The sequence below is a fragment of the Pinus tabuliformis genome, chromosome 2_2, assembly GCF_031772625.1.
Source record: "Pinus tabuliformis cultivar Carrire ecotype Pingquan chromosome 2_2, CPIR1, whole genome shotgun sequence".
Taxonomy (NCBI): Eukaryota; Viridiplantae; Streptophyta; class Pinopsida; order Pinales; family Pinaceae; genus Pinus; species Pinus tabuliformis.
The window spans coordinates 702783522-702855610 of NC_142300.1; positions in this window are offsets into that span (position 1 = coordinate 702783522).

The following is a 72089-nucleotide window of genomic DNA, read 5'->3' on the forward strand; positions in this document are numbered from 1 at the left end:
ATGTAGACTACCTCCACTCACATATCTGATCATATTGATGAGTGGTGATTTCTTCATCGAATGGTGAAGATGTATGTTCCTAATCAGCTTTTAGCTGAGTGGTTTATAAAGTCCTTATTGCCATCTATCACTGAGGATGTGGCGAAAGGAGGAGTTGTCACATAAGAGCAAGTTATTGCTCATGCCCAGTATTTGGATCTGATTTATACACAATCAGGCACGCTCTATGACAAGATTCTTGGCGCACCTAGACCAGATTTTACCATTCCACCCCCTCCAAAATCAAGAAGGGACTCTCATGCTGGTGACGGCATGATCGGTTCCTCGAGCACACAAACGGCGAGAGGACCATCTGGTCAAGCTCTTGCTATTTCTAGTCAAAATGCAAATTCATCTGAAAACACTCTTGCCTCTGAGATTAATGTTGTGTCATCTGACAAGGGCAAAAATCCAAAGAAACCAGGAGGCAAGAAGAAAGGGAAGAATAATAAGAAGAAACAGGAGAATTCCACTCCTGAAAAATCATCTGAAACCCCTACTGCAGTAAGGAAACCTTGTTATCTGTGTTTGATATGCAATGACGAGCATTTTACAAGAGATTGTCCACATCAATTTGAGGTTTCTAAACTTGTAAAGGCTTCGAATACCTCAACGGTGCTGACAGATCCGTTTCCGAACCCAGAAACACATATGGTTGCCATTGATAATGCTTCCACATCCCAAGTGCTTATGCTATCCATCACAAATAAGCAAAATGATGTTTTGGTATCAACAAGGAATAAATATTACGGGAATCCACCGTTGTTGAACAACCAGGCTACTGATCAACCTAGTACTTTGACCACAAATTCACCAGATGTTGTTCCACTGATTATTCCTGAATTAACAATTAAGCCACCGAAGGGAGTTGTACATAAATCGACATTTAATCCTCATGCTCAAGCAACCCAAAATTATAATATAGTGGAGGATCTGGCTCAATCACCTTCCGCTATGTCGACACTTGAGGTATTGCAAAATTGTCCCTCCCAAAAGCAGGCTTTGTTATCAGCGATAGGTGGGATCGATCCTACGGATTCCAATCTTGTGGCCTTTCATCATACATGATATACACCACAGTTACCAGCACAACTCGCCTTCCTTATACAGGTAAAAGCCCTCAACAAAAATGTTCATCGAACCATTATTGATGAGGGGGCATCTACCTGTATCATGTCAATGAGTTGTTGGAAAACTCTTGGTTCACCACCCTTGTCACGATCACCAACAACACTAAAAGCTTTCGATGGAAGAACGTACACTCCATATGGGATTTTAAGTAGCTTGCAAGTAGAACTAGGGGGCAAAACAATAGATATTGAAGTCGAGGTCATTGATGGACTCCTTGATTACAATATTTTACTAGGAAGGCCTTGGGTTTATGCTATGGCTGCGGTTGTGTCCACATACTTTCGAACGATTTCATTTCCATTCAAAGGTGGAATCACAGTCATCGACCAACTAGCCTTTTTTGCTAATAGTTCACAAGCTACTGGAAGCATTCTATTGATACATGGAAATTCACAATCACTTCAAAATGTTGGAGTAGGTCTCCTAAAAGATCCTTCCTTGATGGGTACTTTTACCCTACCATCACCATCTGGTCTCGCAGAAGTGGCAATGGTGGAAACCTGCAACATTTTCTCTTCTACATCATCTAGGTTTAAGAAGAGTTCCAACTATTTTGAGAGTGATGATCATCGTGAGGCGTTGCCGCGAAGCCCCATCGAATCTTTGTAGCAATCAATTTATTGGGCTTGTGCGGTAAACCTGAATCCACACTCAACGAGTGTTTGGGTAGATAGGTCTTTGGAATATGGCACCTCTTCTGATCCTTGGTCTCGTATACATTCTACAGACGAAGGAATCATCCAATCAATGATGATAGAAGAGACGCCGTGGGAAGATTATCATCATCGTTCCCACCTTCGAGATGACAGTGAAGATTATTTAAAAGAACTCAATCATCCTTCAATCGTTGATTTTTTATTGAATTCTATAAATACAATAGATTTTGAGCGAAATTTGTCTAACACTGAAGAAACTATCTCCATAAATATTTCAACCAAACCCAATGTTGTAGAAAATATTCACGTCGACAAATCTTGTTCTCCATCAAAACTAGATAATTACTGTGCTCTTTTATGTGAATTCAGAGATGTCTTTGCATGGTCTTATGAGGAAATGCCAGGAATCAACTCAAGAATCGTTGAACATGAGATCAAGATGTATCCTGATTTCAAACTAGTACGTCAATGGCTTCGACCTGTTCATCCAAAAAAATCCGCTGCCATTAAAGCAGAGGTTGAAAAACTTTTGCGTGATGGCTTCATTTACCCTGTACCTCTCACTGATTGGGTATCAAATATTGTTCCAGTGATGAAAAAACAACGAATGATTAGAGTGTGCATCGATTATAGGGATGTAAGTCAAGAATGTCCAAAGGATAACTATCCTACACCCTTTATCGACCAGATTATTGATGAATGTGCTGGATGCGAAATCTTTTCATTCATGGATGGTTTTTCCGGATATAATCAAATCAATATCTGCCCACAGGACCAATAAAACATTTCATTTATATGTCCGTGGGGCACATTCACATATCGTAAATTACCTTTCGGTTTGAAGAACGCAGGGGCAACCTTTCAGAGGGCAATGAATTATGCCTTCCATGACATCAAGCACATAGTTCAACCATATCTTGATGATCTGCCTGCTCATTTGCAAAAATGGACTGATCATCCGCAACATTTGAGAGCCATATTTTTGTGTTGTCGACACTAAAGATAAGACTCAATCCACACAAATGTGTGTTTTGTGTCGGATCTGTTAGAGTCGGTCTGGTCAGTCCTCCATCAGAGATCGAAACTCTTTATGCATTTCATTTTTAGGTGTCCCGCTCCATTCATTCAGTTGCATTCCGCTAGGGGCATGCCATGATCTGACGGAGAAAGTCATGCTAGTCATTTCCCCTCATGTCTGGTTCCTGCTGGCTTATGTCTTTGTGTCAAATAATCAAAAAGTCCATAACAGTCAAGGTCTGGTCCTTTAACAGACGAAAGTCATTTTTGGTCATTAGGTCTAGGGATTGATCAATTTGGTCTTTACATATGTCCAGTAAAGCCATGCAGGCCAGAGTGATGCTCTTGCAAAGTAATGATCCACAGAGTTTCATCATCATATTGATAAACTTCGACTGTTCTTCAAAACTCTGTTTTGAAGAAAAGTCAAATAGTGCTATTGGTGACAAAATTTTCAAAAGGGGTCTACAGTTGATTTCTTCAGGTGCAGTCATGGTTTCCATGGCCAAATGCTCTGTCATGCAATCCCCGCAAAAAGTGTCGAAAATTTCATCGTTTGAGCCCAAAATTCAGAGAAAAAGTGAAAATCAGGGTTATATTAAAGTCAGTGAAAAAGGTGCCAAACAGGACATTAGAAAGTGGGTTTTTTAAAAAGCAAATTTAAAACATGACCTCCAAGCCTATATACACAAATTCCATCATGAATCCAAGTCATTGTGCAACCAAGTGCTTGGGAGAACATTTCAAACTGTTTGAGTGAGAAATCGCGCGATTTGGAGCAGTTTGAGGAGGTTTCAGGGTGCGCGGCGCACACAGAGCTCGCCTGCAGTGTTAAATTACAACTAGCGCGACGCACACCCGGAGCGCGGCGCACTGAGACAAAGCACCCAGAACATGCCAAAACTCCCTCAAATCTTTGGTGAAGCCCCTCTAATTGCAAGGTAGGCTCTCAAACTCACTTGTTCATCAAATTGGATAAAGATATGGTGGTTTTTATGCCCATGGTTGAAATGAAACAAAACTCTTAAAGCTACCATAAAAAGACACCAAGAAACCATCTTGCTAGGGTTGTGTAACAGTGTTATTGCTGCCAAGGCTTATTTTTCCTACCCTAACCCTGTTCCTTATTCCCCTATGCCATTTTTCCTACTATCACTACCCTAACACTACGAAACTCATATTCCCTTACCCCTCCTCCTATTATTCAATACAAACCCTAAAACCCTACCTTACCAAAAATACCCAAAACCCCCTACATATCCCCAAACAAAATTCTCCTATAACCCCTATTCCCATTTCATTACTCCCCTCCTAATACTCCCTTGGTTCATTGTCCCCCTTGGTGGTAGATATCAAAACAACACCCAGCTTCACCATCATCAAAGGGGCAGCCTAAATACAGTTTATAAACTACAGTCATGGCATCTGAGGTTTCATTAGAATATGAGGTAGAGACCCACAGTGATACAGCTTCAGAGAACAGGCCCCCAAGAGACATCACTAGATTGGCAAACATGTTAGAGATGAGCCAAACACCCTCACTGAGTTGCAGGCATGCCCTCTTGCTATGTCATGTTTCCAGCACCTAGCATGTTTTGAATTTTTCAAAGGGTGGCAAATGTCAGAGTTCATCATGAGTTGGCCCGTATTTTTGCGCTTCACCTACATGGAGGTCAGTCTATCTTGGTTGGGGTCACTTTCACATTGACACCCGAAGCCATATCAGTGGCAACAGGCATCCCAACTGTTTGAGAATAGTGGCATAAGAAGAAGAAGGTGGAGAGGCATCATTATAAGCCTTACATTAAGGCCAGTTGTTTGAGTCAGCTCATGAGAGTTTTCCCATTCAGATTTTTGAGAGATGAGTATGCTTCGCTCATGAAATTGATCACGAAGTACTTCAGTTGTGAGGGGAGATTTTCTCGCCTTTATGCCTATCACATTAGGTTGCTCATGCACTTTACCAGGGTGCGGATGATGAACCTCCCATTTTTCATTTGCGGGAACATAGAGAGGATGAAAAATTTCATGCAACATAAGACCCCTCAGTAGCAGCTCAACCGTGTTTATCACTTTGCTCTTATCCGGATTTTGGTGGATCATCAGTTGGGATTGCAGGGCATTTCTTGGGAGGACTTCATCTCTCGTGACTTCTTCAGCGCTCCACAGGTGGTATCAGAGGCAGAGCATGAGATAGGTGGTCCTTCACATCAGTATGAGTGCCATGAGACTGCTACTATGCCAGTATTCATCACCTATCAGAGAGGCAGTAGACATTTGTTTGCAGCGGCAAAGCGAGTGTTATCTCCACCCAGGGTGGAAGGGGCCTCGCTTCCTACATCGACGACACAGGAACAGGACAAAGGTAAGGAGCCCATGCATGATGAGGGGCCTTCAGGTGAGCCATCAGGTGAATGAGAGACAAAATTCGTTCTCCTTCATGATGATGAGACAGATACAGAACCTACAAATGCAGAGCTTGGAGAGATCATCCAGGAGCAGCAATCAGTGATTGAGGCCTTATCCCTTGACTTGGAGAGGTCTAAGTGGAACATGAAGTACCTGGAGCAAAGAAACAAACAATGAGAGGATCAGTGGGCGATTATGGAGCTACAGAACATTCGTGAGCATCGCCAAGCTGCTCAAAGGAGAAGAGTTGAGCTCACATCATTGGAGCAAGAGATCAATGAGGATCGGGAGGCCCATCTTGAGAGCGTGAACATGCACTTGGAGAGACTACTGGACAAGGCCGATCAGGACCTTGCCTTGCTGAGAAACATGGCTTATCATTACAGGACATGAAATATGAGTGCAAAGGCCCGGATAAGGAGCTTGAAGGCGAAATTGAGGAAAGCAACAAGAAAAGCAAAAGAGGAAAAAGAGCAAGATCATCTTCGAATCTTGGCTGAGGCTTCCTTGGCCCATCATAACACCCCATAAAGAACCTCCAGCCCAAATTTCAAGAAATTTGGGGAATTTTTGGTCACATGACAAATTTTTGGGCAAAACGCAGGGTTTTTCTCCCAGTGGCGCGGCGCTAAAAATCTAGAGCTCCAAATGAGGAATGGTTTGAATTTTTGGATTCATCATGGAAAATCACGACTACGAGTGCCCGGAAAAGCAATTTGGGCAAGAGATCTCAAAAACACCCAAAAAATGACCTCTCTGCCCCTTTTTTGACACATAGGAAGCAGTCTTGGGAGAATGGAGATTTGGAGGGGAAAATGAGCACCAAATTCAAAAATTCCAGTGGGGTTAGAAAGTAGATAGGACAGGATTTCCAAAAAGCCCACTTGGGCACATTTTGGACACCTGAAAGTGCCCCAAAACAGGCCCCAAAGTAGCGCGGCACACAGAGAAAATGGCGCGGCGCACAGAGGAAAAATTGCCCAATTTGCTTCCATTTCGCGAATTTTCGATTCGCGACTTCTCCAAGTGGGCCCGCTCATCTACACTTCGGTTTTTTGGCACCAAAGGTGGCATTTAAAGAATTTTCTTTCCATATGGACTTCTATCCAAGTGGCAAAGGAAGGCAAACGGTCACCCAAGCCAAATGTCATGTTTGTAGCGCTGCACCTGTAGCTGATGGTTGGCTCTTCATTTCCATTTTGTAATGATTCGAGTAACTCCCCAACCCTTGGGCGTTCTATCTCTTCATAGCACATTCTATATATTGTATGTAAGCTATTTGCAAAGGGTTGGTTGGTTTGTAACTTCTGGGAAACTGTGGGAAAGAAACTCTATTTCTTCACTGTGTATTTTTGACAGAGAATTAATGAAAGGCAACGACTCTGTTTCATGAGATTCTTGTGGTTGTGAGTCTAGCAAATGTGTCTCTTATGTTTTGATATGTATTTTGTTATGTTTCATAATTCAATTCATGTTCATTTCCAATGAAATTTTCTGAGTGAGATTAGGTAGAATTCAATTTTATTGCTCTGCTTGTGGGAAAATTTCATGTTCAATGTTCTTCTTCTGTTGAAAAGGATTCATATTCCTATGCCCTTTTCACACTCCTCAGCCATCTCTCCGTTCCGCGTTATTCCAAACTAAATTGCTACACTTTCCACCTGCCTCGCCTCACAAAGTAATCTGTGCCTTTGTATTAAATTCTCTGTTCTTTGCTGACCGTTGGTCCCATACCATCCCAAAAGCTCGGTCATTCATAAAAATTGTTTCTTGTATCCATATTCACTTACTAGCCTAAGATCAATATTTCATTGTAAGTCATCTCAGACCGTTTTTCGCTTATCTATTCACTGAGCATGACTCGGAGAGAGCCCTCTCCTGTTTTGGTAGGGCTAGCTACCAGACTGAGCATGGTTTGTGGTTACCCTAAATTTTGCCTTCCTTCAGCCTAGGGCAGATTTAGGTGCTAACAAAGTGGCGACTCTACTGGGGAACAAAACTGAAATCAAATCCCCTTGTTTCATAATAATTCTAAGCTTCCGGATGATGAGCTTAGGATTGGATAGGCTGAGTAAGTTGGTTGTGTCTTGTGATTTTCCTCAATATCACGCTGGCTTTGAGACGATATACCAGAGCCAATCCAGACCCAGATCCTCCTCATATCTACGAAAATCCCAATTTGATTCCAAGACTCCTTCGTCAAGAAAGCACCATAACTCCCGTGTTCAAGTCTCATTCATGTCCTGATATTTTTGAGTATCTTGAAGAGCTTGAGTTTGACGAACGGTTTGAAATATCATTGTTTGAGTCTAAGTCCGAAAGGGCTGTTGATTATACTGTCCCCAATCCTCAATTTCTTGTAGATCTAGAAATAGAAAGAGCTAACCGATTAATTGATAATTATATTGCGGCACAGCCTCAAACTCCAATTGCTAGCCCCTTACAAATGGTGCAAACTCCTCCAACACCTCCAAGGCCAAATCCACCGAGAGTGATGGCTGCCCGTTTCGCACCCCTTGTTCTGCCCCAAGTTCTAGATGATATGCCCACAGATTATCAAAGTAAAATCTCGTTTTTTGATGGCACTCCTAACAACATTACTACTTAGCAACATGTAGACAAGATGGCAGACTTCTATGAACTTCATGAGATCGATGCGGAGAATGTGGCAATGAGACTTTTTGTACAGGCATTTGCAGGTGATGTGAGGAAATGGTTTAGAGGTTTGTCGGCAGCAAGTATCACTACCTTTGCTGAACTACAAAGACAATTTTTAAATCGATGGGAAGTGAAAAGGAATCCCCTTCAAATTCTGGCTGAATATGAGCAAATCAAACGAAACGCTGGTGAGTCAGTCCAAGATTATTGTGTTAGATTCAATGCAGTTTATAACAAGATTCCAGATCATCTAAAGCCACCTGTGGGACTGGCTATGATGAAATTTCCGGATGGTTTTAACGCTGATATGGCCTACCAATTAAGAGAGAGAAAACCAGCCACAATGGAAGACATGCAGAAAATTGCGGTCAGCGTTGAAGCGAATCTGCTGTCCAAAAGAGCTAGAGAGAAAGCAGAAAAGAAAGTCACTGTTAAGGAAGAGTCTTCTTCAATGGATCAATTACTCAAAAAGGTAGAGCATATGCTTGAAAGGGTGAAACTTGACAAGCCTGAGCCACAAGTTAGAAATCCTAACTTCTGTGGCCAGCAGAAACCACAATATAGAATAAGACAGAGAGATCAGCGAGCCCAAGAGCAGACAGCACAACAGCCAGTACAGACACCTTTGCAACAAAATTTTGTGCATGGACCAGAGTCAGATGAGGACGGGAATGTAATAGGTGAAGAAAACCACCTCTTTACTCCAGATGAGCTGCCTACTTACATTACCGAAGAAGAGGAGTGTGCGGTGAGCTCAGCTACACACAAAGATGCAGATTTAATTCTAGCCAGTGACACGGTTTTAGAAGAAGAATCAGAGGAGTATCAAAGGGGATATATGAATGCTCCGTCTGCATAGTAGCAGCGATATTCACTTAGAAACAGAGATGTTCCAGCCAATCCAATTCAGAAAAAGAAGGAGGTTGAAGCAGCAAAGAATGATTCATCAGCTACACAAAGAAAAGGAAAGGAGGCGGTTGGTCCAGAGAGCAGCAAATCAAAATCAGCAGAACAATCACAGCAGCAAGCTGCATCAAAGGAAAAAGAAAAGAAAGAAATCCCAGTCAAAGAGGTAGAAAAGACTCCCGCCTTTAGCTTAGAGAATGAGATTTCTAAGTTAAAGGTATCCATCCCCTTGACTGAAATAATGAAGAACAGCAGTTATAGAGGACAAGTATCTAAGATGTTGAATTTGGACCCAATGTCCGACATGGTAAATGTAGAAGATGATCAACCTAAAATGATTTTTGGGCCAACATCGAATGGTGAGTCTCCTGATAGCGATGTGCCACCCTTTTATATCAGTTTAAGATTGCATGATTTTGTGTTACATAATGCCATGTTCGATTCCGGAGCTTCTCACAATCTCATGCCCAAGGCTATCATGGATAAGCTCGGTCTGGACATCACCCGACAGTACCACGATCTCTATTCATTTGATTCCAGCAGAGTGAGATGTATAAGACTCATCAAAGACTTGGTTGTGAGTCTGGATCAGCTCCCAATGAAAAATGTTTTGATGGATGTGGTGGTAGCAGATATGCCTTCAAGGTTTGGCATGCTTCTTTCCAGGTCTTGGGTAGCGAAATTGAAAGGGACACTACAGCTAGATTTCTCCTATGCAACAATTCCGGTGTTTGGACAAATGAGGAAATTATATCGGGAACAAAAAATGAAATATATGATCACAAGCAAGGAGAAACCCATAAATCATCCAATTAAATATGTACATACAGATTTAGAGTCTTTTGTTTTGTTTTCAGATAGTTTAAATGATATAGATAGTCAGGTAGTAGAAGCAGATGATATTCCGGAAATAACAGAAAATTTCAGAGAAATTTTTAAAGAAAGAAGAACAAGAATAGCAGAACAATGTTGGGCAATCAGCTGAAAGTAATGGACAACAAGTAGACAAGGCACATCAAACAGATTTCCAGCACTTGCTAGAGGAGAAAGAAGGCTTGTGGACCATGGATTTTGATGGAGCAGTGGGAAATGATGGCACTGGAATTGGAATTTGGGTACGCAGTCCTTTCTTCGCCCCAAACAAAGTGCCTAGTAACGTGAGAGTTTGCTCTTACAAGTTGGCTTTTGAGTGTTCAAACAATGAAGTTGAATATGAAGCTCTGATTGCTGGCCTAAAGATTTTATGAAAGCTGAATGCTAAAAGGATTTCGGCATATGGCGACTCTGAATTGGTAATAAAGCAGGTCAGAGGCGAGTATCAAGCAAAGCATCCTAGGATGCGGGCCTACCGTAATGCAGTTCTAGACATCCTAAAATTATTTTCGGAATACACCTTGACATGTGTGCCTCGTATACAAAATAGTATTGCTGATGCTCTTGCCAAGGCAACAAGTAGTTTGAAAATCCCAATGAACTCCAGCAATAAATTTGAAATCCATGTCAAGCATCGTCCAACCATTCCAGAAAATCAGAGATATTGGCAAGTGTTTCAAGATGATGAGGAAATTAATGATTTTCTGCAAAACAAAGGCAAGTTCAAAGAAACCTCAATTGATGTAGAAAATGACGATGGTAAAGGGAATGGTACAGATGAAGTGCAGATCAATGAAATGGACGTGTTGCAGCTGAAGAATAACATTATTCCTAAAGGCCTGATACCTCTAGAAGAACTTTTTGATCAAGATGATGTAGCCCGCAAGCCCACATTGTAGCCAATAGAGAAGGGTGTAGAAGAGGTCAACATCGGAGCAGCTGCCAATCCTAAGTTGGTAAAATTGTCTAAAGCATTGCCGCCAAAGATCAAGGACAAATATATCATTTTGATGGCTTCATTTGCAGATGTGTTTGCTTGGGATTATTCTGACTTAAAGACCTATGATACCAATATAATTCAGCACACTATACCCATCAAGCCCAATAAAAAACCATTTAGACAGAAGCTGAGAAGGATAAATCCAAAGTTGCTACCATCTATTGAAAAGGAGGTAAACAGGTTGTACAAGTTAGGTATCATTGTGCCCATCAGATTTTCAGATTGGATCTCTAACTTGGTGTCTGTACGAAAGAAGATAGGTGAGATCCGCTTATGCATTGATTTCAGAAATCTCAATAAAGTTTCATTGAAGGACAACTATTCACTGCCCAAGATGGACCATATACTTCAGCGAGTAGTGGGGGAATCTCGTATGTCACTACTTGATGGTTATTCCGGATATAACCAAATTTATGTCCATGAGGATGACCGATACAAGACAGCGTTCACCACTCCATGGGGAACCTTTTATTACGCCAAAAAGCCTTTCGGTTTAAAAAATGCAGGTGCCACATTTCAGCGTGCAATGGACTTGGCTTTTGCGAATGAGAAGGATGTGTTTTTGGTGGTGTACCTGGATGATTTGACAATGTTTTCCAGATCTGATGAAGAACACATGCACCATCTAAAAACTGTCTTTCAAAAGTGCAGAAAATATGGTTTATCGCTGAATCCTAAGAAGAGATTGTTCGCCATGGAGGAAGGCAAATTGCTCAGGCACATTATTTCAAAGGATGGCATTCGTATTGACCCAGCATGTGTGCAAGCAATTCAAAAAATCGATCTGCCCCAGAATAAAAAAGAGATACAATCGTTCAATGGTAAGATGAATTTTCTGCATCGCTTTGTGCCTAATCTTGCTGAACACTTAAGAGAGATGACCAAAATGCTCAAGAAGGACAGCCAAGTGAAAAGGACAGAGGAGGCTGTAAAATCTTTCAATTTGGTTAAATTGGCCCTTTCTTCAGCTCCAGTTCTAGTCAGCCCGGACTACACTCAAGATTTCATATTGTTTTCATTTGCTTCGGAGCACACTATGGCAGTAGTATTATTGCAGAAAAGAGATGATCATGAAAGACCCATTGCATTCTTCAGCAGAGCCATAAGAGATGCAACTTTAAAGTACAACATCATTGAGAAGCAAGCCCTGGCACTGGTGAAGGCATTGAAGGATTTCCAAGTATATATTCTACATTCTCATATTTTGGCCTATGTTCCTAACGCTGCTGTAAAAGATGTTTTAGTGCAGACCGATTTGGAAGGAAGAAGAGGAAAATGGATTGCAGCCTTGATGGAATATGATGTGGAAATAAAGCCCATAAAGCTGGTCAAAGGACAGGGGTTGGCGAAGTTAATGGCCGTCAAACTTGCATGCATTGGACATAAATCTGATCGCTGCTATGTCCGATGAGAATGAGGAATATCATCCATTCAAGTATCTAAAATGTTTGTTCTGTCCCCATGGTATTCAGATATAATATATGTGCTAAAAAATCTATCACCACTACCCGGCAGGACTAGAAATAAAGTGAGAACACTCAAGTTGAAGACCGCCAAGTTTTGCATTCTAAATTCTGCGTTGTATTGGAAAGATCCCGGTGGCATTTTGTTAAATTGTTTGGTGGAAGAGGAGGCAGAGAAAGTCATGGAGGATTTCCATGGAGGAGAGTGTGGTGGTCACCTTTTTTGGAAGTCAACAGCAAATAAAATTTTGAGAGCAAGGTACTATTGGACTACATTGTTTGCTGATGTGTACAAGATGGTCAAGCATTGTCATAAATGTTAAATTTTCGAAGGAAAACAGAAATTACAACCTTTTCCACTTAAGTCTATTGAGGTGAGCGCTCCTTTCCAGTAGTGGGGGTTGGATTTCATTGGTGAAATTCATCCCGCTTCTTCCGGTCAGCATAGATGGATCCTCAAAGCGATAGATTATTTCACAAAATGGATTGAAGCAACTCCCACCAGACAAGCTACAAATATGGTAATCATTTCATTTCTTGAAATAACACCTTGTCTCGCTTTGGTTGTCCGAATAAGTTAATCACTGATAATGCAACAGCTTTCAAATCAAAGAGGATGGTAAAATTTTGTCATAAATATCACATCATTTTGGGTCACTCAACTGCCTATCATCCGCAAGGCAATGGATTGGTGGAATATTTGAATAAATCATTGGTCAACATCATCAAGAAGCTGCTGGAAATAAATAAGAAGAGCTAGAATAAGAGGTTGGTCCATGCGCTTTGGGCAGATCGGATCAGTCAGAAAAAATCCATTGGTATGTCACCGTTTGAGCTTGTTTATGGAGTTGACACAGTATTTCCCACCTCTCTCACTACCTCGGTAGTCAGACTTCTTCAGGAGGCTGGCAGTGAAGAAGACCCCATGCAGAGAAGGTTGAATCAAATGGTCCACTTGCAGCAAACAAGAGAAGAAATTTTCAAGAACAAATCCAAATTGCAGGAGAAAATAAAGAAAATTTATGACAGAAAAGAAAAGGCAGATAAATTTCAATTGGATTATGTGGTGCTGAAGTGGGATGCAAGGAATGAAGAGAAAGGTAAGCACGGAAAGTTGAGAATCTTTGGAAAGGCCCTTTCAAGATTGCAGCATGTAGGGGTCAGAATGCCTTTCTTTTGAAGGATATGAACGGGGAAGATTGTCCAGGAGGGCCGATCAATGGTCGGCTGCTCAAGCGGTACCACTGCTAAGTTATTAACGTTCCTTCCACTATCATTGTAAATACCATTTTTATTTCAGTTTGGTTTCAGTCTGTCAAGTTAGTTTTTGAGTCATTTCAATGTCAAGTTTGAGTCAATTTCTTGGTCATTTCAATTTCATAAATAAGTCAGAGTCCTATGGTGTAGTCAAAATGATGACTCCATAGCCCAATGGAAAAAAGGCACTATCTAGCTCCTCCAGAGATCTGCTGTTCTTGGCACCTCCAAGGAGCTACCATCCCCCATTGGAGCCAATGTTAGAGTCGGTTTGGTCAGTCCTCCGTCAGAGATCAAAACTCTTTATGCATTTCATTTTTAGGTGTCCCGCTCCATTCATTCAGCTGCATTCCGCTAGGGGCATGCCATGATCTGACGGAGAAAGTCATGCTAGTCATTTCCCCTCATGTCTGGCTCCTGCTGGCTTATGTCTTTGTGTCAAATAATCAAAAAGTCCATAACAGTCAAGGTCTGGTCCTTTAACAGAAGAAAGTCATTTTTGGTCATTAGGTCTAGGGATTGATCAATTTTGTCTTTACATATGTCCAGTAAAGCCATGTAGGCCAGAGTGATGCTCTTGCAAAGTAATGATCCGCAGAGTTTCATCATCATATTGATAAACTTCGACTGTCCTTCAAAACTCTGTTTTGAAGAAAAGTCAAACAGTGCTATTGGTGACAAAATTTTCAAAAGGGGTCTACAGTTGATTTCTTCAGGTGCAGTCATGGTTTCCGTGGCCAAGTGCTCTGTCATGCAATCCTCGCAAAAAGTGTCGAAAATTTCATTGTTTGAGCCCAAAATTCAGAGAAAAAGTGAAAATCAGGGTTATATTAAAGTCAGTCAAAAAGGTGCCAAATAGGACATTAGAAAGTGGGTTTTTAAAAAAAGAAAATTTAAGACATGACCTCCAAGCCTATATACACAAATTCCATCATGAATCCAAGTCATTGTGCAACCAAGTGCTTGGGAGAACATTTCAAACTATTTGAGTGAGAAATCGCGCGATTTGGAGCAGTTTGAGGAGGTTTCAGGGTGCGCGGCGCACACACAGGGCGCGGCGCACACAGAGCCCACCTGCAATGTTAAATTACAACTAGCGTGGCGCACACCCGGAGTGAGGCGCACTGGGCTTTGCGCGCGCCGCATAGAGACAAAGAGCCTAGAACGTGCCAAAACTCCCTCAAATCTTTGGTGAAGCCCCTCTAATTGCAAGGTAGGCTCTCAAACTCACTTGTTCATCAAATTGGATAAAGATATGGTGGTTTTTATGCCCATGGTTGAAATGAAACAAAACTGTTAAAGCTACCATAAAAAGACACCATGAAACCATCTTGCTAGGGTTGTGTAATAGTGTTATCGCTGCCAAGGCTTATTTTTCCTACCCTACCCCTGTTCCTTATTCCCCTATGCCATTTTTCCTATTATCACTACCCTAACACTACCAAACTCATATTCCCTTACCCCTCCTCCTATTTTTCAATACAAACCCTAAAACCCTACCTTACCAAAAATACCCAAAACCCCCTACATATCCCCAAACAAAATTCTCCTATAACCCCTATTCCCATTTCATTACTCCCCTCCTAATACTCCCTTGTTTCATTGTCCCCATTGGTGACAGATATCAAAACAACACCCAGCTTCACCATCATTAAAGGGAAAGCCTAAATACAGTTTATAAACAGCAGTCATGGCATCCGAGGTTTCATCAGAATATGAGGTGGAGACCCACAGTGATATAGCTTCAGGAGAACAGGCCCCCAGGAGACATCACCGGAGTGGAAAACATGTTAGAGATGAGCCAAACACCCTCACTGAGTTGCAGGCATGCCCTCTTGCTATGTCATGTTTCCAGCACCTAGCATGTTTTGAATTTTGTCAAAGGGTGGCAAATGTCAGAGTTCATCATGAGTTGGCCCGTCTTTTTGCACTTCACCTACATGGAGGTCAGTCTATCTTGGCTGGGGTCACTTTCACATTGACACCCGAAGCCATATCAGTGGCAACAGGCATACCAAATGTTGGAGAACAGTGGCATAAGAAGAAGAAGGTGGAGAGGCATCATTATGAGCCTTACATTAAGGCCAGTTGTTTGAGTCAGCTCACGAGAGTTTTCCCATTCAGATTTTTGAGAGATGAGTATGCTCCACTCATGAAATTGATCATGAAGTACTTCAGTTGTGAGGGGAGGTTTTCTCGCCTTTATGCCTATCACATTAGGTTGCTCATGCACTTTACCAGGGTGCGGATGATGAACCTCCCATTTTTCATTTGCGGGAACATAGAGAGGATGAAAAATTTCATGCAGCATAAGACCCCTCAGCAGTAGCTCAACAATGTTTATCACTTTTCTCTTATCCAGATTTTGGTGGATCATCAGTTGGGATTGCAGGGCATTTCTTGGGAGGACTTCATCTCCCGTGACTTCTTCAGCACTCCACAGGTGGTATCAGAGGCAGAGCATGAGATAGGTGGTCCTTCACATCAGTATGAGCGCCATGAGATTGCTACTATGCCAGTATTCATCACCTATCAGAGAAGCAGTAGACATTTGTTTGCAGCGGCAAAGCGAGTGTTATCTCCACCCGGGGTGGAAGGGGCCTCGCTTCCTACATCGACGACACAGGAACAGGACAAAGGTAAGGAGCCCATGCATGATGAGGGGCCTTCAGGTGAGCCATTAGGTGAATGAGAGACATAATTCGTTCTCCTTCATGATGATGAGACAGATACAGAACCTACAAATGCAGAGCTTGGAGAGATCATCCAGGAGCAGCAATCAGTGATTGAGGCCTTATCCCTTGACTTGGAGAGGGCTAAGTGGAACATGAAGTACCTGGAGCAGAGAAACAAACAACTAGAGGATTAGCGGGCGATTATGGAGCTGCAAAACATTCGTGAGCATCGCCAAGCTGCTCAAAGGAGAAGAGTTGAGCTCACATCATTGGAGCAAGAGATCAATGAGGATCGGGAGGCCCATCTCGAGAGCATGAACATGCACTTGGAGAGACTGCTGGACAAGGCCGATCAGGATCTTCCTTGCTGAGACACATGGCTTATCATTACAGGGCACGAAATATGAGTGCAAAGGCCCGGATAAGGAGCTTGAAGGCGAAATTGAGGAAAGCAACAAGAAAAGAAAAAGAGGCAAAAGTGCAAGATCGGCTTCAAATCTTGGCTGAGGCTTCCTTGGCCCATCATAACACCCCATAAAGAACCTCCAGCCCAAATTTCAAGAAATTTGGGGAATTTTTGGTCACATGACAAATTTTTGGGCAAAAACAGGGTTTTTCTCCCAATGGCACGGCGCTAAAAATATAGAGCTCCAAATGAGGAATGGTTTGCATTTTTGGATTCAACATGGAAAATCACGACTACTCATGCCCGAAAAAGAAATTTTAGCAAGATTTGAGTCTCCAGGAGGTCAAAAACACCCAAAATATGGCCTCTCTGCCCCTTTTTTGACACACAGGAAGCAGTCTTGGGAGAATGGAGATTTGGAGGGGCAAATGAGCACCAAATTCAAACATTCCAGTGGGGTTAGAAAGTAGATAGGACAGGATTTCCAACAAGCCCACTTGGGAACATTTTGGACACCTGAAAGTGCCCAAAAATAGTCCCCAAAGTAGTGTGGCGCATAGAGAAAATGGCGTGACGCACAGAGGAAAAATTGCCCAATTTGCTTCTGTTTCGCGAATTTTCGATTTGCGACTTCTCCAAGTGGGCCTGCTCATTTACACTTCGGTTTTTTGGCACCAAAGGTGGAATTTAAAGCATTTTATTTCTAAATGGACTTCTATCCAAGTGGCAAAGGAAGGCAAATGGTCACCCAAGCCAAATGTCATGTTTGTAGCGCTGCACCTGTAGCTGATGGTTGGCTCTTCATTTCCATTTTGTAATGATTTGAGTAACTCCCCAACCCTTGGGCGTTCTATCTCTTCATGGCACATTCTATATATTTTATGTAAGCTATTTTAAAAGGGTTGGTTAGTTTGTAACTTCTGGGAGACTGTGGGAAAGAAACTCTGTTTCTTCACTATGTATTTTTGACAGAGAATTAATGAAAGGCAATGGCTCTGTTTCATGAGATTCTTATGGTTGTGAGTGTAGAAAATGTGTCTCTTATGTTTTCATATGTATTTCGTTATGTTTCATAATTCAATTCATGTTCATTTCCAGTGAAATTTTCTGAGTGAGATTAGGTAGAATTCAATTTTATTGCTCTGCCTGTGGGAAAATTTCATGTTTAGTGTTCTTCTTCTGTTGAAAAGGATTCATGTTCCTATGCCCTTTTCACACTCCTGAACAATCTCTCTATTCCATGATATTCCAAACTAAATTGCTACACTTTCTGCCTGCCTCGCCTCACGAAGTAATCTGTGCCTTTGTATTAAATTCTCTATTCTTTGCTGACTATTGGTCCCATACCATCCCAGAAGCTCGGTCATTCATAAAAATTGTTTCTTGTATCCATATTCACTTACTAGCCTAAGATCAATATTTCATTGTAAGTCATCTCAGACCATTTTTCGCTTATCTATTCACTGAGCGTGACTCGGAGAGAGCCCTCTCCTGTTCTAGTAGGGCTAGCTACTATACTGAGCGTGGTTTGTGGTTACCCTGAATTTTGCCTTCCTTCAGCCTAGGGTAGATTTAGGTGCTAACAAGATCTTGTTGATTGCTTGGCTTTGTGGTTTCTAAGGACAAAATTCGACTCGATCCAATAAAGGTTTAGGCAATTCTTGGCATGCCTCCACCCTCAAATTTATTACAGATCTAGAGACTTCAAGGGAAGGAAAACTATCTGAGGAGGTTCATTCCAAATTATGCTGAGCTAGCTAGAGGTTATACACGTCTTTTGAAGAAAGGGGTACCCTTCCATTGGGATCAAGTTGCACAAGCTTCCTTTGATGCTCTCAAAGATTCCCTGATAAAAGCATCATTAATGTATGCCCCCAACTATCAAAAATACTTTTACCTGTATCTCGCCGCTGCAGATACAACCATCGGTATGGTTTTAGTGCAAGAAGATGACAAAATTGAACATCCTATATATTATTTAAGTCGTAATCTTAATGATACAGAAAGAAAGTACTCTTACGTTGAAAAGTTGGCTTTAGCAGCTGTCCAAGCTGTACAGAGATTTCGACATTATATTCTCCTTCGCAAAACTACCATTGTATCAGATTGCAACCCTATGACATACATCTTGTCACATCAATTGCTAGGGGGAAAATATTCCAAATGGATAGTCATCTTGCAGGAGTTTGATCTGGAATTCATCAAATCCAAATCAAAGAAATCTTTCATCTTTGCAGATCTACTTTGCGACCTTCCCTTGTCCTCCAACAATTTAACATCATAAGCATTAATCGTGGGTGAATCTCTATTTTTGATATCATCAAGTGATCCGTGGTATGGGGATATATTGGTCTATCTCCAGACCCAAGCTTTTAGGCCTAACACCTCTTGCTCTGAACAACAGCATATTTGATACCAAGCCAAAGATTATCTGATTGTTGGTGATACACTTTATTGTCATGGTGTCAATACGATTTTACGAAGGTGCCTTATGCATGATGAGGTTGCAAAAGCTTTGAATGAATGTCATTCAGGTGCTTGTGGAGGGCATTTATCTGGTTATGCAACTACACAAAAAATCGTACGAGTTGGTTACTTCTAGCCAACCATATTCAAAGATTGCATATTTGCAGTCCGAAAGTGCCATGCTTGTCAGATTTTCAATCGTAAAACCAGATTACCACTTGCACCATTGCATCCAGTCATTGTTGTTGGCCCATTCGCGAAATGGGGCATTGATTTCATGACATGTAACCCCACCTCGGCCGGGGGGCATGGGTATATTATAGTCATTGTCGACTACATTACCAAATGGGCCGAGGCGATGCCTACATTAAACAACAATGGCGAAACGATTGCTCTCCTTTTTTTAATCATGTAGTTTCTAGATTCGGTGTGCCACAGGCTATAGTCACAGATGATGGGTCCCATTTTCGCAATCACATGATGATCGAGTTAACTACCAAATTAGGACTGTCCCATGATAGTTATACTCCATATTATCCGCAGGCTAACGGACAAGTTGAGGCAATCAACAAAGTCCTTAAGTGCATGCTGCAGAGAATGATTGGAGTCCATAAGCGGAATTGGCATTTAATCCTGTACTCAGCTTTGTGGGCATACTGGACCTCGGTGAGAAATACGACCAGATTTACGCCTTTTCAGTTGGTGTATGGTTTGGAAGCAGTCTTACGAATTCAATGTGAAATCTCATCCCTCAAGCTCGCAATCGACCTGCTACCTAAAACTTCTTAAGAAGAAGCTTGTTTCTTGGAATTAATCCATCTGGATGAAACCCGTTGTGATGCCACATTAGCTAACGAAGCACATAAAAAACGCATCAAGGCACAATATGACAAAAATGTTAAGCCTCGTGTCTTCTCAGAAGGTGACCTGGTCTTGCTTTACAATCAGGATTCTGACAAATTAGGAGCAGGGAAATTTGAACAATTATGGATGTGCCCTTATATCATTAAACATGCGTTGACAAAAGGAACCTACGAGTTAGTCGATTATGATGGGATTCCATTGTCGCAGCCCCGAAACGGGTTATATCTCAAACGTTACTATGCTTGGTTAAGTGTAGTAAAACTCACTGTACATATGCTTTCATTGCATTTTTGTGTTTTTTCTTTTAGAGTTGTCATTTTGGTTAGGTAATCCACTTCACATTTGCTGCAGATGTCAAAATTTTTGGAACTATTTGTTGGGTATGCCAACGGGACTAGTCATAGCACACAGAACTTATCTTCTGCAGCCTGAGCCATCTTCACTCCAAGCGGCGAGTTAGTGAGTTTCAGAGGGATATGTATTGGTCAATCGACAAACAACATCACTGAGTATAGGGCATTGATTTAACTCCTCTCTGATTCCATTTCACATGGCATACGTCGAATCATTTTCAGGCTAGATTCACAACTTGTCATTCTACAACTTACTGGCATTTACTCCATCCGAAACACAGCTATTCATCGCATGTTCCTAAGAGTTAGGATTTTGGAAAGGCATTTTGATTTCATTCAATATCAACACATTTCCAAAAACTTAAACACATTGACTGATTCATTAGCAAACTATGTTTTAAATAGACATTTGTAGCATATGTAAAGAAAGCATTTCACATTAAAATTTTCATAGTATTTCATCACTTAGCCAAAATAAAACTCCAAAAGTCAAAATAGATAGTTGTTTATAATTTTTCACAAAATGTTTTGTGTCCAAGACAAAATTGGTCATCTGACCCGGAAACTCAAAATGAATGCAGAAAAACATTCTAGACTAGTGATGCTGGTGATAATAGGTCACCACCTATTCTATCATGCGCAGGAGCCTAGTCCAACGACTCGATACACTAGTAGTATGGTGCTGTAGCCTCATAGGTAACTAGTCAGTTCGGACATCTGGAATGCTAAGAGTTAATTCCTCTATTTGATCCTACAACTGTGCAAGGGTCTCCGCTATGTCCAGATCCCTAAGGACTGCCCTCCCTACAGCTTCCCCCGCTGGAGCATCTGCCTCTCGTGGGCGTGCCACTGGTCGAACTGGTCCGATATCTGCACACACACATGAGTTTATTTAGTCTTGGTAACAATCAAAAAATACAAAAAGAATAGAAAACTACAAAGAAAAGATGTGGTAAAATCATTTTACCTATAGCACTCCACTGCTCACTGACTGGTAATGCCAAATCTGGATCGCCTCGGAAATCCATCCCTACATATGGATACTCCGCAAACACCATCTCCTGGTGATCAAACCACTAGAAAAAGGCAGATGAGAATGAGACTTATGACTGTCCAGCATGCCTGGCCACAAGGTCCACCCATCTCTGCATCCGTGGTTCTCTCAGTCCAGGCACTCCCAGTGAAATGTTTTGAGGTTGCATAAGTGGGATTCTTTCCAAAGCAAAGGCAGTCAAAATGGATCCATAACAAAAATTCTTGGTTCTTCTAGTCTTTACTTTGGACAGTTGATCTTTCATAGTATTTACTTTGGACAGTTGATCTTTCATGATAGGAAGTACTGCCTTGCACTAGTTGAACACCTTTGGTTCCAGGCATTCCAAGGCATACTGCATGTAGGATCTGTTTGCTAAGTGTAAGGCCGCACTACCAACCAATCTAGAAATGGTAAAAAGAATGGTCCTCAAAGGTCGATCAGTAACATCCCAGATATTAATCTTACCATCTCTGCTGGGTTGGGATCCTTCCTTGCAGAATTGACGAATGTAATCTTTCACTGATTCGCCCCCCTGAGCAAATCCTGATAGTGAAAGAGGGGCACCATGTCTCGACAAACCCGTTAGAAAATAAATATCCTTGATCGTGAAAGGAATGGATTTACCCTTGATCTGGAATACCTGGTCAATAGGATCCCAAGAATGAAGAAGATATTGCAGCAAACTTATCTGTTGTCTCATGCTAGATAAGAGAAAAAACTTTAGTAAACCACAGTTCCTTAATGCATCCACTGTGCCCTGATCATGCAAAGAAATCATATCCTCCTCTTCATGTTCTCGTTCTCACCATGAAACGACCATCTTGATGCAACAAATATCTGAAATACAAACATTAGATGAGTTAGGATCCTTTTTGGGCAAAAAATAGTTCAAAATTTGATGAAAAAACACTGTACAAACTTGCCCTTTTGTGCCCATCGCACTTAGCCCTTGAGCAAGGTGAGATGCATATTAGGTTTCCTATTGGCAGCCCAGTATGCATCACACTTTTCGATAGGGGTAAAGTTTGATGATTGGAGAATGAATTTTTAAAACCCCTAAGGCCCAGAAAGATGAGGAAACTTGCCCAGAAGTGAGAAAAGATGGAATAGAATTGAAGAGCATAAGGATAGCTCCTACCTAGTCTTGACAGTGTGAGAAATGATCCACAGAATCTCTTGCAATCGACTGATGAAATTTGGGGGAAAAAACTGCTTCAGAGCTCCAAAATCCAATATTTGAAATGAAATGGTGAAAATGAAATGTTAAAACTACTTTTTATGTTTACTTTTCCATGTACTTCAAGTAAATGTTAGTTTTAGTTCATTTTTCATCCATAAATATGTATTTTTAATCAATTTGATGGAGTTTTGAGTAGGTTGAACAACTGTCGACAGAATCTGATGTGCTAAATGGTGAATTGAGAATCTTTGACCACCAAGCAAACTTTTTGTCTTCTTTTCAAGCTTTGATTCAAAAATGAAAATAAAACCATAGAGTCCTCTTTAAACCCTTTCCAGACTCTCTAAACATGAAAAGATTGTCAAGCGCTTGTCTTTTCTGGCTCATTAAAGTATTGGAAACGTCATCCCTCTTGTATTATTTTATCCTTTTTCGGACCCAAGGGATTACTTTATGAAAAATAACTTATGGAGTTTTCTTTTCGTCCCTTTTCAAACTCTCTAAACATGAAAAGGACCGAGTTATCTTTGTTGTTAAACTCGTTAAAATAATAGCGACAAACTTGTCCATCTAGACAAGATCAAGTTTCACTGTCATTAGACTCATTAAAACATCAAATAGCAACGGGTTTGCCCGAAGGGTGAATTATAGAACAAGCATATGTTATCCTCCTCAAGCTTGACAAAAATAAAGAGGTATTGGTCAACAATGACTCGGGAAAAAGGGGAAAAATCTTGAAGAATTTATGGTAGCAAGTCGCTCTTGAACATGACACTTTCACTTCATCTCCATGATTGAGTTGGGTTGGGTTATTCGTTCACCAGTCATCATACAATTGGTCTTTCATACCATCCATCTTTTGGGGTTAATGCTACCAATTCATCTCAGTGTCGTCGATATGTTCAAGAGAAGTCATCTAGTTTAAAAGCCATCCAGTTAAATTCTCATCCGTTGAAACACCTTAAACCTTCATTTTTCATGACCGCCATTCCTGGACCTTGTGTCGTCAGTTCATTTTCACCTCTAGAAATCATTTGCTTCGTTTCGTGTCATAGATGTGGGATACATCAATGCCCTCCTACGATCAGTCGCTTCTTGTCAACATCAGCTCATTATCCAAGAAGTTGACTTAGAAACACCCTTCCAGTGCTTTGAAGCTTGTTTACATCAATGGCAAGTTTCTCTCTTCCGGCGACAGGTTGACATCAATGGCCTTCGACCGAAAGATTTTGCGTGTTGTTCGACATAGGATCATGTATTCACACCACGTGAAATGTACTGTAGTACCTTGAGGATCATTATCATTATAGGTGATCCCTCTCGCGTCTGTTAACAGTTCACATCATTGGCTGGTAATCAGGCAATGTCTTTCCATGTTCAACCTCAAAAAATCTCTTCACATGGTTTGACTTGTACATCGAGCCAAGATTGAATGGTTTTGAAGACCTCGAATCTAGTTGCATCCATCCGGGCTGTGATATATTCAGGGATACAAAAACATCAAATGTACAAAATCTCTACACAGATGGTCATCCTAATCATGGATTACGACTCTATATCTGTAGAGTCACAAGTCTATATCTACAGATGACTACTTGATCTATGTACATGAAATGAAAATTTATAAAGCTGAGCATGGGAATGCCTCCCTCAACTAGTTCATGAAAAATCATATTATCATGATGAATTGTATTGTAATTTATGCAGGTCACCTTCCAGTTCGAAACTTCTGATCCTCATGATAAATCATTTCAACCGACATGAACATTTATGACCTCATGCTTTAGGGGGCAACTGTTATAGACATATTTAGGCACATCAACCCCAAACTCATATGTCGATGATATTAGGGCTCATCAACCCCTAAAAGAGTTGTTTTATACCCTAAAGAAACTTAGTCATCTGAATGCCTCATTCCTCAAAAGTTCCATCTCAGAAATCATCCAGAAACTGCCTAAACTGAACCATATCTAAAAGCCCTGTGTTAGGGTGAGATGCGTCTCACCTGCTACAATGTCTAAGTTAGATGCATCATAGTTTGGCCCTTTAGTAAGTGTGATGGGCAAGGTTGGACAAAATTCCGGGACAGTTTGTTAGTTGGTTGCTCATGGAATCTTCTAGAAACTTCTCTTGTGCCACTTGCCTCTTTGAATTCACCCAAGGATGACCAAGGGAACTAGGAAACCATCTCCAATTCCCCTCTCTTGGCATTCATCATCCCCATTGATGACTCACCCTCTTTAAATCATCTATAAAGGATCTCCCATCCAAGAGATCACGGGGCTGAATTATTCTGAGTTGTAAGGAAGTGCTGCTAGTTTCAGTATTGAGGTGAGAGCATTGTGATATTGTTGGTGTGTTCTTGTTGATTCATGAGGTGAAGAACGCTTGAAGCTGGGAGGATGGCACTGGATTAGACTTCTTATGGGTTTTAATTCTCCTTGATATCAATAAATTTCTTCAAGATTTTTCCCAATTGATTGTGTTAACTGAAAATGCATTCATTTGTTTATCATATTTCTGATTCTATGATGTTTATGTTGTGATGGATCATTATGCTTTGATAGGTCTTTATTTCTGTAGCTTTGCAGGTACTCTCCAAGCGTGTTAAGTATGGGGAGGAGTTATGGGATCGGCTAAAGGAGAGCGAGATCAAGCGAGGATTCAAGCGAAAGTTATCGATTGGTCTTTCATAATCTCTTTCTTATCTGTCACTCATAAGAAAGATATTGAATTTCTTTAACTGTTGTTTCTAGGTTAGCTACCAAACCTAGAGGGTTAGTCATTTGAAAAGACACTAATTTTCCTAGAAACAAGGACTTCAAGAAGTTTAAGTTCAGCACAAAGAGTTTCAATCCGTACGATCCACATGGCTTATGCATGGACCACTGCGCGAGAGTATACTATTCTTGGATCCACGGAACCTGTCATTGGTGAGAGGAAGACCCATGGAGATATTTTTATAACTCCTCTAGGCTCAATGAACCGGTCAACATGGCAGTAGAGTGTTAGTAGCATTGAAGGCAACAACACCATAGGGAGCAACAACAATAACAGTAGCAAGCAAAAAACCTGTGTAAGACAAAAACAAGAGGAAGATTGCCGAAGGCATAGAGATGGAGAAAATTTACAAGTTTAAGGAAGAACCACTTGTGGAAAGAGTAGCTTTGGATATATATGCAAAAAGGTGACAACGCGATAAGAGAATAGTGCAAAGAAAGAGGGAGAAGAAAAAACTAGAAGAAGCAGAGAGGAAGTTCCAGGAAGTATATAAGAAGCTAAAAGAAGATCAAGAGTTGCACAGAAGAGAGAAGAAAGCACAACATGAATAGGAACAGGAACAGAAGGAAGTTCAAGGCACACAAACAACGTAGACTACACCGATACAAGTTGAAGACTTTGAACTAGCAGCATATGAGGAACAAGGTGAGCAGCTGTAGGAATAGGAACTTGCTCCAGGGGATGAACCGATAGTAGAACAAATGGACATGGAGATGGAGTAGTCGGAATAGGATCAAGACACCGACCTCATGCCAAAAGCAACCGAGGTCACCCCACAAGCTTCACCAGCTCCAACAGCAGAGCAAGTCCCGAGTGAACAAGGGGATACCATTCTCCTTGAGGATAATATGGGAATAGATGTGTACAACATAACCTTTGATGAGTCGCATCACAAAGTTGTACAAGAACATAGAGCGCACACCCCAGATGAGCATGCATCACCTATGCACTTTGAAGAATGGGTGATTGTGTCAGATGTACGAAGAAATCTAACTTCCTTGGTTGGTGCTAAAAAGGCTTATGTTGAAGCCACAAGCTCGAGAGTTAAGTTCTTGATAGCAGAAAATGAGTGCATGGCTAAAGAGTTGCAAGAATCTAGGCAGAGAGAGGAAAAATAAATAGGATACGCCAGGGAAGAGATGAAGAAAGCAATACTTGCTAAAGTATTGGCTCTTGAGACAATCACGCAGAGACTGTATGACAGGTTTGTCACCATGCACAAGGAAATTTTCCATCTACATTGTTATTAGCAATGTTGCACCAAGATAGTGTGAACACTCATAAATATACATGTTGTCGTTAATCATATACAAACATGGACAATGAGGTACAAGGAGCCCCACTTCACTTGTACAAGATGAAGAAGCTCTAGGTAGAGTTGGACAAATCGAGCATCCAGAGTCTAATTAGGGACTATGAGGAACTCCCATCGCTCATCACTGGCGTTGAGGCTTCGTATGCACGGTTGTTCAGAAGTTTGGATGTTGTGGTGAGAAATTATGGCACCCTATCGATTGGTACGCTCGCCGAGGCCAAATAGAAGAACCAAGTTAGACTGGAACTCGATGCTTACTTTGATCAGTTGATTCTCACGGCCATGAGCACAAATTTGCAAGTCAACATAGAAAACATGTAGATGTACTTTGTTGGTTTGACCTTGCTTAGGACCATGTGGTTCGGCCTTGCTTAGGACTAAGCTGCGCATGTTACAGGACAAGTTGGACAGAGGTTCTAAGTTAGTATACTTGGAAGCAATGAAGGAAAGAGTTCATTTTCATAAATACATCATCATGGAGTATGTGGACACCATTGTGCACTATCAAGCATGACATTAGTTCGTCACTGAGGATCATGAAGAGGAGGTTGATGAGTTGGCCTTTCCACAACCATCCGAGTCTTAGTGTTGTCTTGTCTAGCTGACTCAAGCCATTTTTCTCCCACATGGGTATATGTGGAAAATGTATCATTTTGTAAACATGATGTAAAGTGAAATTCCAAGTGTCATTAGTGTAAAGAAAACAATCATATGTAATGTAAAGAGTTATGTAATGAAGTTGAAGAGGCATGAGGGAAGTCCAAGAGTCACAAAGTGGAATGTCAAGGGCCATCCCACCCTTTGTTATAAATAGAACCTCATAACTCATAGAAAAATGCTTTTGGGATCTAAGTTTTTGATAGGAATTCCTTAGAGAGGGCTTGGAGAGTGTTGTGACGAGCCTTGGCTTCTCCACAGTGCAGAGCGAGTATGTCTCTTTAGAGGAGCAGGCGGTGTTGACTGTAACGTTCCACTATTAGGGTTAGTGGTTGTCATGGTTGTATGTATGGATGGAACTTTAACTTTTATATAATATAACAAAGCAAACACCTTTCATTCATGTGTTGTTATTGTAATTTGACTCTTCTAGTTACTTTAACAATGTATGTAGTTTTAACTTATGCATTTATGTATGGATTATTCCATATGTGATTGTATGAATCTTATTGAGGTGTGTTGTTGGTTTAAATCATCACTTTGGATTGTTGACTATTCTGCTTTCCAGTTTGTGATGTCATTCAACTCGTGTGTTCCTTTCAGGATGCATAGTATTACAGACTTCTAAGGGATACACTTATTTTCCCCCTCTGTGTCTCAGAACCTTCCCATGCATCTCTCTTGACTCGCTGCAATGTCACACACTTGCTTTTGACAAGGATATCTTGCTTACTTATGTGTGCTATTGTAGCCAAGGCATAGCTTTACTACCCACTGCTGGGACTCCTATTCCAAATGGTCTGAGGTCTAGTTGGGACTTCTTACTAGGGAGATCCCCGAATATGTTGGCAGGTCTAACACCGTCAACATTTCTAGTGCTAGAAGGAGGGCCAGATGACAAGCTAAGTCCTCAAAGTCTATTTTGAATCTTTGCACATCTATCATGACTTATGTTAGAATTCGTCCTCTGAGATGTATGTCTTATGGAAATGATTTTGATGTCTCAAAGGAGTTCTATAATCTCTTGTCACAAAACACATATGAATGTGAAGGCAGAACAAACTGGCATAGACACAGTGTTGTATTTGCGCATCTCTGTGATACCTACAAAATCCATGAGGATTATGTGATTTGCACACTATCACATTCATGCTTTGAGGGCACCCATTTTAATGGCTTGTCACACTGCCTGATAAATCCATTCACTCTTTTAGTCACTTTCTTACATAGTTATCTGATCCTTTCCATCATTTGGATCGTAAAGAACTTAACAAAAAAATTCTAGAATTACGGAAAACTCCTGATGAATCCTTGTTGCAATTTTGGGATCTCTTTCATAATCTCATATTTCAATCAATAGAGGATGAAATTGATTGGAAAATTCTTCGGGAAATATTTCAGTATCTTCTAAACATATCTGAAAATCCACAAGTGTTAGAATCATTCAACCCATCCCCGCATACCTCAATGTTAGAGCGGCTAAATCCAAGGTGGACAAAGTTTCTATCACAAGTGACTATCCATCCTCATCTCATCAAACAACTCTATCCTCGAAGTGCAAGGTGGGAGAAGGTGCACACCCATCTATTAAACTGTCACATCATCCCACCCTGCTTGCTCTTGATTTCAGTGCAAATTTGGCTTGCAAGACTATTGGTTTTCACTTGGACTTGTTTACTCAACCTCCATCCCCGTGTTCTGTTGATCCTTCATATTGTGCTATGCTGTGTTCTCCCATTTCAGACTCCACACTTGTTGTTCACAAGGATCAAGTTATCGACGAAGTTGGTGTTGATCAACCCACCTACGCTATTATTTATGATGAGTGTGTGTGGGAATTTGAAAAAGAACCTGTGGTCAAGGATGACCTCCCTCTTTATGCACCTCATTTGTTTTTTCCTGACATATTTGGTATCCTGCCATTGTTAATTTTCCATGTGAGACTTCATTTTCGGATGTATCTACTTTCGATCATTCATAGAATACACTGGATGTTAATATTTCATTGCATAGTAGAGAGGAAAAATCTGTGTTTACAAATCCACTCAATATTTCATCTGTCATTTCCAAAAACGCAGAGGGTGAATATTCTTTCTTCTCATCAACCCCTCTGTATGATTCATCAGATCAAGAGGATGACGATGAATTTTTTGAATTTTCTAATTGTGGTTGTCATGATCTCTTTTCTCCATTTGTTCATGATGTTGATTCATTCATTGTCAATCTTTCTAAGCCAGTCGTCTTCAATGATCTATCTATTGATGAAGTGGAAACCCCACAGGCTTTTGAGGCACTTCAGCCCGCGATGATGGTTATGTTAGTTCCTCGCTATCTTGAGGTTGATTCCACTTCAGATCAGAAATATATTGAAACACCAAACACTCCTCATAACTCTCCTATTTACACTCAAGATTAATCTAGTTCACAGAAATCACATCCTCCACCAGAATTAGATGATCCCATTTCTCATGCATTGGAGGAATCATACAGAGCAAGCACTCTTGCTAAACATAAGTTGTCTTTCTTTGTCATGTTTTCTCATTTGTCATGGTCAAAAGAGTGTACATGCTTATCATCTGTGCATAGTGTGCTGCATAACCGTGATATTTCTGCAGAATGTTTATCTTGCACTTTTTTTCTTTGATTTTATGTGGACATTTTAAAAATCGGAGTGTGTTGTTCTTCACGGTTATATTTTTCTTCTTTTCTCCTTTACACTCTTACCTTTCTCGTAAACCATTCCTTCACCATTATGGGTCAACCAATGCGCCAATGGCTACATTGGAAATATCACTTTACATGAAAAGGTCCATACACTGTTTAGTTTAGGAGTAGGAGTAGTGTTTTCTTTCTTATTTTTCTTTGTTTACATGCTTGATTTGTTTGGTTTGTTTGGATTTCTTGTTTGTTTTCTCTTCTTTCTTTCTTTTCTTTCATTTACTTATGTACTTTGCTTTCTTGTTTGTTTGCTTGTTTTGCACCCACAGGTTTAGTTCATATGAAACCATGTGTGGTTCTCGAGACAAGCAAGGTAAAGTACAAGAGGACTTGTACAACTACCAACACTTGGTTATATGTTGTCCTTTCTCTTTATGAAGAGCTTGTTGTCTTCAATCGATGATACCTTGATCAAAAATACGTTCTGTTCAGAGTGAGTCTTGGTGAAAACACAACACTTGCACCTTAACTAGTACTGCCTATTAGCGCCTAAATCTACCTCAGGCTGAAGGAAGGAAGATCTAGGGTAACATCAAACCACACTTAACCTAGTAGCTAGCCCTACCAGGTCGGGAGAGGGCTCTCTCCTTGTCAATCTCAATTAGAATATGGCAACTAGGGCTTGAGATGACTGAAAATAAGTGCTAATTTTAGGCTAGGCATATTAGGTTAGAGGATTTTGTTTGATTTTGTTGGTTGGTTGCTGGATCAAATGAAGAAAGGTAGCTTTGGGTCCGGGAAATCAACTCAGATTTGTAGGATGTTCTGTGGGGCGAGGTAGGTAGGTGTTTTGGCACTTTGAAATGGGTGTAATGGTAAGTCTAAGACTAGTGAGGAGTTGGAGAGGGCATGCAAAGTTCATGTGTCCTCTTCAAACAACAGAAAACATTAAAAACTAAATGTATCCTCAAGGAAGAGCACTGAATATCAATGGATTCCACCTATTTATCCTGATTCGTTTAGTTATGAAGAAAGAAATAGATGTTGGCACATATACACATAAGAGAAACTAAATAACAAAGGAAGAAATAATGCCAAGACACATTACCACAAGAATCCCACAAAATGCTGCAAAACCCTAGTTCATTTCCTGGACCCAAAGCTGCCTTTCTTCATTTGATCCAGCAACCAACCATCAAAATCAAACAAAATGCTCTGACCTAATATACCTAGCCTAAAATCAGCATTTATTTTCAGTCATCTCAAGCCCTAGTTGCCATATTCTAATTGAGATTGACAAGGAGAGAGCCCTCTCCCGACCTGGTAGGGCTAGCTACCAGGTTAAGCATGGTTTGATGTTACCCTAGATTTTCCTTTCTTCAGCCTGAGGTAGATTTAGGCACTAACATAGTGGAAACCATACTGGGGAAGAACGGAAAAATATTACCCCAGTACTTTTAAAACAATTATAGACTTTTGGATGATAGGTTTAGAATTCATTTGGCTGAAAAGATTGTAATGTCCATTTGAATTTTGGGAACAATTCAACACACTGGCTTCCAGAAGATACACCAGGGCCAATCTTGATCCTGATCCTCCTCTTGTGTTTGAAAACCAAAATCTCATTCCAAGAATACTCAGGCAAGAAAGTTCTTTGAGTCCAAGACCGGTTTTCAGATCTCATTCATGCCTAGTCGTATTTCAATATCTTGAAGATCTCCCTTTTGATGAACACTTTGATTTGTTTTTGTTTGAAAATAAATCTGAAAGTGCACTTGCTGATACTGTTTTAAATCCGCAATTTGTCCAATATCTTGAAATTGAAAGAGCGAATAGATCAATTGATGCTTATATTTTGAATTCACTTCAAACATCTATTGTGGCTACCCCGAGCTCTTAGAATCAACATACACTACTCTTGGTTCATCTGCTGTTTTATCTAGTTCTGAAATTCATACCGAACCACCTTTTATCCCCACCCTTCCCATTCAACCCACCATATCTGATCAAAGATCTGCCATCTCTTCTCCTCCTTCAACACCTCAAACATCTATCATCTCTTCTCCTCCTTCGACACCTCATACACCCATCACATCGACTGTCGTTGTTGTTATAAATCCTCCTGCTTCTCCAAGGCCAATTTCAAATACACCTCGAGCAATGGCTGCCAGATACGCACCTGTCGTTTTTCCACAGAACTTGGATGCTATGCCTGCTGATTACGAAAGTAAAATACCATTGTTTGATGCTACTCAAGGTATCACAGCGTAGCAACATGTTGACAGGATGAACGACTTCTTTGATCTTCATGAGATAGATGAAGAGAATGTGACCATACGCTTATTTGTGCAAAGTTTTGGAGGCGAGGTTCGAAAGTGGTTCAGAGCACTACTCGCAGGGACTGTCAATACATTACCAGTTCTTCACAGACAATTTCTGGATCGTTGGGAGGTAAAGAAAAATCCACTCCAAATTATTTCCGAATATGAAAATATAAAGAGGAATGCTGGTGAAAGTGTTCAGGATTACTGTGTATGATTCAATACTGTCTATAATGCTATTCCAGCTGATATCAAGCCACCGATGGGGCTGGCTTTAATAAAATTCCCCGATGGTTTTGATCTCGACATGGCCTACCAATTGAGAGAATGAGATCCTGCTACATTAGAGGATATGCAAAAAATTGCAGTGAGTGTGGAGGAAAATCTGTTGGCTAAGAAAGCTAGGACAAAGACCGAGAGTAAAGTGACCATAAAGGAAGAAGCTTCTTCCTCAGATCATTTGCTTCATAAAATTGAGAAAATGTTTGATAGAGTCACAATTGCAGATAAGTTCTAGGCACCAATCAGAAATCAAAATTTCCGTGGTCAGCAGCAACCACAGTTCAGGATCAAATAGCGGGAGCAAAGAGCACAAGATCAATCAGCACAACAGCAAGTCAAAACACCTCTATAGCAGAACTATGTGCATGTTCCAGAGTCAGAAGATGATGAGAATCCAATAGGAGAGGAGAATCACTCTTTTACAGTTGATTGTTTGCCTATCTATATCACAGAGGATGAGGAATATTTAGAAAGGCCAGCTGTACAAAAAGATGAGGATTTTATACTAGCCAATGAAATAGTCCTAGAAGAAGAATCAGATGAATATTAGAGGGGATATATGAATGCATTGATATCACAACAAGGACAATATTCTCTTAGGAGCAGGGAGGTACCAATCAATACAATTCAAAAGCGGAAGGAAGCAGCACAACTAAAGAATGATTCTCCAAATGTTCAGAAAAAAGGAAAGGAGCCAACAGATCATACTTCCAGCAAAGTACAATCTGCAAATGAGAAGTCAAATCAGCCAAGTACAGTAAAGGAAAATTCTGAAAAGAAGGATTCTCTGGCCAAAGAGGTAGATAAAACTACAACCTTTAGCTTAGAGTATGAGATTGCTAAGTTAAAAGTGTCAATACCTTTGACTGGATTAATGAAGAATAGCAGTTATAAGAATCAAGTGTCAAATATTTTGAATGTATATCCCTTGTCTAATATGGTTAATGTGGAAGATGACCAACCCGAGCTTATTTTTGGTCCGGCATGAGAAGGCCAATCTGAGGATAGTGAAGTAGCCCCGTTTTACATCAGCCTTAGATTGCATGATTATGTCTTGCACAATGCCATGTTTGATTTAGGAGCATCTCACATTTTGATTCCAAAGGCAATTATGGAAAAATTGGGTTTGTACATCACTCGCAAATATCATGATCTTTATTCCTTTGATTCTGGTAGGGTTAGACGTATTGGTCTCATTAAGGATTTGGTTGTGACTTTAGATTAGGTTCCAACAAAGAATGTTCTCATGGATGTAGTTGTGTCCGACATTCCCCCTAGATTTGGCATGCTTTTATCTAGGTCGTGGGGTGCAAAATTGAAAGGGACATTGCAATTAGACTTCTCCTATGCCACTATTCCTGTGTTTGGTCAGCTGAGAAAATTATATAGGAAGAAGAAGATGAAGTATATGATCACAAGCAAGGAGAAAACTTTGAATCATTCAATTAACTATGTACATAAAGATTTAGAATCTTTTGTTCTTTATTCAGATAGTGGTTTTAATGATGTAAACAGCCAGCTAGTTGAAGTGGAAGATATTCCGGAGATAATAAAAAATTTCAGGGCAGTACTTGATCAAGAGAGACAAAAGCTTGCAAGTACTGCTGAATAGTCTACTTTTCACCAGCAGCAGAAAATTGATGGACAACAGCCAGAGGTAGAAGAGCAAACATAATTCCAGCACTTAGAGGAAGAAGCTGGTTTATTGAGTATGGATTTTGATGGAGTAGTAGGTAAGGATGGTGTAGGAATTGGGATTTGGATACGCAACCCTATTTTCCTACCAAATAAAGTCCCAAGTAATGTAAGAATTTGTTCATATAAATTGGCTTTTGATTGTTCTAACAATGAAGCCGAGTATGAGGCACCGATTGCAGGGTTGAAGATACTTAAGACACTGAATGCAAAGAGAATTTCAGTTTATGGAGACTCAGAATTAGTAATCAAACAAGTCAAGGGTGAATACCAAACCAAACATCTGCGAATGAGGGCTTACCGTAATGTAGTTTTAGATATTTTGAGGTTGTTTCCATATCATACTTTGACATGTGTCCCTCATACACAAAATGTCATTGCAGATTCTCTTGCTACAGCTGCAAGTAACTTAAAGATCCCAATGAATTCAAACAATAAGTTTGAAATTCATGTGAAGCATCACCCAGCTGTCCCTGATAATCTAAGATATTGGCAAGTGTTTCAGGATGACAAAGAGATTGAAGATTTTCTGCAAAATGAAGGCAAATATAAAGACACTTCTATAGATGCTGAGCAAGATCATGGTGAACCAAAAATAGAGGTAAATCAGATGGAAGTCTTGCAGTTGAAAGATAATGTCATCCCTAAAGGTCTTATACCTTTAGAGGAATTATTTGATCAAGATGATGTAGCCCGAAAGCCAAGCTTAGTGCCGACAGAGAAGGGTGTTGAAGATGTAAATATCTAAACAACAGAAAATCCAAAGATGGTGAAGTTGTCAAAGGCATTACATCCTCAAGTAAAAGCTACATACATTAGTTTATTATATTCATTTTCTGATGTATTTGCTTGGGACTATACAGATTTAAAGGAGTACGACATAAGTATAATTCAACATATAATTCCTATTAAGCGAAATGAGAAGCCATTTCACCAAAAGTTGAGAAGGATAAATCTGAAGTTGCTGCCATCAATAGAAAAAGAGTTAAATCGATTGTACAAGGCTGGTATAATCATTCCAATCAGATTTTCAGATTGGATCTCCAATTTGGTCCCCGTGAGGAAGATGACAGGTGAGATTAGATTGTGCATAGATTTCAGAAATTTGAATAAAGTGTCATTGAAAGATAACTACCCATTGCGGAAAATGGACCACATTCCCCAGAGAGTAGTTGGAGCATCTCGTATGTCACTGCCCAATGGATATTCCGGCTCCAATCAAATTTTGGTTCATGAAGATGATAGGGACAAGACAACATTCACCACTCCTTGGGGGAAATTCCACTATGCCAAGATGCTGCTCGGTTTAAAGAATGCTAGAGCAACATTTCAGCGTGCCATGGACATCGCCTTCGCAAATGAAAAAGATGTGTTTTTAGTAATGTATCTTAATGATTTGACTGTCTTTTCAAATTCAGATGAGAAGCATCTTTACCATCTGAAAATTGTTTTTCAACATTGCAGAAAATATGGAATATCACTCAATCCAAAAAAGAGCTTGTTTGCTATGGATGAAGGGAAGCTTCTTGGTCACATAATATTGAAGGAAGGAATCCAGATTGATCCTACTAGGGTGGAAGCTATACAGAAAATAATTTTTCCTCGTAATAAGAAAGAGATCCAAGCATTTAATGGTAAGATGAACTTCTTACATCATTTTGTGCCTAGTCTAGTTGAACACTTGAGGGAAATCACTAATATGTTGAAGAAGGATAGTGTGGTCAAGTGGACTGAGGAAGCTATGAAGTCTTTTAACCCGGTAATGTTGGCTCTTTCTTTAGCCCCGATTTTGATCATTCGATATTATTCACAGAATTTCATATTATTTTCATTCACCTCTGAAAATACTATGGCAGCAATTCCAATGCAAAAAAGAGATTAGCTAGAAAAGCTAATTGCGTCAGACTAGAGCTGCGCATCAGACAGTTTCTGCCAGTGTAAAAATACACAGGCACTGCACATCAGGCAGGCACTGCGCATTAGGTAGGCGCTGCGCATTGGGCCTAATGCGCTGGGCATTGGCCAGGAAGGTTCCAAAATCACTCAAATTCATCCTAAACTCTCCCAAATGCTGCATTTCACTCCTACAAGTAAGTTTTCATCGATCTTGAGCTGAAATTAGTTTTATTCATGTGTTTTTCATGAGTGTTGCGTCTTAAAATCAAAACCCTAGCTTGCCTTCATACATTTTCATCTGATTGCAAAATTTTCACTACATTACAAAACCACCATCTTTTTCCCCTTTTCCAAAACTTCATTGCCTTAATCTACCCATTAATTCCATTTTCCCTTTCCCTATTACCCTAAAAAACTAATTCCCTTCATTAAACCCTAAGTCCCTCATAGGTCAAAACCCTAATTTCCTAAATCTGCCCCTTCATTCCCCTACTCCTCTTCACATTTGCAAAATATCTTCATACTCATCTTCTTTGTTCTCACCCATTGTCATTGTCCACCATATCATCATCACATTGCATCATTAAGACAAGCATCATTGAAAGAAGTAGTGAATCAAGTTTTTAAGAAGATATACTTAGTGATAGCTCAAGGGAAAGAAATGTGCAGTCCAGGAAACCTCACAAGGGTGGAAAAGTCATTAGGGAGGAACCTATTAGCATGAGTGAACTCCTTGCTTGCCCTGTAGCCACCACATGTTTCAGATATCAATCCTGTTTTGAGTTTTGTGAAATGGTTGAGAGGGTCAAATATCACCATGAGTTAGCAAGGTAGTTTGTGATAAACATGGAAAATAATGTGGTGCATCTTGCTGGGGTCAATTTCACTCTTTCACTAGCTATCATTGCAGAAGCTACAAGAATGCTAGATGTAGGGGAAAAGTGGAATAAAAGGCAGAATATCAGTAAGCAGCATTATGAACCTTATATCAAGGCTAAGTACCATGGTAAACTTAGCAGGGTGTTTCCTTTCAAATTCTTAGAGAAATGGTATGTTCCACTCATGAAGCTTATCATCAAATACTTTACACGTGAGGGTAGGTTCTCCAGACTTTATTCCTACCACATCAGATTGCTTATGCACTTCACTAGGGTCAGAATGATGAGCATTCCTTATTTCATATGTAAAAACATAGAGAGGATGACAGTGATTGCAAAAAGAAAACCATATCCACAACAGCTCAATAGTATTTATAATTTTTCTGTCATCAAAATTGTTGTTTTATATCAGCTCACTCATTTGGGAGTGTCATGGGAAAATTTCATTGCCCATGAATGCTTCAAGGGGCCTAAAATATTTTCAAATCCTCAAGAGGAAGGTGAACCTTTTGGGCAACAAAAAGAGCCTGAAAGTAAAACAGAAGAGGCTCATGTTCCTGTGTTTGTTACTTATGAAAGAGGCACTAGGATGTTTTTTACAGCTACCAAATGAGTACTATCTCCACCAGGGGTGGAAGGGGTCTCGTTTTCTTCACCGGACCACAGGAAAATGTTATCTTCACTAGGGGTGAAAGGGGCTTTTCCTTCTTCTCCAGCTAAACAGGTACAGGGCAGAGACAAAGGAAAGCAACAGATGCATGAAGAGGGCCCTACTGAAGGGCAAGACATGGATTTTGTTTTGATTGAGGAGGATGTCACTAATTTGGGCTCTCAAAGCTCAAGACTCAAGGATATGATTATCAAAGAGAAGGAGGCTGAAATACAAGCCTTATCACTTGACCTTGAGAGGACCAAATGGATCATCAACTCTCTTGAGTAGGAAAATAAGCAACTAGAAGATAAGCAAGCTATTATGGAGCTGCAAATGATTAGAGAAAATAGGCAAGTGGCAAAGAGAAGAAAAATCAAGATGACATCCCTTGAGCAAGAAATTGAGGCTGATCGAGAATCATGGTTGGAAAGGGTGAACATTCACCTTGAGAAGATGCTTGAGAAAGCTAACAAAGAAAATAAAATGTTGTGCCATATGGCTTATTATTACTTAGCTCGGAATAAGATTTGCAAAACAAGGATAAATAGGCTAAAAGCTAAGCTAAAGAGATCCTTGAGGGCCAAGAAAGAGCAAGATAAACTTAAAATTTTGACTGAAGCTTCATTAGCTCAACAAAGCTCTTAATATGATTGCTTCTTGCCAAATTTGAAGAAATTTTAGGAATGTTTTGTCATTTTACAATTTTGTAATTAAAAACACATGAATTTTCAGCTGATTCACAACGCCACTAGCACTGCGCATTGAGTTGGCTCATTATTTTGCCAAACGGCTTGCAGTTTTGGATTTCTCATGGAAAAAAAATGAAACCCAGAAAGTTTCATAAAATTTGGAGGAGATTTGGGTCACCTAAAGGGAAAAAAGCACTAAACAAATGCCCTGTCTGCCACGTTTTTGACCCACAGGAACCAGTCTTGGGAGAAATAATTTTTGAAGGGGCAAATCAACTCTAAATCATAAAATTCAAAGTGTTCTAGAAACTAGACAGACAGGGATTTCCAACAAGCTATCTTGGGCCTGATTTGGTGAAGTGGAAGGCCTCCAAAAGAAGCCTTGAAGCAGCACTACGCATTAGGCTCAGGGCGCTACGCATCAGGCAAATTTTTGCCAATTTTGCCTAAAAACTTAGAATTTCTCCCAGTTTCTTCTGTGGTTGACTTTTCTTATTTTCTTGGTAAATGTGTACATGGTAAATGATGTGTTTGATGTAAATATTGATGAAAATCACCTCATAGGGTAGATACATCAAGTTCCAAGTGGTTTTGAACTGTAATGAATTGGTTTCCTAAGTTTTAGAGGCAAGTTCTTCCACTGCCTATTTTCTAGTTCCTAGTTTAGATGTTGTTGAAACAACTCCATGACTCATGGATTTGACCCCTGATGGCTAGAATAGGTGGTTTGATGCCTATATTATGTACTTTCTTAGTCATTAGTAAAGGTTGGACTTTGGTGGAAGTGGTGGCACTCATTGAACATTTGTATCAGCAGTTTGGCAAGGAATAAAACTAGGTTTCATAGCTATTTTTGTGGGATTATTGTGACAATGAGTTTATGTATTGTTTCTTATTTGTAATGAGTTTTTCTTATGTTTTATATGTATCAAAATCCATCTTTCTCCTCTAAAACTAAATGAATCAAGGTGAATGGAAAAAATACACTGTTGTGCTTTGTCTTGGGAATGCATTTGGTTTTCAATGTTTTCAACTGTTTGAAGAGGATTCATAGTTTCTTTATGCCCTTCTCAACTCCTTAGTTGTCTTAATCTACCATATTAATCCATTTCTATTACATAAACCCTTTTCTACCTCGCCCCACAGAACATGATTGTAACCCTAAGTTGATTTCCCGGACCTAATCTGTCTTCTCCAATTGATCCAGCAACCAAAACCTACAAATCAAACCTGAAACCCTGAGCTACTATACCTAGCCTAAAATCTACATTAAATTTAGTCATCTCAAGCCCTAATTGCCAATATCCTAATTGAGATTGACAAGGAGAGAGCCCTCTCCCGACCTGGTATGGCTAGCTACCAGGTTAAGCGTGGTTTGATGTTACCCTAGACCTGCCTTCCTTCAGCCTGAGGTAGATCCAGGCACTAACACTGCCTACTCTAATCAATTCCTTTGGACTAAACCTTGTCAGCTCACTCAAGTAGAGTAAGGTGAGGGGAAAACCTTAATAATTATTGTCATAGGTATATATAAAATACTTCTCTGAAGGGACAACCTATTCTTCTCTCAATAAGTTGGGATCCCTCTTCTGCCTCTGAAATAGATAAGTTCCTATGCACAGTTCTTTGAAAAATAAAAAATAAAAAAATAAATAAATAAATAAGGTGAAAGAAGGAAAGGCTTCCTTCACAGATAAGTGATGCAAGCAACTCCTCTGGGGTACTGACCATGCTTTCTCGAAGAAAAATGATGCTTGTGTTCATGTGTGACTCTTCCGGGGTATTGTCCAGGCCTGCTGACAACGAAGCAGCACCAGAGATGAAACTAAGACTCTGACATCTATATTAATTGTGCACCAATATACCCCTCATCCCTAATCGAAACAACTTAGTTGACTTGGCTTGGTATGCGTGCTAACCAATCAATAGAATGACAAGGACTATATCTTCATCTCGATCTTAGTGTTGAAGCCATGGCAATCAAAGAATCGAATAATACTTTTGGAGGAGTTAGAATTACATTTCACGAACAAGGTCCATACAAAGAGTTGGCATTCTATCAGTGTGTCACCAATGTTGTAGCGGCTACAACCAACCTCCAAAATTTTTCCTTCGCTTCGTTTTGGATCCTCCGTCCTCAAAATCATAGCATATATCCTGCATTGATCACGTACTTGTGTCTATTTGCTTTCATGCATATTTTAACATCTTGTGTTCACTCACTTGTCCCATTGATCAACCAAAAGTTGACCCACCACTTGGTTCAAACCCGATCAACAGGCTGTTGGGAAAAACTATGCAATCCTAGAGGGCACTTTGTCTTCCCCTTAGAAATTGTTCAGAGTAGCCAAGCGGCTACCCTACACTCAAAAATTGTGCAGAGCAGGCCAACCTGCCTTTCTCCAGAAAATTGTGCAGAGCAGGTCAGCCACCCTTGCTTCAGAAAATTGCGTAGAGCAGGCGAGCCATCACTGCTCTCCAGAATTGTGTAGAGTAGGCTTGAAGATCACCACTGCTCCATAAAAATACATAGATAAGGGCAGCAGCAGTGCTATGGAAAATTACGCAGAGCTGGTAAGCCATCCACGACCAGTCAGCCCATAAACAACACATAAGTTTTCCCTCAATGGATCTCCGTCACATGTGCTGGTAGGTTGCTCATTTCCCTCCATAAATGTGCAATCCTTCCTTGCATAGTTCAAGTTAGCAATGAGACTCACTGGCAGATGAGACTGTGCAATGCATAGTTCTAGCTGATAGTCTCCCAGCCTCCCGGAGTCAATGTTGCGCAAACTTTCCTAGAAGTTACTAGTTTGTTGCTTGATTGATTCTCGATTTGCTTGATCTTTTTTAACTAAAATTTTCTTGTCGTGAGATTCTTCTCTGTCTCTAGGTACCACAGGTCTTTGAGCATCTTTTCAGTAGTATAGGTATCATGGCCTCAAAGAGAGCTGGATCAAAAGACACAGTTGAAAGAAGTACTAGAGATGTGGTTGAGCAGGGGTTTTGAGCCTGCCCATGTAAACAGACACACACCTATTCATTGAGAAAGACATCAAGATCACATGGCAAGACATCAACACTATTTTTGCAGGCAACTTTGAGGAGAATCTAGATGATCAACAAGTCTATGTAAACATCCATAAGTTGGGATTGTACAAGGTTGCATGCAAGTATCTTGTATTCCTGTGCGTAGATGTGATCCACTGGATTTTCTCACACACTGATCTTGAGATGATGATATTGAGCAGTGTCAGTGGAATTGAGATTTCTTCCTTCATGACAGAAGATTATCAACAAATGTACTATTTTCCACTGTTGGTGAGTAGGATGGATGCATCATTCTTCGCTTCCAAAAACAACATGAATTCAAGAGAGATATTGAAGCATTGGGTAAGGGAGCCAACAAAGTTTAGATATATAAGAAAAAGAAACTCAGGAAGGCTTACCAATTCTTGGTCATCTTTGCATGTGGTTCATATGGACAAGAGAGTATGGATACCTTCTAGAAGAGTTAGGTTGCTATGTTGGATCAGCTGGAAAGTGAAGGAAAACCATTCAATTGGTCCAACATGTTGGCTCTCCAGCTGAAAGTGAATGTATCTAACACCCAGAGTCCACCCAAGGATCAACAAGCAATATTTTTCATGTCTGCCTACCTGCTCGATGCAATCTATGCCCGTCAGCAATTTCCTAGCATGGGTTGGACATGGACACCTTTAGAGAATGTTGTGAATGCATATTGCAAGTTGCTCTCAGGGTGAAGCTACTGAGGAGTCATGGCTTGACTATATGACCACTTCATTACCTTGCTGTACATGATCATCTTTGAACAAGATCCACCTTGCATGTCCCAAGAAACAATGGAGGTGTTGCTGAACATTGCAAATTGCTACACCTCACCTAATGGCACCTTCATCAGGATGCACAATGTGGAGAAATCTCTGCATGTGTTGCCAGGGTTTGCCACAGACAAGCTGGTCATGTAGGAGGTTGCATAACACATCTCAACAAGGTTTTTAGTTGGATTTCACTGGAAGAAGAAGGAACCATGGCCTATGCTTCCTTTGTGAATTGGGTTGTCTGCGATCTAGAGTTTGAAAGAAGTAGATGTTGAGGTTGAGGACTTTAAGAAGTTTAATTTTGGCACCAAGAGTTTCAATCTATATGACCCACATGGCTTATGCAGGGACCACTATGTGAGAGTATACTATTCTTGGATCCACAGGGCATGTCATTATACAGAGGAAGACCCATGGATATATTGTTATAACTCCTCTAGGCTCAAGGAACCAGTCAACATGGCAATAGAGTGGCTAGCATCACTCAAGGCATTAGCACCATAAGCAGCAGAAACAACAACAATAGTTAGCAGTAAGCCTATGCAATAAAAAGGCAAGAGGAAGATTTCCGAAAGCACAGAGATGGAGCAAAGCTACAAGTTTAAGGAAGATCCACTTGTGGAAAGAGTAGCTTTGGAGATAGATGTAAAGAGGTGACGATGTGACAGGAGAATAACAGAAATAAAGAGGGAGAATCAAAGACAAGAAGAAGCATAGAGGAAGTTGCAAGAAGTACAAAAGAATATCAAAGAAGAATAAGGGCTGCGCAGAAGAGAGAAGGAAGCACAACATGAACATGAACAAGAACAAGAACAGGAGGAAGTGCAAGGTGCATAGACAATGAAAACTGCACCGATACAGGTTGAAGACTCTGAACCAGCAGCAGAAGAGGAACAGGGTGTGCAGTTGTAGGAAGAGGAACTTTCTCTGCAAGATGAACCGATAGTAGAACAAATGGACATGGATATAGAGTAGCTCGAATAGGATCAAGACACCAACCTCATGCCGAAATAAACCAAGGTCACCCCACAGGCTTCATCAGCTCCAAAAGTAGAGCAAGTCCCAAGTGGAAAAGTGGATACCATTCTCCTTGAGGATAATCCAGGAATATATGTGTACAACATAGCCTTTGATGAGTCGCAACATATAGTTGTACAAGAACGTAGAGCACACACCACAGATGCGCATGAATCACCTGTGCACTTTTAATAATGAGTGATTGTGTCAGATGTATGAAGAAATCCAACTGCCTTGGCTGATGCTACAAAGGCTTATGCCAAAGCCACAAGCTCGAGTGCTAAGTTCTTAATAGAAGAAAATAAGCACATGGCTAAAGAGTTGCAAGCAACTAGGAAGAGAGAGGAACAATCAGCATGATCTGCTAGAGCATGAATGAAGAAAGCAATACTTGCTAAAGTATCAGTTCTTAAGACAATCACACGCAAACTGTATGATAGGTTTGTCACTGTGCACAAGGAAGATGTCCATCTACATGGTCATCAATAGAACTAAGATAGTGCGCACACTTATAGATATACATGTCGTAGTTGATCATATATAGACATGGAAAATGAGGTACAAGAGAGCCCCGCTTCACTTGCACAAGATGATGAAGCCGCAGGTAGAGTTGGACAAAGAATGGATCAGGAGTCTGATATGAAACTATGAGGAACTCCCTCCGCTCATCACCAATGTTGAGGCTTCGTACACATGGTTGTTGAGAAGTTTGGATGTCGTGGTGAAAGTATGGCACCCCGTCCATTGGTATGCTCACCGAGGCAAAGAGAAGAACAAAGTCAAACTAGAACTCAACGCACACTTTTATTAGTTGATGCTTACGACCACCAGCCAGATTTACAAGTCAGCGCAAATAACAAGTGGATGTACTTCTCTGGTTCGGCCTTGCTCAGGACTAAGCTGCACATGTTATAGGAAAACTTGGATAGAGGTTCCAATTCAGTACACTCGGAAGCAATGGAGGCAAGAGTTCATTTCAAAAAGACATGATTAAGGAGTACGCAAACACCATTGTGCACTATCAAGCATGGTATCAGTTTATCACCGAGTATCATAGAGAGGAGGTTGATGAGCTAGTCTTTCCACAACAGTTTGAGTCTTAGTGTTATCTTGTCTGGCTGACTCAAGATATTTTTCTCACACATGGGTATATGTGGAAAATGTATCATTTTTTAAACATGATGTAAAGTGAAATTTCAAGTGTCATTAGTGGAATGAAAACAAGCATATGTAATGTAAAGATTTATGTAATGAAGTTGAAGAGTCATGAGGGAAGTCCAAGAGTCACAAAGGGGAATGTTAAGGGTAACCCCACACTTTGTTATAAATAGAACCTCATAACTCATAGAACAGGGCTTTTGGGAGCCAAGCGTTTACTAGGAATTCCTTAGAGAAGGTTTGGAGAGTATTGTAATGAGCCTTGGCTTCTCCATAGTGCAGAGCGAGTACGTCTCTTTGGAGGAGCAGGGGGTGTTGACTGTAACATTCGATTATTGGGGTTAGTGGCTATCATGGTTGTATGTATGGATGGCGCTTTCACTTTTATATAATATAACAAAGCGAACATGTTTCATGCATGTGTTGTTATTGCAGTTCGACTATTCTGGTTACTTTAACAATGTATGTAGTTTTAACTTATGCATTTATGTATGGACTATTCCATATGTCATTGTATGAATCTTATTGAGGCATGTTTTTGGTTTAACTCATCACTTTGGATTGTCGACTATTCTGCTTTCAAGATTGTGATGTCATTCAATTCGTGTGTTTCTTTCAGGCTACGTACTATTATAAGCTTCTGAGGGATACACTTACTTTCCCCCTTCGTGTGTTAGAACCTCCCCATGCATCTCTCCTGACTCGTTGGAAGGTCACACACTTTCTTCTGACAAGGATATCTTTCTTACCTCTATGCGCTATCCTAGTCAAGGCATCACTTTACTACCCACTGCTGGGAATCCTACTCAAAATGGTCTGAGGCCTAGTTGGGAATTCTTACCGGGGAGATCCCCTGACATGTTGGCGGGTCCAACAGCATCAACATCTATGGCACTAGAAGGAGGGTTGATGACAAGTTGAGTCCTAAAATTATGTTTTGAATCTTCACACATCTATACTGACTTATGTTACAATTCATCCTCTGAGATGTATGTATTATGGAAATTACTTTGAAGTCTCAGACGAGTTCTGGAATCTATTGTCACGAAACACATATGAATGTGAAGGAAGAATGACTTGGCATAGACACAGTGTTGTCTTTTCCCATCTCTGTGACAACTATGAAATCCATGAGGATTACTTGATCTGCACATTGTTTGTATTCACGCTTCAAGGGCACCCATTGCAATGGCTTGCCACACTTCCCGATAAATCCATTCACTCTTTTAGTCACTTTGTTACAGAGTTAGATGATGGTTTCCACCATTTTGATCGTAAGGCACTTAAAAAAAACATCCTGGAATTAGGGAAAGATCTTGATGAATCCTTGTTGCGATTTTTGGATCTCTTTTGTAATCTCGCATTTCAATTCCCAGAGGATGAAATTGATTGGAAATTTATTTGTGAAAGATTTCAGTATCTTCTTCATATATCTAAAAATACACAAGTTTTAGTATCATTCAAACCCATCCCCACATACATCGGTATTAGAGCTTCTAAATCCAAGGTGGACAAGGTTGTTGTCACAAGTGACTATCCATCCTCATCTCATCAAATAGCTCTAACCCAACAATGCAAGGTGGAAGAAGGTGTGCATCCATATGTTGAACTATCACATCTTCCCACCCCACCTACTCTTGATTTTGGCACAGATTTGGCTTGCAAAACTGTTGGTTGTCACGTGTAATTATTTCCTCAACCTCCATCCCCACATTCTGTTGATCCTCCATATTGTACTCTGTTGTGTTCTCCCATTCCAGAATCCACACTTTTTGTTCACGAGGATCAAGTTATCGATGGAGTTAGTATTGAGCAGCCAACCTGCATTGTCATTTATGATGAGTATGTGTGGGAATCAGAAGAAGAACCCATGATCAACGATGACCTCCCTGTGTCTGCACCTCATCTACTTTTTCCTGACATCTTTGGTGATTTTGCCATTGTTAATTTTTAGTGTGGGACTTCATTCCTAAATGCATCTACTTCCGATTATTCACAGAATATACTAGATGTCAAGATGTCATTACATAACAGAGAGGACAAATATATGTTTATAAATCCACTAAATATTTCATCTGTCATTTCTGGAAACACAGAGGGTGAACATTTTTTCTTCTTATCAACCCCTTTGTATGATTCATCAGATGATGAGGATGCCGATGAATTTTTCGAATTTTTTGATCGTGGTTGTCATGCTCTCTTTTCTCCTTCATTTGATCATGATGTTGATTCATTCATTGTTGATCTTTATAAGCCATCCATCTTTGATGATCTATCTATTGATGAAGTGGAAACCCCATAGGATGTTGAGGCACTTCAGCCCAAGCCAATGGTTATGTCAGGCCCTTGTTGTCTTGAGGTCGATTCCACTTCAGATCAAGAATATTTTGAAACACCAAAGGCTCCTTGTCACTCTCCTATTTACATTGAAGATCAATCTAGTTCACAAAATTCACATCCTCCACCTGAATCACATGATCCCATCACTCATGCATTGGAGGAATCATACACAGTGAGAAATCTTGCTAAACATAAGTTGTATTTCTTTCTCATGTTTTCTTGTTTGTCACAGTCAAAAGAGTGTACATGCTTATCATCTGTGCACAACGTGCTGCATAACTATGATAGGTCCGTAGAATATTTATCTTGCACTTTTATTCTTTTCTTTTCTGTGGACATTTTTAATCTCAGAGTGTGTTGGTCTTCACTGTTATATTTTTATTGTTTGCTAGTTTACACGCTTACCTTACTCGGAAACAATGCCTTCTCCAACATGGGTCAACCAATGCACCGATGGCTGCATTGGAAATATCACTTTACGTGAAGAGGCCCATGCACTATTTAGTTTAGGAGTAGGATTGGTGTTTCCTTTCTTGTTTTGCTTTGTTTTCATGCTTTCTTTGTTTACCTCGTTTGTGTTGCTTGTTTGTTTTCTCTACTTTCATTTACTTCTGTCCTTTACTCTCTTGTTAGTTTTCTTGTTTTTCACCCACATGTTTAGCTCGCATGAAATCATGTGTGACTCTCGAGACAAGAAATGTAAAGTACAAGGGGACTTGTACAACTACCAACACTTGGTTATCTTTTTTCCTATCTCTTTATGAAGATATTATTTTCTTTAGTCGATGATACCCTGATGGAAAATACGTTCTATTCAAAGTGAGTCTTGGTGAAAACACAACGCTTGCACCTTAACTAGTACTACCTACTCTAATCGGTTCCTTTGGGTTAACCCTTGTCAGCTCAGTCAAGTAGAGTAAGGTGAGGGAAAAAACCTTAACAAGTATTGTCATAGGTATATATAAAATACTTCTCTGAAGGGATAACCTCTTCTTCTCTCAATAAGTTGGGATCCCTCTTCCGCCTCTAAAATAAATAAGTGCCTATGCATAATTATTTGAAAAAGAAAAAAATGAAAAATGAAAAAAAAAAAGACGAAATAAGAGAAAGAATTCCTGCGCAGAGAGGTGATGCAAGTAACTCCGTCGGGGTACTGACCAGGCTCATTAGCAGCGGAGTGATGATTGTGTTCCTACGTGACTCCCCGAGGTACTATCAAGGCTTGTTGGCAACAGAGAAAAACGAGAGATGAAACTAAGACTTTGACATCTATATTACTTGTGCACCAATATACCCCTCATCCCCAATCGAAACAACTTAGTTGACTTGGCTTGGTATGTGTGCTGACCAATCAAGAGAATGACAGGGACTATATCTTTAACTTAGGCTTAGTGTCAAAGCCATGATGATTAGAGAATTGAACAATACTTCTGAAGGAGTTAGAATCACTTTTCACGAACAAGGTCCATATGGAGAGATGGAGTTATACCAGTGTGTCGCCAATGTTGTAGCGGCTACAACCACCCTCCAAATTTTTTCCTTCGCTTCATTTTGGAGCCTCCCTCCTTGAAATCATAGTAGCTATCATGCATTGATTAGGTACTTGTGTCTATTTGATTTCGTCCATCGCTGAACAACTTGTGTTCACTCACTTGTACTGTCGGTCAAGCACAAGCTCACCAAACACTTGGTTCACACCCGGTCAATGAGTTGTTGTGAAAAACTACACAATCTGGAGGGTAGTCTATCTTCCCTAAGAAATTGTGTAGAGCAACCAAAAAACTTCCGTGCATTGAAAAATTACGTAGAGCAGGCCAACCTACCTTGCTCCGAAAAGTTGTGCAGAGTTGGCCAGCCTGCCAGGGCCATGCATCCCAAAAACAACGCAGACGTTTTCCCTTAGTGGCTCTCCATTGCATGCACCGGTCGGTTGCTCAGTTCCCCTCAGAACTACACAATCCTTCCTTGCTTGTTGGGTAGATTTTCCCGAAAAAGAAAAAAGAAAAAAAACGAAAAATCACCCCTAGATTTTAGGGATCTATTTTTCGCAGCAGGAGTTACATGCCAAGTCGATTTTAAAAACTCCACACCAAGTGTCACTTTTTCCTAGATTTGTGGCATGCGTGTCATAAACCATAATTTTTCCAAATCTATTTAAATGATGCCTCATAGCTCATTCCTCACATTCGATCTTAGAGCTTTGGCATTCCTGAGACATATAGGAACCTTCAGCACAGTTAGCACAAATTTTCTTGGTAAGTTTTGCTTTTCATGCCTTTTGCCATTTTTTCTGTCGCTTTTTGTTTTTTGGCTTGTATAAGCATTATTTCTCTTGTTTTATTGAATGATCTCTAGTGTTTCAATGTGTTTTAAATTTTAGAAGTGTTTTGCAAGTTTTTCATTACCTTTCCTTAGTGTCTCATGCATAACATTGTTGTTAAATTGGCAACTAGGGCCAAACTCCATGTGGGTCGGCTTATTTATGGCAGCTGATATTTTTATTGGATCCCTCTCATCGAGAGGTGTAGGATTGATCCAAAGATCATCCGATTCCGATAAGTATTTATGGAGATATGAATTTATTTTGTTTATGTAATTATTATCAAGCCGACCAGCTCTTATGTAGGCTCTAGAAGCCCAACCGACGTGTCTATTCAACCTCTAGATTTCTAGTATAAATAAGAGATGTTTTGGAGTCATTAGAGACATCCTCTTAATGTGTGATCTCCTCTCCACGTCTTGGGTTTTTGGAGAAGGAGAGAGACACCATGGGTGATACGCTGGTCTTCAAAGTGCTGCCCTAGCTACTGTACGTTGCCCTAGTTGCAAAGATCTGGCCACAGTAAAGGAGGCCTCATATGCAGCCAAAGGAAAGGCCCTAAATTACAGTCACGCATGCAAACCTATATGTTGGCATACACTGTTCATAGTGGATACGCTGGTTTCATGCCGTCATGAGAGATATTCACGCATCAATGGTCATGCTTTCCACAGTCTATGTTCACACTTATACACAGCCCTAGCTGATACGCTGTAGTGGAGCCTAGCCGCAGTAAGGGAAGGAATAAATGCAATCTCTGCTGACAATGAAGACACATACGCAGGTCATAAAGATCCGCAGGCAAAGGAAGACAGAGATATTCTTACGCTGGAGATTATATATAGTTCTCATGCTATCCACGATGGATTACATGTTATACATGATGAGGTTATACGATGTCATAACGCAGTTATGGAAATTCAATGAGGTCATGTATACACAGGGAAATTCAACGCTATCATGTATACAGTAATAACGCAGTCATGGAAATGTGTACGCAGGGAATACTTTGTTATGTATACGCAGACATTAATATATGTTATGTATGTGTAGAGCATAGCATGGTAGCCGCAGTGATACAGTCAGCCGCAGTAATGAAACCACCGTCGAGATCCCACACAGTCAATGAAGAATGCATACGCAGTCAAAAGCAACGGAGCTATGAAGAGCCACAGTCATATATGAAGCCGCAGTTATATATGGAAACGTAGTTAACCGCAGTTATATATGGAGCCGCAGTCATCTCCACATGAAGCTGAGGCCAAGGGTTTGACTGCACCTCGCTATAAGAACAGTCATCAACTCGGGTGACAGTAGCCTCAGAATATAAGTAGATAAACATATCTCGGTGCTCTCACAATAGTGCATTCGCAGTCATAGTGAGGAAAAGGTTTACAATTATACGGTGGCATACATGTAGCATCCCTAACACAATGAACAACAGTGATAGAACTCTCGGCAAACTATCTCTGCAGAATCGTGTTGATGAAATAAGTTTCCATGATGCACAATATTCAGATCTGTGATCTCAATCTAAATATCAGTACCGTACATTTGCCCAGCATATTAATATGCATTTACCATGACAAGGATCATAAGCAGTAATGTTTCTGATGAACAGTCTCAGTTCATGATGATGAAAGATGCAGTGTAAATGGGCATGTTAAGCAAGGGCAACATGATGATGAATGACGTACATTAGCAAGGGCAGCATGATGATGAATGAAATAGTGGGAATGATAAATAATGAGCAGCATGATGATGAGAGCAGGAGCAGCTCAGTCATCAAGGTTCAATACATGTGACAGTACAACATGGTGTCACATAGTTGTGTGCAGCAAATGGACAAAAGGTAGCACTACGATAGGTGAAGTCGTCACCTTGGAGAATCAGTTGAAGCAGAATGTCTTCAACTGATCTCATCGTTATAGAAGATGATCTATGCTCAGATCTAGACAAGTCAAAGTGTTGACTTCTGTTGTAAATGTACTCTCTCTCTCTTTCTCTGCTGAACTTTGAAGATAAAAGAAGAATTGATCAAGGGTTTCCCCACACGTTGTGGGGTTTGTCCCTGGCTCGCGCCATATCTTGTGTCCTCTTGTCTTGGCTTGTCTTCTGCGTTTTATATTTATGATCTATCTGCAGTTTATCATAATGCTGATGTGATTGCTAACTGTGAAAATTTAAATAAATTTCTCTAGCATAGAACATACCCAAATCTTAACAATTGTTTATGCACTAATAGTTGCCATTGTGGCGACTCTCTTCATGAGCTTCATGGTTTTTCTGTTTGACTGATTTTTGCACTTGAATTGCATGTATGTATATTCACTCAGATCTACACCAGCTCTGCACACACACTTAGTCCTTCACATTTTCAGGTTGCCATTGGGCAGATCTAGGCTGTCTTGTCCCAAATCTTGTCTTTCCTAACATGCTCTGCGCATTTATGGTAGTCAAGGATCTACCTTGCCTCCAGGAATTGCAAAGGAGGCTACCCGTTATTGCTCCTAGCTATGCTTCGCACAATCCTGGGAGGTAGTGTCCTAGTCCTACCCACTGGAACTACGTAATGCGCAGTTCCAACCAGCGACCCAGCCTGACTATTCTGCGCATTGCACAATTTCAGTCAGCAATGAGCCTCACTGGACTATGCATTGCATAGTGCCAATCAGTAGTGAGCCTCACTGGTAGCTAAAACTGCACAATGTGTAGTTCTAGTTGATAGTCTCCCAGCCTCCCGGAGTCAATGCTACGTAACCTTTCCCAGTAGTCACCAGTTTGTTGCCTGATTGATTCTCGAGTTGCTTGATGTTTTTTAGCTGACATTTTCTTTCCATGAGTGTCTTCTCTATCTCCAGGTACCAATGGTTATTGAGCAACTTCTCAGCAGTACAGGTATCATGGCCTCCAAGAGAGCTAGGTCAAAAGACAGAGTTGAAAGCAATACTATAGATGTGGTTGAGAAGGGGTTTATGAGCTTGCCCATGTATAAAGACACACACATGTTCATTGAGAGAGACATCAAGGTCACATGGCAAGACATCAACACTATTTTCGCGAGTAGCTTTGAGGAGAATCTGGAGGACTGACAAGTCTATGTAAACATCCATAAGTCGATACTGTAGAAGTTTGCATGCAGGTATCCCATATTCCCATGTGCAGATGTGATCCACTGGATTGTCTCACACACTGATCCTGAGATGCTGATACTGAGCAGTGTCAGTGGAGTAGAGCTTTCGTCCTTCAGGACGAACGATTATGAGAAGATGTACCATTTTCCATGGTCGGTGAATAGGATGGATGCACCGTTCTACACCCCAATAGTAGCACAAATACAAGAGACATCTTGAAGCATTGGGTAAGGGAGCCAGGAAAGTTTAGGACGAAACCCAACTAGATATACAAGATGAAGACACTTAGGAAGTCTTACCAATTATTTGTCATGTTTGCATGTCGTTTATATGGCCAAGGGAGTACAAAGACCTTCTAATAGAGTTGGGTTTCTATGTTGGATCAGCTGGAAAGTGAAGGAAAATTGTTCAACTGGTCCGACATGTTGGCTCTCCAGTTGAAATTGCATGTATCCAATGCCCAGAATCCGCCCAAGGATCAAAAAGAAATATTTTTCATGTCTGCCTACCTCCTCGATGCAATCTGTGCCCATCAAAAATTTCCTGGCATGGGTTGGGCATGGACACCTTCAGAGAATGCTGTGAACGCATATTGCAAGTTGCTCGTAGGTTGAAGCTACCGAGGAGACATGGTTAGACTATCTGACCACTTCATTGCCCTGCTCTCCATGATGATATTTGAACAAGATCCACCTTGCATGTTCCAGGAAGCGATGTAGGTGTTGTTGAACATTAAATATTGGTATGCCTCACTCGATGGCACATTCATCAAGATGTACAATATGGAGAAAGCTCCTTATGTGCTACTGAGGTTTGCCACAGACAAGTTGTTCATGAAGGAGGTTTCATACCACATCTCAAGAGGTTATCAGCTAGATTTCATAGGAAGAACAAGGCACCATGTCCTATGCTTCTTTTTCAAATTGGATTGTACGTGATCCAGAGTTTGAAAGAAGCAGATGCTGAGGTCGAGGACTTCAAGAAGTTTAAGTTCAGAACCAAGAGTTTCAATCCGTATGATCCACATGGCTTATGCAGGGACAACTCTACAAGAGTATACTATTCTTATATCCACGGGGCATGTCATTGGCTAGAGGAAGACCCATGGAGATATTTTTATAACTCCTCTAACCTCAATGAACTGGTCAACATGGTAGAAGAGTGGCTAGCGACACTCAAGGAAGCAGCACCACATGGAGCAACAACAACAACAACAACAAGCAAAAAACCTGTGCAAGACAAAGTTAAGAGGAAGATTGCCGAAAGCATAGAGACAGAGCACAACTACAAGTTTAAGGAAGATCCACTTGTGGAAAGAGTAGATTTGGAGACAGATACAAAGAGGTGACAAAGTGACATGAGAATAATGCAAAGAAAGAGGGAGAATCAAATATTGGAAGAAGCATAGAGGAAGTTGCAGGAAGTACAAAAAAATATCAAAGAAGAACAAGAGCTGCATATAAGATAGAAGAAGGTGCAACATGAACAAGAATAGGAACAGGAATCGGAGGAAGTGCAAGGCACACAGACAATGAAAACTACACTGAGATGAACCAATATTAGAACAAATGGACATGGAGATGGAGCAGCCAGAACAAGATCAAGACATCAACCCCATCCCAAAGGAAACTGAGGTCACCCCATGCGCTTCACCAGCTCCAACAATAGAGCAAGTCCTGAGTGAACAAGGGGATACCATTCTCCTTAAGGATAATCCAATAATAGATGTGTACAACATAGCCTTTGATAAGTCACAACACAAAGTTGTACAACCATGTAGAGCACACACCCCGGATGAGCATGCATCACTTAGACACTTTGAAGAACAGGTGATTGTGTCAGATATACGAAGACATCCAACTACCTTGGATGATGCTAAAATGGTTTATGCCAAAGTCACAAGCTCGAGTTTTAAGTTCTTGATAGTAGAAAATGAGCGCATGGCTAAAAATTTGTAAGCAACCAGACAGAGAGAGGAAAAATCAATAGGATCCGCCAGAGAAGAGATGAAGAAAGTGATACTTACCGAAGTATCGGCTCTTGAGACAATCATGCAGAGACTGTATGAAATGTTGATCACCGTGCACAAGGCAGTTGTCCATCTACATGGTCATCAGCAGCAATGCACCAAGATAACGGGAACACTCATAGATATACATGTCACCGTTGATCATATACAGACACAGACAATGAGGTACAAGGGAACCCCACCTCACTTGCACAAGATGATTAAGCCACAGGTAGCATTTGACAAAGCATGCATCTGGAGTTTGATCCCAAACTATGAGGAACGACTTCGTATGCATGGTTGTTCAGAAGTTTGGATATCCTGGTGAAAGTATGGCACCCCGTTAATTGGTACACTCACTGAGGCAAAAGAGAAGAACCAAGTCAGACTCAAACTCGACATGTACTTTGATCAATTGATGCTCACAACCACTAGTGTAGATTTGCAAGTCATCGTAGATTACATGCAGCTATACATCGCCGGTCTGGCCTTGCTCAGGACTAAGCTACACATGTTATAGGATGAGTTGGACAGAGGTTCCAATTTAGTATACCCAGAAGCAATGGAGGCAAGAGTTTCTTTCTAGAAAGACATCATCAAGGAATAAGTGGACACCATTACACATTATCAAGCATGGAATCAGTTCTTCACCAAGTATCATAGAGAGGAAGTTGATGAGTTGGTCTTTCCATAACCGCCCGAGTCTTAGTGTTGTCCTGTCTGGCTGACTCAAGCCATTTTTCTCCCACATGGGTATATGTCGGAAATGTATCATTTTGTAAACATGATGTAAAGTGAAATTCCAAGAGTCATTAGTGAAATGTAAACAGTCATATGTAATGTAAAGAGTTATGTAATGAAGTTGAAGTGTCATGAGGGAAGCCCAAGAGTCACAAAGGGGAAGGTCAAGGGTCGCCCTACCCTTTGTTATAAATAGAACCTCATAACTCATAGAACAGGGCTTTTCGGAGCCAAGATTTTTCTAGGCATTCCTTAGAGAGGGCTTGTAGAGTATTTTGATGAACCTTGGCTTCTCCATAGTGCAGAGCGAGTACGTCTCTTAGGAGGAGCAGGCGGTGTTGACTGTAATGTTCCATTATTCGGGCTAGGGGCTGTCATGGTTGTATGTATGGATGAAACTTTAACTTTTATATAATATAACAGAGCCAACATGTTTCATGCATGTGTTTTTATTGCAGCTCGACTAATCTGGTTACTTTAACAATGTATGTAGTTTTAACTTATGCAATTATGTATGGACTATTCATTATGTGATTGTATGAATCTTATTGAGGCGTGTTGTTGGTTTAACTCATCACTTTGGATTGTCGACTATTCTACTTTCTAGTTTGTGATGTCATTTAGCTCGTGTGTTCCTTTCAAGCTACATACTATTATAGGTTTCTAAGGGATACACTTATTTTCCCCCTCCATGTGTCAAAACCTCCCCATGCATCTCTCTTGACTCACTGCAAGGTCACACAGTTTCTTTCGACAAGACTATCTTGCTTACCTCTGCGCGCTATCATGGTTAAGGCATCTATTTACTACCCACTACTGGGACTCCTACTCCAAATGGTCTGAGGTCTAGATGGGCCTTATTTTTAGGGAGATCCCCTAACATGTTGGTAGGTATAGCACCATCAACAGAACCCCAATAACCAACTAGATGTGACAGTGAAAACACATTTATTAGGATTCAACTGGATTTTATAGTAACAACATAATTCAAAAACCAAGCGAAGGTGATGTGGATGATCAATTTTCTTTTGAGAACAAGAAGCTATATCATCTAAATATTATTCTATAATGTGCTTGATGTCATGGAAATCATGAGTCATGGCTCACTGAAATGTGGCTCCAACATTTTTAAGGCCAAAAGGCATATTTTTGTATGCAAATGTACCCCAAGGGAAAATGAATGATGTCTTATGTTAATCTTCAGAACATATAGTTATTTGATTATACCCTAAAAAGCCATCCATGAAGGAAAACACCGCATTTCCATCACACTCGTCAATGATATGATCGACAAAAGGAGAGAGGAAATTGTCTTTAGGACAAGTCTTATTCAAATCCCTAAAGTATTACATACATGGATCATTCCTTTCCTTTTATAAATAGGGATTAGATTCGAGACCCATTCAGTTAACTGAATGGGGTATATGAAACCCGCCTTTAGTAGCTTTTCAACCTCAACTTTAATAGCTGCTACTTTCCTAGGATTTATTGGTCGAAGATTTTGTCGTATAGGCTTGGTGTTTTCATAAGTCTTGATCTCATGTTGAACTAGCAATGGATTGATTCTAGGCATTTCCTCATAAGGCCAAGCAAACACATCTTAGAATTATTTGGAAAGGTCGGTATAAATCTTGAATTATTTAGGGGAACATGCAGCTCTGATGAAGACATTTTCAATAATATTGGGATTCCTGGAGATGTTCACCAGAATAGTTTCCGAAATATTGGACATATTACCTTCGAAAAAAATATGTGCTGGGGCCAAAGGACTTAAGATTTTGTGAAGACTTCCAGTTGAACAAGGACTAGAAAAATTTGACTCAATTCGATGCAAGTCGGGGAGAAAATATGATTGATGATGCAAGTCATCCCACAACCTTTCTACACCAGTCATTGCTTCTAGGATTGCCTCTTCAGATGGTAAAACAATATCAAGGAAATCCATAGCTGAAGTAGAGTTGAGAGTCCAAACCAGAGCAACATCTCCATCTACATATTCTGATGAGAGAGGGATGGGATCAGAATTTATAGAAGTAACTATAGATTGGTACTCAATTTCTGTTGTAGATATAGGGTATTCCATTCCACCTACTTTCCCTTCCTTTAATGTGGCAATAGAGAGTGGTAAGGGCGAAGGATCAGAAAAATAATGGGGTCTAAAAGGATCTCTTCGAGGAGTGACCTTCAAAGATGAAATAACATTAATATGAGCAATAGGAGAAGGAATATCAAAAGTACCCATCAATGAGGAATACCTTCCAACTCCCAAATTCTCCATAAGATGCTTGGTATTCTTCACCAAGCGAATGGTAGAATCAAAAGATGCATTGGGATCATTAGGAGAATAATCCATTTGATAAAACATAATAATTCACCCTTCATGGGGGAAGCATAGGATTTGAAACAATGATGAAACAATATCATCCATTGCATAAACCCAATTTCGATCCAATAACAGATTGTAATCCAAATTGACATCAACTATTTCCACCTCGACATTGAAAACCGTACCCCCAACACATATGAGAAAGGCTGGAAGAATTCCATGAGGCCTATGAGAATGACCATCGAATGCGGTAAGGAGAGTAGGGGAAGGAATTACCTACAAAGATCCAATATCCTTCCAACATGACATCGACATAACACATGTGGAAGCCCCTTCATACCCTATAGTTTGAAATATATTCATTTTCTGATATGTAGATTTAATCTGGAAAGCCATGTGATGAGGGAGTCTCTTCTTAAAATTTGACATATCAAATTTTATAACAAGAGAGTTTTTTGGATCCACTACTCTGATCACATTGAGAAACATAGTCCTTTTCACAAGGCATGATTGGAGTACCTCTAACACTCACATGGCACAAGGGATTTGAGCCACATCTTCATCAATATAGTATTTCTAGGCATCCCTAGCATTGGGATTAATAGTTGAAAATTTTTTAGAGCCTTTTGGCATCTGAGGTGTATGCTCAACTACAAGCGTCTCAATATGGAGTGGCTCTGGAATATCGGAAGAAGTCTTCTCCTAAGAAGGTTTCAGTTCACCGTAATCATGTGATATTGTAGCAACATTAACATGGGACCTTACCGTATAGATATTGGATGTAGATTTCCCTTCCTGGTTTCCTCCTATGGGGGTTCTAGTACCAACATTAGCACCAACAAAAATTTTCTACCCTTGGGGAAAAGGGTTAGTTAACAAATCCTAGGAGCTCGAAGAACCCTGCTGAGCTAACAAGTGTTGAGCATCCTAAAACTTAGGGCAAAGATGGGTAAGATGATCCCCACTACATAACTTGCATGGGGACTTTACTTTCTTTTTCTATTTTGTATTTGCCTCTCCAATATCATTACTGGATCTAATTACATTCCTTTTCCTAGCCTTATCTTTCTTCTTACCATGTCCCTTCTTCTTCCCATCAGATTGTTAGTCTCCTTTGGGGTTCGAAGATTGGACAACATTAACTTTTGAAGGCTAGGAAGGCTTAGGCACTGATGGTGAAGCTTACACTGGAGAAGAAGATTGTAAAGACAACTCCTATAATTTATTTAGCAGGTTAGCCATGCTATTATTGATTGATCCTACAATTCCATTGGCATGGGGTACCAACTTATGTTTGGATAGATCGATCTTTAATTGAGGAGAATCAAGCAAAATCTTATAGAGGACTCCAAATTGAGAACATATAAGTTCTAACTGTTGGGATTGTAGGTTTTAACCCCGTACATAAATTACTTGCATACAATTTCTAAAACACAGAAAATAAACAATGCGAGAGCATAACACATAAAACACATATACACAGAGATTTTCCCCTGGATCCCAAAACCGGGACTACCAGCTTGATTTTTGATTATGTTCCTTTCAATGTTACAATAAATATTTATACATGCCGAAGCATCCAATACCATGGACCGAAAACCATCGCGTCCAAAACCATAGGTAGGTTCGCCCAACCTAATATAGGGTCGAAATTTTTTTTCCCGAGGTGCTGCCCTAGACCCTGTATAGGGGGGCTATCCACCCCCCTCAAGCCCCTTAGACAAGGGGGGTTGTCGCGCCCCTTGTGACCCCCTCACTGTGCAATCGATGCAACGAAGGGGGGGCTTTGCCGCCCCTCTAACCCCCTAGTTCACTATGTGGGCTAGTCATGGAAAGAATAACACAACCCAACATTCTCCCACTTGTTGTTTTCTTTCCAAAAGGAGCTACAAGAGAGCTTAGTCACTTAGCCATCCCTTCAACGCCCATTGTTTCTCTACACCAAGAGAACTTCTTAGACCTCACAGATTTTGTCAATCCATCTGCAATATTCTTCAAAGTGTCCACCTTTACCAGCAACACCTTTTCGTCTTCTATCATATCCCTCACAAAGTGATACTGAACATTAATGTGCTTTGTCTTTGAATGGTAAGTAGGGTTCTTTTCCAAGAAAATTGCACTTTGGCTGTCACAATCTATCCTTATAGCTCCCTGTACTAAACCCATACTTGAACACAATCTCTGGAACCAAACTGCTTCCTTGCTTGCATGAGTGGCTGCCATGTATTCTACCTTTGTAGTTGATAGTGCCACTACAAATTGTTTCTTACTCATCCAACTGATTGCACCTCCAAATAGGTTAAACACATACCCACTTGTAGATCTTCTCTAATATAGATCTCTAGCCCAGTCTGCATCAACAAAGCCACGAATATCCAATACTCTATCTAATCCTGGTCTTCCTTGGTAGCACAAACCATAATCACTAGTGCCACGCAAATACCTAAAAACCTGCTTCAATGTTGTCCAGTGCTCCTTCCTTGGTTTTGACATAAACCTGCTCAATACTTCCACTGCATGTGCAATGTCTAGTCTAGTACAGACCATTGCATACATCAGGCTACCGACTGCACTTGCATATGGAACATAGGACATGTCCTCTTCCTCTTCTTGCGTCTTCGGACACTGTTCAGTAGATAACTTCACACCTACAAGAATAGGAACCTTCACCAGTTTATTATCCTGCATATTAAACCTCTACAGTATTGTCTCGACATACTTCCTCTGGTTTAACTAGAGCTTCCTCTTTTCCCGATCTCTTTTAATTTCCATGCCCAAAATATAGTTTGCAGCACCAAGGTCTTTCATGTCGAATTTGGAGGACAATTGGGTCTTCAAATCTTGGATAATTTCTTTGTCATTTCCAACCAGCAACATATCATCCACATACAAGATCAAATAAATAACATGGTCACCAATTAATTTAAAATACACATAGTGATCTGCTTTGTTTCTGGTGAAGCCAAATCCTCGTATAAATGTATCAAATTTCTGATACCACATCCTTGGTGACTATTTTAACCCATACAAAGACTTCCTTAACTTGCATTCCAGTTCTTTCTTATCCTTCACCGCAAGTCCTTGAGGTTGCTTCATGTAGATCTCCTCTTCCAGATCCCCATGAAAAAATGCCATCTTCACATCCATCTATTCTACCTCAAAATCAAAAGCAACAACAATAGATAAAACTAATCTAATAGAAGTTACCTTGGCAACAGGAGAGAAAATATCACCAAAATCAATTCCCAACACCTAGGAATAACCTTTTGCTACCAATTGAGCTTTGTATTTCTCCACCTTTCCTTTTGCATTTGTCTTCTTCTTGAACACCCATTTGCTTCCAATGGGTTTCCTTCTAGCCGGAAACTCCACCAGATCCCAAGCCTCATTTTTGTGCAAAGATACCATTTCATCAACCATGGCCTCTTTCCAGAGTTTGCCATCCTTTGAATCTACTACTTCCTTCATAGTTCTGGGATCATCGTTAGTAATAGATAGAGAAAAATTTGAACATAAAGCAAATGGACTATACCTTTCTGGTTTTCTTCTTTCTCGAACTGATCTTCTCACACCTGGAGTTTGTGGCTCTTCATCTTCTGATTCCTCCTCTGCTATAGAGTCTAATTATTCCTCCTTAAGCTCAAACTCTATCTTCTCAGGTTCCTTTGGTTTGACTTCATGTTTAATAACATCTTTCACTTCTCTGAACACCACATCTCAGTTGTACATAACCTTGCTTGTTACTAGGTTCCAAAGCTTATAACCCTTTAAACCATCCTTATACCCAATAAAGATGCACTTTTCAGATTTAATATCGAAATTGGTTCGTTTCTCCTTTGGAACATGTACATATGCATCATATCCAAATACCCTCAGATGTGAAAGAGAGGGTTTCTTACCAGCCCATACCTCTTGTGGAGTCTTATCCTCCAACGCTGATGAAGGTGATCTATTGAACAGGTAACATGCTGTCTCCACCGCCTCTGCCAAGAATTCCTGTCCTAACCCGGCACCACTGAGCATGCTTCTTGTCCTTTCCATCAACATCTTATTCATTCTTTTTGCAACTCCATTTTGTTGAGGTGTATACGGAGTAGTCTTTTTCTGTGCTATACCACACTTTTTATAGAATTCTTTAAATTCCTTACTACAAAACTCTCCACCGTTATCTGTTGTCAACACTTTTATCTTCTTCTCTGTCTCGTTTTCCACCAGAGCCTTAAATTCTTTAAACCTATCAAAGACTTCATATTTCTTTTTAAGGAAATATATCCATGCATTCCTTGAGAAGTCATCTATAAATGATACATAGTACACAAACTTACCCAGTGATGGAACCTTCACAAGTCCAAACACATCACTGTGCACAAGCTCTAATATCTGTTTCGCCCTCTTACCACTAGAGGGGAAACTCACCTGATTTTTCTTCCCATATACACAATTTTCACAGAAATCAAAATCCAGAGAGCTATTACTCATACCTTCTACCATACCTTTACCATGAAGTATTCGAAGGCCCTTCTCTCCAATATGTCCAAGCCTTTGATGCCACAGCATGGCCTTCTCTCCAGAGACCACTAGATTTTCTACTCCACTTTCAAGAACCATAGAACTATTGCACCCATCAACAACAGTGCTACCTTGCAGCTTGTACAGAGTTCCAATCTGAACTCCTTGCATCAATACTAGTGCTCCCCAAACCATCTTACAGGTATCCTTCTCGAACACTGTTTTTACACCTGCATCATCCAACTTGCTTACAGAAATCATATTTCTAGCCAATGTAGGAATATGGAGAACACCGGGAAGTGTTCTAACCCTTCCACCTTGCAACTTCAACTTTAATTTTCTACGGCCAATGATTATATCCTTCCTATCATCCCCCCAAGAAGACATCACCACCATCATATTTCTCATACTCACAGAACCACTCTCTATGGGGAGTGAAGTGAAAGGATGCACCTGAGTCAATAAACCATGCCTCATGATCTACATGTGTACTTGAAGAAGCGAATTACACATCCCCACCTTCATCTGACGTGGTTTTCACGTCTACAGAAGGAGCATCATCAGATCCCTTTCCTTTATCAGGAGCTTTAGATTTACAGTCCCTTTTGTAGTGCTCTTCCTTTCCGCATTTCTAGAACACCACCTTTACAAGTTTTCCTGGAGATTTAGATCTCACTCTAGATTTAGATCTCCCACTCAATGACTTATTTTTGTTTCTATTCTGGGACCATCCTCATACAGACAAGGCATCACCATTCTAGCTCTCCATATTTTTCCGTCTCTTCTCCTCCGTTAGCAAGGATGAGACTATTCCATCAAACTGCAAGGCAGTTGCATTGCTACCTATTGCAATAACCAGACTATCCCATGAATGTGGTAGAGAACACAACAAATTAATGCACTTATCTTCATCTGAAATTTTGATATCAACAGATGATAACTGACTTACCATAGTATTAAACACATTTAGATGCTCTGTCACTGAGTCTCCATCTTTTATCCTTAGGTTATACATCTTTTTCCGTAGGAACAGTGTATTCACCAGAGACTTATATTCGTACAAAGTCCCTAACTTGTCCCACAAAGCCTTTTCTGTAGCTTCCCCTAATACATTCAGCAATACTGAATCTGAGACACACAATTGTATTGTGCTCTTTGCCTTCTGATCTAACTTCTTCCATTCTTCTTTAGACACTCCCGTTGGTTTAGTACCTGGATCTATTGCGATCCACTGATCTTTATCCACCAACAGATCTTCGATCTTGAGTTTCCACAACTCAAAACTCTGACCATTAAATTTCTTGATCTCTATCTTTCCACTGCTGCCATCCTCTTTCACCACCAGAATTGATCTCGCAGATCTCCCACTGAACAGGGTCTACCACGGGCCCGAGCGAAACCCCTCAGCAACAAAGGCATCCCCTTGAAGCGAAAACAACTCTGATACCAAATGTAGGTTTTAACTGTGTACAAAAATTACTTTCATACAAATTCTAAAACAAAGAAAATAAACAATGCGAGAGCATAACACATAAAACACATATACACAGATATTTTCCCCTGGATACCAAAACCGAGACTGCTAGCTTGATTTTTCATTATGTTCCTTTCAATGTTATAATACATATTTATACATGCCGAAGCATCCAATACCATGGTCTGAAAACCATTACATCCAAAACCATGGACTGAAAACCATCGCGTCCAAAACCATAGGTAGGTCCACCCAACCTAATATAGGTAGGTTTGCCCAACCTAACTACCTAGGCTAGTCGTGGAAAGAATAACACAACCCAACAGGGCTCTAAAGATTGTCTGTTCTTCAGTGAACACTCCGGAGAGTTACACATCCTTAGAAATTTCTAGTTGTAAAGATTTTAAAAACCATTCGAGAAGGAACTCATTAGGGATATAGGCCTTATTGAGCCTCTTCCTTCTGCACTGCTGTTATAGGTCTATTTGGGAGCATCACTCCCGATGATCATATTAGTAAAATTAGGGCTCATCAAACCCTAGTTCAGTTGTTACATGCCCTAGACAAGTCATCATATTGAATGCTATCATCTATAAATGTTTCCTAGCTTGAAACCCTGCTAAAATGAATCCTTGGGACACCAGTGCAACCTTGGTCAGGGGCAACTGTGCTACATAGTAGATAGGCCAATTCAGACCTTAACTATAGTGCACTTAGGCCCATTATACCAGCGTTGGGCAAGAATGAGAGAAATTGACATAGAATTCTGGGAATATTCCTTGATGAAGGATGCCCAACTCTTATCTCATCCTATGAGCTCGTTTTTGGATAGGCTATGGATCAATTAACCCTCTATCCTCTCATCCATTTCTCCATGGAAACTAACTATCCAATTATGGAAAACCATTCAATGCCCAATTTATGACAAAACCACTTGCATTTCCCTATAAATTGACCACTCATCATAGTGATTTGGGGCCTGGAACTTGGATTGTAGAGAAATACTATTCGTTTGAGACTTGAAATCATTGTCAAGTAATGTTATGCTACTAGATTGATGTGCTATTTGTGTGATGAGGGTTTGGACTAAGCTGGATGAGTGACACAGGATTGAACCACATTGGGTGGAACTCCTCCTTTTATCAATCAATAATGTTGTTTGTTCCTTTTCCCATATTCTTGTCTATATCTATGATAAATGTATGTTCAAATGTTGTTGATTCCATTTGTTTGCAGTAGATAGATCATATGCTTTGATTGTTGTCATCTGCTGTTTATGTTGGCAGGTACCAATTGAGAAAATTCAGGTTGAGCGGGAGTGATGAGAGTAATTCAAAGGAGATCAAAGGAAGCGAAGGATCACAAGTAGGTTTCTTTATCTTATCTATCTATTGTAGGAAAAGGTTAAAAATCTTTACTTCTGTTGTTCTAAGTGTAACTACCCACTTAGGGAAGATGTACTTATTCGTAGGTATAAATTCCATATAACAAATTGGCGATCATACTGGGGATCGACCATCACTCCTGGTAGTTTAACATTATCGTATTACATCCTAGTAGACCTTAATTGACTTCATTCATCTCTTTTCATTCATTTTGAAGTTTTTTTTGGGTCAAAAAAATGTGCTTAAATGTCTGTTGATTGTGCTCTCTGACATCAGCGCAATGTTGGTCTTGAGACAGTGCACTGCAAAGCACCCTTGGCTTAGAGACAGTGCTATGCAACGCACTATCTCCCACTCAGGGCTGCGCTGATCCCTGCCAAGCCAAAAAACCCATATTTTACTTGATATTTTCCAAATTGTCTTTTGATGTTGTTTGCTGAAATATCAATGCTTTTCTTTGTCTTTGAAATCATTTTGCATTTCCTCTCTTAGCCCTACTTTGATCTTGATTGTTTAGTGTTTCTTAAGGGATTTCTTTATCATTATCAATTCGTTGTCAAAGTTAGCTTATATTGATTAGTCTTTACTTTTCTGAAAAATAATTGTCATAAAGTCTTCATTTATTTGAAAAAGAAATTGTCGTGAAGTCTTCATTTCTTGTGAGAAGCATTGATTGATCATTTGTGCATTTAGTTTCTTTATGTTAATCTAAACATTAAAGGAATGAAAAGAAAAACATGCATAATGCATTTAGAAGTTTGTGTGTGCTTGGAAGAATGGTATAGGGAAAGTTACCTTAGATGTGCTCTATGCTCTTTGTTTAAAGATTATGATTACTCTATCCCTTTTAGTTATGGTTTTCATTGTTTAAATCAAATGAAAAGAATTGTTCTCATATTAGTTGCATTCTAGAAGTTTCATAAACATCACGCAGTGAACCTGAAAGGCAAACTTTTAAACAAGATCAACTAAAATTTATCTCAATTAACCTAATGGAGCATTGTAACATAACGCATAACATTTAGAGGTTTAGGCTAGAGACGTGTTCCGATGTCGTTAAACATAGCAGATGTTGCTAATGATTTGCGATACATTCTGAGTGTGATACCTCATTCCACGTACGTAAATATATCATAGCCTATCCACGTACTTTCAGGTATATCGGGCGGTGTTATAGTACGAAACGTATAAGGGAATGATCTCACTGTGCAGTTTCGCATTAGACAATGCTAACACGGATTGGGCGTCCACGTATTTTCGTGTATATTTTGGAGGACTAAATTAGGTTTCTATCCATCCAGAGGTAACCGATTTTGCTGCCTTGTATACTTTGATACACTGAAAACAACATTCGGGGAGATTACCTGCATGTTTGTTAAGTCCTTGGCTCCTCTAAGGCAGTATATTGCAGTTCACAGTTATTTGGTAATCCTTTTGCCTAGATTATCCCTCTTTTGTTTTCTTATGTTATTTTGATTAAAATAAAATTAACTTACCACGGATAACATCCTCCACATCACTCCTTAATTGATCTTAGGTTGAGACATATGGCAACAACTCCAGAGTCCACCGATCAAGGAATTCCTTTTGATGGGAATCCTAGTCCTTTTCCTCCTTTCGGAAATATTAGTGCTCCTTATATGGGTACGTTCTCCCTTTCGAGACTTACCATTGACTTTCCATTATGGTTTTTCTCAACCTCCTTGGCCCCGCAATCGAATATTCCTACAATTGGACAAAATCAACCTCCAGTTGATTCTAAAGTTGACCCTTTACCTTCTTCGATTGTTTCTTCCTCCCCTTCTTCCTCTTTGCCTGGTGAAAGTATTGACACTAGTAACCAGGTGGATAAGAAGAAGAGGAAAGGAAAGAAGAATAAGAAGAAGAAAATTCAGCAGTGGGACAACCAAGCAACCATTGCTTTAAATGCAAATTCTGATGAGAAACCATCCGATAAGCCTCACAAACTTCAATATCCTTGAAAACTTTGTACGAGAGACCATCTTCTTTGAAATTTTTCTGGTATTCCTTAGATCTTAGAAGAATGGTCTACTCGTTCACATCATCCTATGTCATCAACTTCTGGAGATCATGCTAGTGACACACCATCAAATAGTGGTAGTAAAGTTCCTAGAAATAAGGCTAAAGTTAAGTTTCCCCATAGGTTATGTGAAGGGAATCACCTCATTCACCTTTGTCCCTATCTGGATGAAGCCCAAAAAGTGTTGGATAACCATCCTGCTTCTTCGCAGTGACTTCCATCTGGTTACAGGAGACTCTCCCTTATTCTTTCACTTGTTGATGAAGTGACTGACCCAAATCAACCATCAATCAAACCCACTCTCTCTGAATGTGAATCCCATGAGTCTATACCTGACCAATCACAGGTCGAGGAAGCAGTTGATCTGATTTCACCTTTAGTTGATCGAACCTTTCCCGTAGAGATTGAGTATGATACCACTCAGGTTCTTTTCATTTCTTTAGATTAAAATGATCTTAGAGGCAACCCTCCTGTTCCATCAAGACAGGAGGAAAGTCCTCCCGTTCTCATAACTCAAGGGGGTAATTCTCCCGTTCTTATGGTAACCCCTCCAAGTAGTCTGGTAACTTGCTTTGATTGGAATCAACTAGCAGGATGTCATCTTCCTTCTTATGTGCCTTTCCAGATCATAATACAAGTTTATAATATGATTGTATATGGCACTATTATAGATGAAGGTGCATCTATGAGTATCCTTTCCTCTACTTCTTGGTAGGTTCTCTATTCGCCGACACTTGTGCCTATTACCCAAAATATGTTGGCTTTTAACAGAGGAACCAGCCAACCATTAGGGAACCTTCCTCGGTTGCCTATTAATTTGGGAGGAAAAATTGTTTATCTCAATGTGATGGTAGTCCCAAGCCTTTTAGATTATAATTTACTTCTTGGGCATGACTATGTTTATGACATGGGAACTATTGTTTCAACACTCTTTCGAGTGTTGTGTTTCCCACATGAAGGCAGAATTGTCAACGTTGACCAACTTTCATTTCCCGGCCCAAATATGGCTTCAAATCAACCATCTTCCCTAAATTGTTCTTTTGTCCCAATGGTATCTTCCCTACTACAGGTCAATTATGTGGCAAACCGTTCCATGCCTACATCAACTGATGATCAATTCCATGATGTTGTACATTATGTACTGGGGGCATTGGAATCAGATATCTCTAATGGATTCCTTAATACATATCCCTTCCAGAGCATTGTTCTCTGATTTGATGAGAACCTCTTGGAAGTCATGACCTCTTATGGGTCATGATAAAGGAATCCTGAGGATGGTTCCTAGTCTTGATTCAACCTCCTTAAAAAATGAAACAAAGGGTATGGGCATAGTTCCTTGTCTTGTGTCATGCTCGTTAAAAAATGAAACAATTCCCAGAGCATAATTCCTTGTCTTGTGTCAAGCTCGTTAAAAAATGAAACAAGGAATCTGAGCATAGTTCCTTGTCTTGTGTCAAGCTCATTAAAAAATGAAACAGGGTCCCCTAGAGAAAAGTTCCAATTCGAGTCTTTGATTAGATCTTGTAAAATCCAAGTGGAGTCTTTCACTTTATCTTGTAAAGGAACCTTCATTCCATCCACCTGATAGCCACGAGTAGTCTACTTAGGTGAATGTAATGATGCTTGGGGGGCATGCACCTAGAATCAAGTCATCATGCTGGGGGCATGTAAACCAATCTCAAGCATAGTTTTTTGTTTCAATCTTGTGTAAAAATGAAATTTAATCCACGCACATTTCTTTGTTTCAAGCTTGTGTAAACATGAAACTGAATCCAGGCATAGTTCCCTATGTTTCAAGCTTGTGTAAAAATGAACCCATCTCCATTTTAACCCTCGTGATTCCCATTCTATCGACCTCTTCCATCAAATGAGCCTTGGTTTTTTTCCTTCCATCGTCACTATCTGCTTGGCCGATCATACACTTTCACTTGGTTGTTTTACCCTTTTTGAGGAACAGTGGCAATGAGTGGTCTTATTAGCCAGCCTCTTCACATAAATCAACATGTTTTGAGTAGTTCCAACATCACCAGAACTAGTTGCTATCCTAGATACCACTCATTATTCCAAGATGAGTCACCTTTAAGCTCTTTTTTGACTCGTAAAAAATGAAAATATCGCCGAGTATTTTCTTTTTTTGACTCATTAAAAGAAAATAAAAATAGGGGATTTGCTTTCAAGCTCTTTTCTGACTCTTTAAACATGAAAAGGTTTTTGGGTGCTTGTCCTTTTTAGCTCATAAATGGATTCGAAACGATATCTACTCAGTATAAGTTTAACCCTTTTCTAGATCGAGATAGATTACTTACAAAAAAGGAATACATTGATTGAACATGGTCAATAGGTTCTCTCTTGTATTATTTTACGCTTTTTTGAACTTGAGAGACAAATTTACAAAAAAGAACTTATGGAGTTTTCTTTTTGTCCATTTTCAAACTCTCTAAATATGAAAAGGACCAAGTTCTCATTGTCGTTAAACTTGCTAAAGCATCAAATAACGACAAACTTGTCCATCATGACAAGACCAAGCTTCACCTTCGCTAAACTCATTAAAAAATCACATAATGATGGATTCACCTGAAGGGTGGAATTATACTACAATCATATGTTATCCTCCTCAAGCGTGTTAAACAATAAAGAGGTACTGGTCAGCAATGACTGGGGAAAATGGGAAAAGGGATAAATCACTTTATGGTAGCAAGTCGCTCTTGAAAATGACACTTTCACTTCATCTTTGTGACTATTTGGGTTGGGTTATCTGCTTGATGGTTATCATACCTATGGTCTATCACACCATCCATCAATTTGGTTTTGGGTCAATGTTGCCAATTCATTCAGTGTTGCTGACATGTTCAAGAGAATTCACTCACTAAACTTCAACCTTTGAAATACTCATAAACCTTCATTTTCATGACTGCCATTCTTGAACATTGTGTCATCAGTCACATTCTGTCTTCAAAATCATTACACTCGTTTCCTGTCATTCATGGGAAATACATCAATGCCCTCATGTGACGAGTCTCTTCTTGTCAACATCAGCACATTATCCAGGAAGTTGACTTAGAAACACCCTTCTAGTACCTTGAGGCTTGCATACATCAATGGCAAGTTTCTTGCTTCCGACGACAGGTTGACATCACAGGCCTCTGACCAAAATACTTTGTATGGTTTTTGACATCAAAAAATCTATTCACAACATGTATAATGTATTGTAGTACCTTGAGAATCATTATCATTATCGGCGATTTCTCTCGCGTCTGTTAACAACTTACATCATTGGCTGGTAATCAAACGGTGTCTTCCCATGTTTGACTTTAGATCACATTTTCACATGGTTAGATTTGTACTTGAGTGAACGATTGGATGAGATAGAAGACCCCAGATCTAGTTTCATCCATCCAGGCTGCGATTTCAGAAGAGTACTAAATCATCTGTACAATGGCTTTACATAGATGGTCATCCTATCATGGGTCTATATCTATAGATGACTATCTGATTTATGTACATGTAATGAAAAGTTTATATCCTGAGCATGGGTATGTCTTCCCTCAGCAATTCATGAAAAAATCAAAGATATGATGATATTATGTATTGTAATTAATGCAGGTCACCGTCCCCCTCAGATTCCCCTCATCACATCATAAAGAATATCGCTCATCATTATCATTTTCGACTTCATGCTTTAGGGGGTAGATGTTACAAGTCTATTTGGGCACATCACTCCCGATGATCAAATTAGTACAATTAGGTCTCATCAAACCCTAATTCAATTGCTACATGCCCTAGACAAGTCATCATATTGAATGCTTTCATCCATAAAAGTTTCCTAGCTTAAAACCTTGCTGAAATGCCTCCTTGGGACACTAGCGCAGCCTTGGTCAGGGGAAACTGCGCTGCATAACAGGTAGGCCCATTTAGACCTGCACTGCAGTGCACTTAAGCCCACTTATACTTGCGCTGGGTGAGAATGAGAAAAATTGACATAGGATTCTGGGAATATTCCTTGATTCTAAAGCATTCTAGAAGGATGCCCAGCTCTTATCTCATCCTATGAGCTTGTTTTTGAATAGGCTATGAATCAATTAACCCTCTATCCTCTCATCCATTTCTCCATGGAAATTAACGATCCAATTATGGAAAACCATTCAATGCCCAATTTATGACAAAACCACTTGCATTTCCTTATAAACTGACCACTCATCATAGCGATCTAGGGTTGGAACTTGGATTGTAGAGAAACACTGTTGGTTTGAGACTTGAAATCATTGTCAAGCGATGTCATGCTGCTGGATTGATGTGCTATTGGTGTGATGAGGGTTTGGACTAAGCTGGATGAGTGACACGGGATCAAACCACATTGGGTGTAACTCCTCCTTCTATCAATCAATAAAGTTGTTTGTTCCTTTTCCCATATTACTGTCTATATCTATGATGAATTCATGTTCAAATGTTGTCGATTCCATTTGTTTATAGTAGATAGATCATATTCTTTGATTGTTGTCATCTTTTGTTTATGCTGGCAGGTACTAATTGAGTGAATTTAGTTCAGTAAGAGCGAAGGGAGCAATTCAAAGGAGATCAAAGGAAGTGAAGGATCACAAGTAGGTTCCTTTATATTATCTATCTATTGTAGAAAAATGTTAAGAATCTTTAATTTTGTTGTTCTAAGTGTAACTACCCACTTAGGGAAGATGTACTTATTCGTAGGTATAAATTCCATATAACAGCCACTCTTGGATGTGGTCAGAAATGTGAGTTGCTTTGTATTGTTGGAAACTAGCTAAAATCTCAGTTCTGTCATCATATCACTGTATCAGATTGGAAACTAGAAATAGTTAAAAAACATAGTATCCAGCTCACCAAACGTAGCAAAGGTACCCCCCCTTAACTCAATATACCATTTTGTAGCCTTTCTAGTTAGGGTGCGTTGGAATAATCTCAACTTGATCGAATCATTGACCAAGGAGTTCGATGAACACCATAAGTGGAGCATGGTTATATGGTCAACCAGATCTTCCCCAGACTTCCCTTCAAATTTAGGAATATTGGATGAAAGTTGGGTTGGAACTGAAGGCCAATATAGATTGTAATGGATTAGATCATTCGTCAACTTCGATAGATCTGACAAGTTTAAGGTTTTGAGGAACAATAAGAGCAGAGGGGCCAGAGAATTCCACCCATCGAGAGTAGAATTTCAAATATTTTGAAAAGAGTATCCTGGATTTGAAGAGGAACCAATTTTCCATCAATTACTCATAGAAGGAGCCAAACCACAAGGATATCCTTGTGGCCTGAAAGTATTCAGAGGGTATCCACCCCCTGCTATAGGGTTACCATACATAGGATAGTTTCCACCTAACTGAACATTGAAAGAAGGGGATAACCCTTGATAAGGATTCCTTGCACTAGCTAATGGAGGAAAGACTTGTGAGGTCTTGACGGAAGGAAAGTGCATAATCCCCTATTGACCAAATAAATGGGATGAAATCCCAGCCCCTAACCCACTAACAGAAGGATTTTACCATCCTTGAGCTCCTTGGAAATGATTAACATTCTGAGCTTGTCCTAAGTTCAATGATAGATT